Source organism: Miscanthus floridulus, chromosome 1, assembly GCF_019320115.1.
Source record: "Miscanthus floridulus cultivar M001 chromosome 1, ASM1932011v1, whole genome shotgun sequence".
NCBI lineage: Eukaryota > Viridiplantae > Streptophyta > Magnoliopsida > Poales > Poaceae > Miscanthus > Miscanthus floridulus.
The window spans coordinates 124980031-125052119 of NC_089580.1; the positions used below are offsets into that span (position 1 = coordinate 124980031).

The following is a 72089-nucleotide window of genomic DNA, read 5'->3' on the forward strand; positions in this document are numbered from 1 at the left end:
CACTCTGTTTCGAAGAATTTGGAGAGGCGCAAATCATGGAGCGGTTTCCCAAAACCCCTCGAATGCGAAAGGTGGGGGGAGTGCTTTATAACTACGCCGCCTCACTCTACACTCCCACCTTTGCCACTTTGCTACTTTGTCCTCCTCCTCAGTCATCGCGCTTCTAGATTCACATTCACATGCGCTTCCGCCATCAATCCCAAACCAAATCTGAGAGATGGCGCCAAAGAGGGGAGTTGGAAACCTAAAGAAGGCAACCGCCAAAGCTAGTCGTGACAATGAGTTGGTGCTGTCGCTCATGGGGAAGGCGGAGATCAATAGGATGGTGGAGGTGGGCATTCTTCCAGACTGTGTCACTGCCGAATGGCGGCCGTCCAACGGTGAGCCCTACCCAATACCTCATATCGACGATGCTATACTCTTTGAAGATTATTTCTGGCATGGGTTAGGATTTCCCATTCATCCTTTCTTGAGAGAGCTATTGGAGTTAAGGAGAGTTTGCCTATGTAATGTCCACCCAAACACCATCTTCCATCACCTATTCTGGCTGAAGAAGAAGGGCGGTGGCGGTTCGAGAGTGGTTGGCAGCGTGTATCTTCAACTCCATGATGGAATGGCGAGCGAGTACATCACTGTAACACTAAACACCTCACTGAAGGGGTGGAACGCCAGGTGGTTCTACATGAAGCAGAGCCATCTCACCATCCGTTGCGACATTGACCATGTTCTAGAGAACCAGAGGAGCTAGTCGAAGAAGTCGAGGAGTGCTGACATGGAGTAGGTGAGGGAGCTCCTTGGCCTAATAAAGGGTGTGAAGATGAGTGGTGCACCGGTGGCGGCGAGCTTCATAGTGTGTCGTGTCTAGCCCTACAAGGAGAGGGCCCATGTGGGCTTTGACTTCAAGGGGGGCACCGATGGCACCTAGCAGAGGACAGAGAGGCTAACAAGGGATGATGTGCTAGAGTAGGCCATAGAGCAATTCACGCCAAATGCCACATTCAGCGTGTCAGGGTAGACCAGGGCCTTCAACTATATGAACCCGCCTCCTCGGGTAAACATTTTAGTTGCCTGTTCCTGATCCTTTTTATCATGTACCATTGTCAAGCAGTGAACTAATTCACTTGTGGAAAGATCTATTCATAGGAACGAGCAGCGTACTTCTCGGGCATACCGAGGAGCGATTGGCCAAAGGTAGTGGATGCTCAGCCAACAACTCAGCCTGAGGAAGGTGCCATTAGTGCCTCATCAAAGTCCAGAGGCATGGATGCTAGTCGAATGAAGAGTACCCCCTGGTGTCAGAGAAAGTCTAGGGGAAGAGGGCTGTGATAGATGAGCTGGACCGAAAGAAGAGGAAGACAGCTGGTGCTGTTCCTCGTAAGCTGGGCGGCATCTCGCTTGGCCGTGACCAGACCACTCAGACGCAGAGTGTGGCGATGTCCGAGTAGTCGGTTGACGATGGGGCTCTAGTGACTCCTCCACCAAGCACTAAAGCTAATCTGTGCAACACGCGTGCCGAGGTGTAATCAAAAGGAGGGGAGGTAGTCCCTAAGTAGTAGGTGAAGGGAGTCCTCGAGCAGCAGGTGGAAGAGAGGCCGACAGCGGAGGCCATGAGACCTCCACTGCAGGGTGTGTGGGTCGACCCCAGGGCCACGCCTGGGGGCTCAGGTTGGCATCGCCTGTTCAGAAAAGTGTACTAGGAGGCTGACCTATAAGTATACTTGCCTTGGACTTATTTTGTTGTCAGATCCTTATCTTTGTGGCAATTGATGAGCTAATCTAATGCAGAGCGAGGCGTACGGAGGAATTGAATTCGTCTATCCAGACCAGCGAGCAGCTAGGGGCTGGTCCTAGCGTGGAAGCAATGCCAGCAGACCCCGTCCTAGAGTCCCCGGGTGCTCGATGGCCTATGGAGGAGTCAACCGCCGCTACTGATGAACTTGGTAGTGGAGAACGGTTAGCATCGACGGTGGACGAGCTGGCGGCGATGGCCTTGGCAATGGCGGGAGCCATTGGGTCTTTAGAGGTAGATGCTGGAATTGCCGACGCCACGCCGGAGTCTGGAGCAGAGAAACCGGTGGTGCCAAAGGAGCAGGCGGCGCTCCCTGAGGCATTGGTGGGCGTGGTCAAACATGTTGTACGGCCACCGAGCCCCCTGGTGGTGCTGCCGGCTGTGGAGGAGGACGAAATGGAAGAGGTTGGGCGTGAGGAAGCTCGACCTTAAGCCATCTGGATCCTCCGCAAGCGAGGCAATGAAGTTGTGGTGGTGGAAGAGGAGGACACCACCAGGGAAGTCAGGAGGCTTGACTCCACCCTTTCCACAGCGATGAAGCAGATCAAGGTTAGTATTGGGTCGACAATGTCTGTCTGTGTCGTCGGAGATTGGAGTTCTTCATAATCTTGTTGCTTTTGTAGGGCATAGCATGAACTACAGAACATCAGCGACAGCTGATCAAGAGGATGGAGCCCCTCATTGAGGAGAACAAAAAACTAAAGGAGGCGGTGAAGCTTATGGAGAAAAACGTCCAGAGGGCCCAACGCGAGCGGGATCTTGCCGAATCTAACACGCAGGATCTAGAATACCAGAAGGGCGTCCTATCCGAGCAGCTGGCAACCATGTCTGAGCAGTTGCATGGCAGCTCTGAGCAGCTGAGAAGCCTTTCCGAGTAGCTAGAGCGCAAATCCAAGTAGCTGAGAAATGTCTCCGAGCAGAGAAAAGGTATGGCGGATCAGCAAATTTTCTTTATATTGCTGAACAGTCTTATTGTTGCTGATGATCGTTATGCTTGTAGAGCAAGACACAAAGCTCAGTCAGTTGTGCCAAGTCATTGGTCAACTCTAGGAGGAGGAGAAGAAAGTGTCTGGGTGAGCAGAGAAGCTGGCCGAGGAGCTAAAAGGTGAGTACTTCGTGGTCGGAGTTATTACTGAAGTGACCTCTTGATTTGATAGATCCTTTTGGTGCCTGTAGAATACCGTCGAAAGACCAAAGCCTAGTTTGACGTGCTGGGGCAGGAGGCGCAACTCTGTAGCACCCGGTTTTAAAGACAAAACCAGATACACACTATATGTGAGCCCAAGAAGTCAAATCTCACATATAGCCACAAATAAGGATAATATCAAGAGGCAATACTTATTACATAACGTATTAGTAAAAGAAAAGTACCCTCAGAGTAAAGACAGCGGAAAGTTAACTCCGATCTTCTGGCGAAGACTCCAAATCCACAGGGACGACTGACTGGTTGACCACAAGCCTAACTCCTCCAAAACTAGCAATCTGGTACCCATCCGGGATTTTTATCCAATGTATAGAAAATAAAGCAAGTGTAAGTACATGTCGTACTTAACAATTATATCATGGGGTTCATGAGGCTCAAAAAGGGCTGACACTGGTTTACTGCGATTAGCTTTAATAAATCATATTTTTAGCAATTGGCTGGCAACAAGTTTATCCATAAGCCCATCAACTCATGATCAAGTAAACATGAATAATGTATAGCATAAACAATTAATCATTAGAACCATTATCCATTAGTGATCATCTCTATTCCATAAGGGTCCAAGGCCGCTCGTGTCCGTGAGCACGGCTGTTATAACAGTTTTATACTCTGCAGAGTTTGTACACGTTCACTGTGAGTTGTGATTTACCCTTTCGCCCGAGGTAGCTATTCTCTTGACCCACTTCCAAGGAAGGTCGGCAGGGTTCACTATAAAGCCTTTCAAAAGATTTCGTCTAACAAGTTAGGGCCGCCAGGCGTATGTGGCCCATCTCTAGGAGTGGCAAGCGTGGGCATCGCAGCACGGTACACACTTCCCAGCAGCAAAGGAAACATACCCCGCGCCTGAAAGGTAACCACTAACAAGCTAGAAAAGATCCTCATACTGAGCTAAAGCCAGAGCCATATGGCCCTCACAGCTGTACTGTAAGTCCCGGATGATCGCTTACAGATAAGTCCTTAGGGAGAGGAATCTGAAGCATATAAACACTTCAGCCCCCTGTGTCCATGTTACTAAAAAGTCATGTTTTAATGTTTATTGCATATACCATTGGTCAAGTTACAAGATCATGGTTTAGTTAAGCACTAGCAAAAACTATCCCAATGCAATTACCCAAAGGTGTCAAGGAATCCAGGATATCAATTAGCTAGGGAATTTACTACAGTTGCCAAGGTAGACACATGCAATATGAATTAAGTGTTTAAATGTGAATAGGTAACAAGGATAGTCCCATGCTATACTTGCCTTACATGCCGATCCTTCGGTAAGCTTTAATCCTTAATGTCCTTCTTCTTCTTGATCACCACGTGTATCTGAAAGGATCTAGGATGTCGCCTAGAGGGGGGTGAATAGGCGTTTCTGAAAAATCAACACCTTTAAAAGCGGAAACGATTAGTAATAGGAGTTTCCAAAATGGAAACTCCAAATCAAAGTAATACAACCCCTCACAAGTTAGCCACAAAGTATATAAAAGATACTAGATAAACCTAGGGAGCCAAACAGCGGCAACCAAAGAGTTGAATCAAAAAGCACTAGTCAGTTAATGTCGGAAGTCCCGACGTTTGGGTCAGAACTTCCGACGTGTCGGAAGTCCCGACGATTGGGTCAGAACTTCCGACGTGTCAGAAGTCCCAACAGTTTGAGTCAGAACTTCCAACGCAAACTGTCAGCACTTCCGACCCCTGCGGGAAATGAACTACAAGTGCTAAAATGAACTTTGTGATGCCGATAACTTACAAACCCACTTTCTAGTGGTAAGGTAAGGTGTTGGGTCACTCTCTTGACGTTGATAAGCCACCAATCCGTAGATCGAGTCCCAAACCCTAAGAAATAGCTAGAGAGAGGGAGACAACCAAATACAAGTAATTTCGAGCAAATCACAACAACAACAAGCACGCGGGAGACAAGAATTTATCCCGAGGTTCGGTAGCCCCACAAAGGAGCTTCCTACGTCCTCGTTGTTGAGGTGACCACTTAGGTCGGAGTCTCTTCCACCTCCTTGCCTCACTCAAGGATACCACAAAGGTCACTTGAGTTTCTTCACTAGAAAACAAGGGTAATACAAACTTCCCAAGGCTCTTCCACAAGATGGAAGCTCTTGGGCGACGCCTAGCCGGCTAGGGGAAAATCCCCAAGAGTAACAAATGCAAATCAAACCGGCTTGACGAAGAAATCAAGTGCTCAAGCTTGCTCCAAGTGTTTTTCTCACTCAATCCACTCTCCAATCACTCAAACCCTTTGGGAATCGAAGTTGGAAGTAAGGGAGTGAAGAGAGGGGAGCCTAGAATGCTTGGGGGCTGTTTGGCCGAGTGTTTGTCGCAATGAAATGAGTGGGCAACGGTTAGAATGGAGGAGACGGGGTATTATACTCCAAGTGCAAAATCTAAACCGTTCAGATCTACGTCGGAAGTTCCGACGCAGATCTCGGGACTTCCGACGTATGAAGAAAACACTGTTCACAACAGGTCAGAAGTCCGTGTGTGCAAGTCAGTGTCGGAACTTCTGACAAACGTCGGGACTTCCGACGGTCATCACTTCCGACGTACGTCGGGACTTCCGACGGGCACAGTTAATCAAACAGCCAACACCGCTGAGGCCGGGACTTCTGACTGTCGGGACTTCCGACACACGTCGGGACTTCCGACTGTCGGGAGTTCCGACACACGTTGGGACTTCCGACGTCCACAGTCACCGCGCAGGCTGTGACTGAGAGTCAGCACTTCCGGCAAGAGTCATGACTTCCGACTGTCGGGAGTTCCGGCTTACGTCGGGACTTCCGACACCGACAGTCACAGAAAATTATTCTATGTGCTCGTGAAGTGCTAGAGTGTCTCATTATTGATTTAGTTATTATGCTTGAGCACTCTATCTTCCTCAGACCACCTAAACTTGCATCCCTCTTAATAGTACGGCATTCCTATTAACTCAAATTTAAAAGTATAAGGAAATTAAACCTTTTGAGTTGATCTCTTTGAACCGAAGCCGTGTTTTCCAATCTTCATCAAGTGAGGGTGCCAATCATGTTGATATTGATCTTTTCACTTGAGCATAGCCATCTTGAGCACGTGACTTGATTCCATTCATCAAATATGAATAACTCCAAATGCATCAAGTCACTTCCAACGCTTTGTCTAATATAGGTTTGATCCTCCACATCAATATGACTATCGCAGCTTGATTAGTACCTCAACTAAATGCAAGTACTTCCTTCTTCACCCTAGCTAGGTTCTTCGGCCGCCAAGCCGTCGCTTGCCCTTCACCCTTGCTTAGTACCTCGAAGCCTTTCCTTGCTATCTTCACCATCTCAAGCCATCAAGTCACATCTTGTGTTGAATCATCCATTCATTTGTATTGTTGTCTTTTTCTTTTCAATTTAGCAAGCTTCAAATATGAGACCATTCCATATGCAATCCCTCATGTCTCATTAATTAACTTTTATCGTGCTTGCTTTCACATAGATCATTGAAATCCCACAATAAATAAGCCTTCACATGAATTCCATTTGCATTGTTGTCTTATGCTTGAACTAGATTGTTTATACAACAATACATCATTTTTGGCTTTATACAATTTCATCAAGTATCTGTGAGATAATCAATTTCCTGTCTAACACTTAGCAAACATGTTAGACTTTTAATCGTGTTGTCATTCAATCATCCAAAACACACTAAAGGGCTAGATGCACTTTCAATCTCCCCCTTTTTGGTGATTGATGACAACCCGATTAAAGCTTACAAAAAGATATAAACAATTAGGCTTTTGGATTCAATGATATATGAGAGGCTCCCCCTTAATGTGTGCAATATGAATTGAATTCATAAATGACCTCAAATGTCAATTTGCACATACTAAAGCACATAGGAGACCCCTCTTAAATCATTGCATCCGTGGGGTGCAAGTGTGTGTCAAAATAAAAAAACGTGATGCATATGACATGATATATCACACAAGACTAAACATAAAGCATCACACCATACAAAGTCACTCTAAAACATGCATGGTCCTTATGAAAGTAAATACATCATATATATCACACACATAGCACTCATCACAAAGATTTCTCAAGTCATATCTCTTCCCTTGTCATAGCTACTCTCCTCCTTTCATAGCTAGACACAAGGTTGCACTCCTGAAGCTCTAAACATATCTCTCCCCCTTAAGCTTTCATCTCTCTCCTCCTTAAGCTTTAATCATATTTCTCCCCCTTTGTCATCTATCGCCAAAAAAGGGTCACACAAAGCACAAAGGGTGCTTAAGGTTCAAACTTAGTACTAATCTCTCCCCCTTTGTATTAAACTCTCCCCCTTTGTCATGGCGTGGGTCATATTACTTGTCACTCCCCCTTTGTCATCTTAAAGAGGTTGTACTTGTCACTTGTCACTTGTTAGCAATTCAAAATAGATCAAGTACATGGGTTCACTAGCTCATGAACAAACTCATACACTAACCACTAGATCATATAATCATTCAAGCAATAGTGGTAGTCTATGAATCTAAAAATTTTCATTTGTAATGCATGATCTTATAAGCATGTACTATATGCACTAACCGCATACTAGTAAGGGATGAAAATGATCATGCACAATACAATGATACCTTTGCTATGTTGGAGAGGAAGATAGTCATATAGATTTCAATTCATTTCTCCAATAGCACCATGAAGTCCAATTATAAGCTTGGTGAAGACCAATAGATACCAATTCTTTGGATTCCTATTCTTCGCCCATATGAATTGAGAATCACCAATGATCAAGTGCACTCTTCTTGTTGTGGTTGGCTTACTTCTTCTTTGATCATTGCTTGCTTGAGAGAACTAAAAGATGCACCACTTGTAATACCACTTGAAATTTCATGATACCACTTGAATTTTAAGACTTGTTCTCTTTTGGGTGTTGCTTGCTTTCTAGACCAATCTCTTGATTTTCTTAAACCAAGTACCTCAAATGTCCCTTTAGATTACCACTTCGATTTTAGCCATCCAAGCCTAGGGTGAAGTGACCTCTCTCCAAAGAACCATCCTTGATGCTCACTTGAAATAACTTGAAAGAAAATCACTTGATCCACTTGAAGGATTTTGTTTGATTGATCCATATTGTTGGACTTAATTTGATGAATAACTTTGAATCCTTCTTTAAGTCCTTTTCTTTCTACTTGTTTAAGTCCTTTTCTTTCTATCAAAAGATCTCCAATTATCACTAGAACTTAAACTCCATCTTCATCTTGATCTTGGTCTTGATCTCTAGCTTGAGTACCAAATGTGTACCAGATACACTCTTCAAACAAATTGTCTTGTACTCATCATTTGTCATGCTTCTATCTCAAACCAAAACCAAAACATAGGTACCTCAATCACTTATAGATATGATTCTAATTTGAGGACCTTTGAATCTAAGTGACTTTTGATCAATCCAATAATTATCACTTTCCTGATAGATTCTGTACTCTTCAAAGAATAAATCATATCTCCCAAAGTACATATCCAAAAACCATGAAATTTGGTGAAGATGTGACACACTAAGTCTTCTAGTAGCTGTAAAAATTTTAGCTTCTTTTGACTTCTATATTGCTACCAGATTTCACATCTTTTCCACACTGCTACATGCTGAAAACTGCTGCACTATAGCTGACAAGATCTACTCCAAATCCGAAGTATCACTCATCCAAATCTCATGAAATTTGCACAGCAACTAATACCATAAGTGTAGAGCATGCAGACCAAATTTCAAGCCAATACAAATAGATTTGATTACTCAAACATGTCTATGATCACTGCTAGCTCAGATTTTCAATATTGGACAGATTTCAATAATTGAGCCATTTTTCTCCAAATTGAACCAAACTTGAAATCAACTTGTTTGAATACTCTCACAAGACATATGTCCATTCAAACCACTTACTAGAAGAAATCTTATGAACATATTCAATCAAACCAACTTCAAACTTGATTACTTAAGCATTTAATCCATTCAAACATCTCATAGCAAGCAACATATGCATATATATCCAATTCAATTAACTCATATGCACCCAAATAAACTTTGATCAACAAGAGATATACCTTGATAGCTTATGATCATCTTTGCAAGCTTCAACTCCACTTATTTGCATGCCTTCAAATATATCAATAAATTCCCACAACTTGAATATGACACTTGTATGTTGATAGCATATGGACTTCACTCAATTTTGACTTGGCATTGGGATAGAATTGCACTAGGCTTCAATACTTGACTCAACATAAGATGAACAATAATAATTCCATTGAATCAAGTCTCCAATGCCATGGTACCTACAAACGATCATCCACTTTTCGATGGTACCCAAACTAGTTTGGGTCCTCCATGTTAGACGCAACATACTTAGGCATAGCCTTAGTATGAATAGCGGAATATTTTTGCAATACTAACCAATAGGGTACCATAACAAACCTTCCTAGGCATAATATTTGCATCAATTGAAATAGGCTTAGGATTCTCACTTAGGGGACATAAATTAGCCAAGAATTGATTTTCTCTTTTTTTGAATATTTGGCAAATTTATGATTTTCAAAACTTGAGAGAGATTTTAGTGGGACATAGGGATATTTGTAGACTTGAGAGAACCATGTCACATGTGATTAGGCAAATAATCAACCAAGGGTAGCAACAATCACAATATGACATGACTAGGTCACAAAGACCCAAAAACCACATGATTTTCAAAAACCACACCACCTACACATGCTAGTTAGGGATTTTGTAAAACATCTATCCTATATCACACAAATGCACACACTAGCATATAAAGGGCCTTAGATGCACTTACAATGCACGTATGTAACTACATACCTTTGCCTTGAGCCCACAATATCACCATTGAGATAATACATGGCATGACAACATCATGTTGACCTCACTTGTCAAATAATCATACCATATATGAAATCAATTTTCATCCAAAGGACTACAAATAATGCTAGATAAATTTGTTAGTCCACAATATCATCACTGAGATAATACATGGCATTACAACATCATGTTGACCTCACTTGTCAAATAATCATACCATATATGAAATCAATTTTCATCTAAAGGACTACAAATAATGCTAGATAAATTTATTAGTCCACAATGGTGCAAAATAGAAACTGAGCTCCCCCTAAATAAGTACCACAAGTAATTTGAATGACTTTCAACAAGCACTTTATTCTTTTAAGAATTTGGGAGTCAATTTTCTATTTTGACCAACACAAAGTGAATTTGCCATATTTAAAATTCGTTGAGACATACTCACAACCCACTTAGGTTTGATAGATCACAAGCTTCTGAGCAAATTAAGGATATATGAAATCATATGAATCAAACCTCAATTGCATCCCAATTAGTGCTCTGGTTTCTGCCATACCGGACACGTCCAGTAGGTGCAGGATAGAAACAATTGAAGCGCTGCTTGTGATTCTTCGTTTTATTTCTAGTACTTCTTGTATGCCTGCATCTGAACAAATGCATTGCTCTACTAGAGAGCCATTAAAAGCATCACATGGCAAACATGATAATTATTAAATGAAACTAATTAGCCACTTCCAATTATTTCACAAATATGCTTATTTGTGAGCCATTGAGCACTAAACACAAAGTGGCTATCCTATAAGGTTTTTAGGTACTTGTTATTAATGGTAGAGATGAAGTAAATGATATGGTCATTGATTTATCTTCGGGTCAACCATATATGAGATTATGATAAGAATTGATTGATAGATTGAGTGAATATTGTCAAATTGTTTGCTCAACCACCCCGAAGCTTTCATCTCACCACCAAGTACCTACATTATCAACCTAAGCACATTTTGGTACCCAACTCTTGTTGGGTCCTTTTGGGTTAGTCAACAAGTGCTTAGGCACCCAAATGGCCTTAGTACTAGTTTGTGGTGAACACATCACCTTGCTAGTGCTAACTCCATTTGAGGTCTTCCTAAGCATATTATTATAAACAAATGTGTTCGGCTTAGGGACGTTACCTTTTGGGCAATCATAGCTTAGATGCCCCTTTCTTCCACAAGCATAGCATATGCGACCTTTGTTTGCTCTATGCTTGTTTTGCTTGTATGGACATCCATCAACCTTGTGGCCCATCTCATTGCATCCATAGCATCTTCTTGTTGCAACTTGGGCTTCCTTTCTTGACTCTTGATATATAGGGCATTTCTTGGTAGGATGCCCCAATTTCTTGCTCATGAGACAAGCGCTTTGTCCATCACTCTTCACTTGCTTGGCCTCCTTGATTGAAACCTTTTGAGTGGCGGCTTCAACCTTGTCGGCCCAATTCTTATGTGGACACGTAGCCCACTCATGTCCATACAATCCACAACCATAGCACATCCTTTTTTCATATTTCTTGCTCTTGGTTGTGTTGGCCTTGCTTGAAATGTGATTCTTTTGTTGGGTTTTGGAGGAAGCAAGGTTTGAACCCTTCTCAAGCTTCTTCACCATGTTATCACGGTTATCTTGAGAAGGTTGTGCTTTCTCCTTACCCTTCAATCGAATCACATCTTTCTTTAATCTTTTCACCTCTTCTTTGAGCTCTATGTTTTCTATAAATTTTTGCTCAATCGAAGATTGGCTTGCTTGAGAAGCACACTCATTAGCACAAGAAATATTCAATTGAGATTGTGTACAAGTGAGTGTGTGAGTGGGAGGTTGAGATGATTTTACCGTTGTAATCACAACCTCATGAGCCACCTCAAGCATGATGCTTGATTCTACTAATTCTTCATGAGAGCACTTGAGATGAACATAGTTTGCTTGTAGCACATTATATTTGCTTGAGAGTTCATCTAATTTTGCCTTGAGCTCAAGGTTTTCCTTCTCTAGTTGTGAAACACTAGAAGAGGAGTTAGTAACTAAAGCATGCTCAATTGATAATTTTTCATACCTCTCATTTATGGCCTTTAGCTCTTGCAATTTGGAGATGAGAAACTTTTCTTGATTTTGAAGTGATTGCTCTTGTTTCTCATTCTCTTCCTCTAGCTCATCATTCTTCTCAACTAGCTTCATGAGAATGAGCTTGTCTTTGTTGCTTAGATGATCAAGAGTGTAGCTATCTTCAATTTCAACATCACTCTCTTCTTGATCATCTACTCGTGCTATCTCCTTGGCTTGATCTTTCTTGCTAGCCTTCTTCCTGCTTTTCTTGGCCATGAGACACAAGTGATGAGTATCATGAGATACTGAGGTTGACTCATCACTTGGCCGCCACCGGGTTTGAGCCTCATCATCACGGACTGTCTGCTGTCCGGTTGCCTCGGCTTGCACCTCTTGCTCCGGCTCGGCGCTCTTGAGGTCTTGTGAGGCTTCTTCGCTGCATGAAGACATAATGGACATATTTTCCATTGACTCGACCTCAAGTGCATCATCGCATTTGGATTTTCCATATAACTCAACGAGTTTGGTCCAAATGAGATGAGCACTCTCCGGAGGTTGTTGTCCATTGAATATTGCCTCATCTTGAACCTCTGCACTCAATGTACTCAAAATGATATTAATAGCATGAGCATTGAGTTGCACGCATATCTCTTCCTCTTTTGATAAATTCTTATAGTTGCTCCAATCAACTATAGGAAGAGGTATGCTTGCAAACACAATATGCTCAACAAGAGGACTAATATCTCTAAAAGCATTGAGTACATGAATTGACCAAGGTAGAAAGTTTGAACCATCATTTTGGAGAAGCATTGGCTCCAACTCGATAGGCGTCGACATCCTTTTCTCACGGCGGTGAAGCTTTAGGTGAGAACCTCGCTCTGATACCAATTGAAAGGATCTAGGATGTCGCCTAGAGGGGGGTGAATAGGCGTTTCTGAAAAATCAACACCTTTAAAAGCGGAAACGATTAGTAATAGGAGTTTCCAAAATGGAAACTCCAAATCAAAGTAATACAACCCCTCACAAGTTAGCCACAAAGTATATAAAAGATACTAGATAAACCTAGGGAGCCAAACAGCGGCAACCAAAGAGTTGAATCAAAATGCACTAGTCAGTTAATGTCGGAAGTCCCGACAGTTTGGGTCAGAACTTCCGACGTGTCAGAAGTCCCGACGATTGGGTCAGAACTTCCGACGTGTCAGAAGTCCCAACAGTTTGAGTCAGAACTTCCAACGCAAACTGTCAGCACTTCCGACCCCTGCGGGAAATGAACTACAAGTGCTAAAATGAACTTTGTGATGCCGATAACTTACAAACCCACTTTCTAGTGGTAAGGTAAGGTGTTGGGTCACTCTCTTGACGTTGATAAGCCACCAATCCGTAGATCGAGTCCCAAACCCTAAGAAATAGCTAGAGAGAGGGAGACAACCAAATACAAGTAATTTCGAGCAAATCACAACAACAACAAGCACGCGGGAGACAAGAATTTATCCCGAGGTTCGGCAGCCCCACAAAGGAGCTTCCTACGTCCTCGTTGTTGAGGTGACCACTTAGGTCGGAGTCTCTTCCACCTCCTTGCCTCACTCAAGGATACCACAAAGGTCACTTGAGTTTCTTCACTAGAAAACAAGGGTAATACAAACTTCCCAAGGCTCTTCCACAAGATGGAAGCTCTTGGGCGACACCTCACCGGCTAGGGGAAAATCCCCAAGAGTAACAAATGCAAATCAAACCGGCTTGACGAAGAAATCAAGTGCTCAAGCTTGCTCAAAGTGTTTTTCTCACTCAATCCACTCTCCAATCACTCAAACCCTTTGGGAATCGAAGTTGGAAGCAAAGGATTGAAGAGAGGAGAGCCTAGGATGCTTGGGGGCTGTTTTGGCCGAGTGTTCTTCGCAATGAAATGAGTGGGCAACGGTTAGAATGGAGGGGACGGGTATATATACTCCAAGGCAAAATCTAACCGTTCAGATCTACGTCGGAAGTTCCGACGTAGATCCTGGGACTTCCGACGTATGAAGAAAACACTGTTCACAACAGGTCAGAAGTCCGTGTGTGCAAGTCAGTGTCGGAACTTCTGACAAACGTCGGGACTTCCGACGGTCATCACTTCCGACGTACGTCGGGACTTCCGACGGGCACAGTTAATCAAACACCCAACACCGCTGAGGCCGGGACTTCTGACTGTCGGGACTTCCGACACACGTCGGGACTTCCGACTGTCGGGAGTTCCGACACACGTTGGGACTTCCGACGTCCACAGTCACCGCGCAGGCTGTGACTGAGAGTCAGCACTTCCGGCAAGAGTCATGACTTCCGACTGTCGGGAGTTCCGGCTTACGTCGGGACTTCCAACACCGACAGTCACAGAAAATTATTCTATGTGCTCGTGAAGTGCCTAGAGTGTCTCATTATTGATTTAGTTATTATGCTTGAGCACTCTATCTTCCTCAGACCACCTAAACTTGCATCCCTCTTAATAGTACGGCATTCCTATTAACTCAAATTTAAAAGTATAAGGAAATTAAACCTTTTGAGTTGATCTCTTTGAACCGAAGCCGTGTTTTCCAATCTTCATCAAGTGAGGGTGCCAATCATGTTGATATTGATCTTTTCACTTGAGCATAGCCATCTTGAGCACGTGACTTGATTCCATTCATCAAATATGAATAACTCCAAATGCATCAAGTCACTTCCAACGCTTTGTCTAATATAGGTTTGATCCTCCACATCAATATGACTATCGCAGCTTGATTAGTACCTCAACTAAATGCAAGTACTTCCTTCTTCACCCTAGCTAGGTTCTTCGGCCGCCAAGCCGTCGCTTGCCCTTCACCCTTGCTTAGTACCTCGAAGCCTTTCCTTGCTATCTTCACCATCTCAAGCCATCAAGTCACATCTTGTGTTGAATCATCCATTCATTTGTATTGTTGTCTTTTTCTTTTCAATTTAGCAAGCTTCAAATATGAGACCATTCCATATGCAATCCCTCATGTCTCATTAATTAACTTTTATCGTGCTTGCTTTCACATAGATCATTGAAATCCCACAATAAATAAGCCTTTGCATGAATTCCATTTGCATTGTTGTCTTATGCTTGAACTAGATTGTTTATACAACAATACATCATTTTTGGCTTTATACAATTTCATCAAGTATCTGTGAGATAATCAATTTCCTGTCTAACACTTAGCAAACATGTTAGACCTTTAATCGTGTTGTCATTCAATCATCCAAAACTCACTAAAGGGCTAGATGCACTTTCAGTATCTCACCGACTGGACAATCGTAGAACACCACACAAACATCCATACACATACATGCATAGCATACAATTGCATCTATATCAGAATAGTACCCCAATCATAGAAAATAAGTAAAAGAGATTGATATACGATTCTACGTATTACTACGATCACACAGTCGCGAGAAGCACGCTAATCGAAACTACGGTTCAAAAGTTACAACTACCGAGAGATTTGCTTAATACGTGGAAAATAAACTATAGGCTTTATTTATGTTAACTATATGAATTCATATACAAAATATATTTTATAAATAATATAGATTATATTAAGTCAACTTTAGATTTAAATTATAAAACAAAAGTAAAACAAATCATATTTTATGTATAAAACCTAGTTGCATAATCTTTAATCAAGATATGATTTAAACTATGATTTTTATGAAATAGTAATGTAGTAAACATCATTACTAATATGTAGATCTCATCGTTACGAAACAAACGCAACTTGAACGGACTTTTTCGGAGTTTAAATAAATAAGTTATGATTTAAACAAGTTTTACTTTAATTAAATAATAGATTAAATCTACTCATGAATTTCAAGTGTTGAAAACATGGCTAACAGTTGTATAAACACGTAGACAACGTAATCACGGTCCTAACGCAATTTGAACGGATCAAATCGGACTTAAAACGCAAAAGTTACGCATGAAATAAGGTTCAGTGGCATTTCTGTGAATATTTGAACTCAAATTTGAATTAAAACAATTAAAAATCTGAATTTAAATGTATTTTGGACTGGGCATACTATTTCTGGAAATTATAGGGGCCTAACCGAATAAAATCAGGGCTGAAAAACAATTATTTTGAACTCATATGGACTGCGGGTTGATTCTAGGAAAATAGGAGGCTTTATTGCAAAACGTGCAAGGCTGACCATGGGTTGACCCGTGGCTGCTGACTGGGGGTTTGACCCGGGCTACTGACTGAGCGCCACGCGGCAGCCAGGGACTAGTGCGGTGCACCACGTGGCTTGGTGGACCGGCTGACGCGGCACGGTGCGCCGGGTCCACGAGTCTACGGTGGACCGGCCACTTAACCCCGAAGGGGTACGCAATCTTGACCGTTCAATCAACATCCGGCGGCGCAGGGGTGAGGGTAGGGCAGTGGCTCGCCGGGGAAGAGGAAGATGCCGGTGGCGCCATGGCCAGTGCGAACTGGTGCTTGGGCTACGGTGTCCTAGTGCACCAAATCATGAACGGAGGGCACGGGGAGGTGGAGAAACTCACCGCGAAGCGTCCGGATGTGGTTGCGGCGTTCGGGGAGGCTCGGTAGGGGGTAGTCGACGGCGACGGCGATGACTGGAGAGAGAGGGAGGTTCGGGTGAGGTGAAATCCGAGCAAACCGTGACAAAAACCGAGAAAGGAAGGCACCTACGGTCGCGGGGGACAACGGCGAAGCTCTGGGAGTCGTCGGAGATGAGAATAGCGCTCGGGAGGAGGTGTTAGCCGGTGGCGGTGGCGACTGCGATGGAAAACAGAGAAAGGGAGGAGGGAGGGCGTCCGACTCAGGTTTTATAGGCGGGCGGGCACGGCGTGGAAGGAAGGGGGAGCGGGGCGCGGCGATTACCTGCCGCACGGGCATGGGCGGCTTGCCTTGTAGGAGCGTCGGCGCGGTGGATTTCCATACGGGCGTGCGCCATTACTGGGAGCAAGAAAGGAAAGGAATCGCGTCGGGGAAGAAGGGAAAGTGGGCGGTGGCGGCTGACGGGTGGGGCCGGCAGCGCGGTGAGGGAGAAGAAAACACATGCGGCGGCTGACGCGCGGGACCAGCGGAGCAGCGAGAGGGAGAGAGAGAGCGGCGGGCGCTGAAAGCCAAAGCGGGCTGCGACAGTGCGCTGAGCGCGTGCGGGCGAAGCCGAGGCGGGCCGCGGCAGTGGGCCGGGAAGAGCAGGCCGGCGCGCTGGAAAAGGAGAAAGGAGGAGCGGGCCACCGAGCGGATTAGGCCGAGCAGAGCGGGCGCTGCGCGAGACAGGCTGAAGCGGACCGGGGTGCGGGGCTGGGCCAGGCCGGGTAGAGAAGGGAAGAAGTGGGCCGAGCGCGGGAAATGGGAAAGAGGGGAAAAGAGAGGCGGCTGGGCTGGCTAGCAGGCCAGGCCGGGAAGAAAGGAAAAGGGCCGGCCAAAACCTATGCTGGGCTGGTTCCGAGGTTGGGTCAAAAATAGAAAGAAGGGATATTTTTTCCAATTCAAAATCTTTTTCCTATTTAGTTTTCAAAGCCAATTCAAATGTAAACTAAATGCAAATTCAAATAGAGTCTGAACATATTTTTCAATTCCAAGCTAAATTCAAATCCAATTCGAGTATGGTTTCAAATATACTTTCTCTTTCAATAAAAATGGTCAATTCCATTAGGCTTTCCAAGATAAACTTTACAACTTTAAAAATACTTTTATTTTCTAATTTTCTTTTCTTTCATTTCTTTTATTTCAAAGCCATTTTCAATTTCATTTCAAAAGCAATTTTAACCATTTTGACTTTTCATTTAAAACCACTCAACCAATAAAATCAAATGCAATGGCATGTATGCATCAAACATGTTGCTACCTTATGATGTATTTTTAATTTAATGAATTCTTTTATTTTTCCTATATTTCATGTGCACAAAATTCATAAATAACTTATTTTAACTCTATTTCAAAAGAGGCAAATTTTTTAGGGTGTTACAAACTCAGAGGAGAAAGTTTGATGCCATGGTGGCCGAAGTTAGGCCGGTGCTTGACTACATCAACATGGAGGTAGCTCCTCAGCCCGACTATAGGCCGCCTCGTCTAGACACCATCATCAATAGGTGTAAGGCGGCATGGGAGAACTTCAAAAGCTTCAACCATGATGCCACTATCTCTGCCGTGACCCATGCCCTGGCGGTAGTCCAGTCTCATTACCCTACCATCGACCTACGAGCGATAGGGGATGGATTTGCCAGAGGTACTGGTGCGATGAAGTAGCAGGAGCTTGAAGATAAGGTGGAGGACGTGGCGAAGAGGTTGGCCGGAGACGTCGACCTGTTCGGCGAGGTGGACGGGGAGAGCCAAACATAATGACCTGCTCAGAGAGTGATCCGTAACAGCTGGAGATGATAGTTAAAACTCATGAGAGCGCAGACAATCATTTATGTATGTGTATAAATGTTGTAAAGTGACATGTGCATGTTTATGCAGTTTGCCAGTATTTTGGTGAAAAATCATTGTAGTGTTGACCCTAACGTGATTATACGTAGTATAAGTAGCGTCCGAGCAGTTAGTTTGTTACTGAGCTCTTGGCCTTGGCTAGCCCATATTCCATAACGTCGTGCACAGAGCCCATGCACATGTAGGAGGAACAGACGTGACCAAGGAACCACAGCCGACCACCCATAATGCAGAGCACGGAGCCTGTAGCACATGTAGGGAGAGATCGAAGACTGGGTTTTGTCAAAAGAACACAGAGCAAAACATGCGCTGCTCGACGGTTGGCGAAATATCTTGGAGATATGGAGAAACGTGGTGGAGCGTTTATGGAGATCACGTATTGGAGTTTGTTAAGGAGTAGCTTAGAGCTGGCAACCGCAAATGGAGATTAAATCGTAATGGAGAAATAATGGAGACAAATTATGGTGACCAAAACTTCATTTATTATGGAGTGGAGAATACATATCTAGAGCGTTTCAAGGATAGAAACGTATAAGGTGCTCGATATGCCATGAATTGGGGATATCAATTCCATCCAAGTGACATAGCCGGTAAGACCCTGGTCGGGTAACCTCTTTGACCACATAAGGCTCTTCCTAGGGGAGGAGAGCTTCTGCATCCCTTCAGTTTTCTATTTTCTGTGGAGAACGAGGTTGCCGACAGCAAATGAACGACCTTTGATGTTGCGGTTGTAGTATCTTCATAAGCCTTCTAGGTATTTGGCTATACGGATGCAGGTGATTAGGCGTTCTTCTTCGGCCCTGTCGATGTCCTCTGTTTGAACAGCTGTGGCTTGCTCTTCATTATAATGTTTCACCCTAGGTGCTTGGAAGGCAATGTCCACTGGAAGTATGGCTTCTGAGCCATAGACCAAGAAATATAGAGACACACCGGTGCTGCGACTAGCTTGAATGCGCAGTCCCCTAGACCACAGCTGGGAGCTCTTTGAGCCATCTTCCTGGATGCTTTTCCTCTTTCTGATATAACCTTTTTTGAGGGCATCAAGGATCATGCCATTCGCCCATTCGACCTGGCCGTTGGCTCTAGGATGGGCAATGGAGATGTATTTGACGGAGATGCATTGGTCTTCATAGAAGTCCCAAAAATGATGACCCATGAATGTAGTTCCGAGGTTGGTGATAATGCTGTTTGGGAGACCGAATCTGTGGATGATGTCTTTGAAGAGCTCGATTGCTTTCTTTGCAGTAGCCGAAACAAGTGGTTTGTATTCGATCCACTTGGAGAACTTGTTGATGGTGACATACACATACCGAAAACCACCTGGCGCTGGCTTAAATGGCCCGATCATGTCTAGTCCCTAGCATGCAAAAGGCTAGGAAGCTGAGATGGTTTGCAATTCTTGTGCCGGCACATGTATCTTCTCTGCAAAAAACTGGCATCCTTCACAATGTCGAACGAGGTCTTCTACGTCGGCGATAACCGTGGGCCAATAAAAACCAGCTCGCAAAGCTTTGCTAACTAGGTTTCTCGAGGCCACGTGATTGCCATAGGAACCAGAGTGAATTTCAAGTAGTTTCACTCCCTCTTCTTGGGTGATGCATTTCCGCAGTATCCCTTCCTTGGCACTTTTCCTCATCAAGTACCTGTCTACCAGCACATAATGCTTGCTTTGATGGATTAGGCGTTCAGTTTCAGTCTTGTCAGCGGGTACGTCGGCGTTGGTGAGGTACTTGATGAACTATTCCCTCTAGTCGGCGGCCGATGAAGGTACTGTAAGTACTAACTGCTCGGCGAGGGGAATTTCTTGAACTTCCTTCTCTTCCTTAATAAACACGTAAAGAGGTCTTGAACGAAGACCCCAAGCAAAATCATGACGCAAGAAGAGCCTATCTTAGATAGGTGGTCAGCGAGCTGATTTTGATCTCATACCACGTGATGGTACTCGATACTGTAGAACTTCCCTTCGAGTTTCCTAATTTCGACGTAGTATGCGTCCATCTTTTCACTAGAGCAGGACCTGTCTTTGTTGAGCTAGTTGATGACTAGCGTGGAGTCTCTGTATACCATGAGGTGTTTGACATCGAGCTTGACGGCTATACGGAGTCCATGGAGACATGCTTCATATTCGGCAGCATTGTTGGAGGCTAGAAAATGTATTCAGAGAACATATCAGAGCTTGTGTTTGGTTGGTGTAATGAATAAAATGCCAGCACCAGCACCGTTGATGTTAAGGGCACCGTTGAAGCACATCACCCAGTGCTCAGGGCAAGTAGCGGGGATGGGCTCTTAGATCTCGGTCCACTCAGCGACGAAGTCAGCGAGCGCATGTGACTTGATGGTAGGCCTACTTCTGAATTCAATGGAGTAAGTGCCGAGCTTGACAACCCACTTGATGATGTGTCCATTGGCCTCTTTGTTGCGGAGGATGTCCCCTAGAGGGAACTCGGTGACCACGGCGATATTGTAATACTCGAAGTAATAACGGAGCTTGCGTGACGTGATCAGAATAGCGTATAGCAGTTTTTTTACTTGAGGATAACAAGTTTTGGGCTCGTTAAGGACCTCACCAATGAAGTAGACTGAATGTTGCACCTTATAGGCATGCCCGGCCTCCTCGCATTCAACGACAATAGCTATGCTAATGACGCGAGAAGTGGCGGCGATGTAGATCAGTAGGGTTTCATTTGGTGATCAGAGGCTTCGTTAGAAACAACTTAAGCTGCTCAAAAGCTATATCTGTCTCCTCCAACCAGGAGAAGCACTTGGAGGCCTTGAGGAGTTTGAAAAATGGTAGTCCCTTTTTGCTGAGGCGTGATATAAAGCGGCTGAGAGTAGCCATGCAACCTGTAAGCTTCTATATGTCTTTTACGCAGGTTGGCCATTTCATGTTGGTGATGGTGAAGACCTTGTCAGGGTTGGGCTCGATGCCATGGGCGCCGATGATGTAGCCCTGGAGTATGCCGGATCAAACTCCAAAGGTGCACTTTGAAGGGTTCAACCTCCATCTGTATCGTTTCATGTTCGCGAACGTTTCCACGAGGTCGGCGATGAGATTGTCGGCAGTCTTGGACTTGACGACCACATCATCAATGTAAGCTTCGACGTTGTGGCCTATCTATTGATCGAGGCACATCTGGATGGCCCTTTGGTAGGTCGACTTGGTGTTCTTGAGTCCAAAGGACATGGTGGTATAGCAGTACGCACCAAAAGGCGTGATGAATGACGTCTTGATCTGGTCATCTTCCTTGAGGGATATCTGGTGATAGACAGAGTAACAATCAAGGAAGAAGAGCAGTTCATGGCCGGCGGTGGAGTCTACAACCTCGTCTATCCGAGGAAGACCAAAGGGGTCTTTAGGGCAGTGTTTGTTGATATCAGTGTAATCAACACACATTCTCCATTCTTTATTCTTTTTTTGAACGAGAACAGGGTTTGCTAACCACTCAGGATGATACACTTCTTTAATAAATCTGGTAGCTAGGAGCCATTTTATTTCTACCCTAATAGCCTCCTTCTTGTCTAGCCTGAATCATCGGAGTTTCTGCTTGATCGGTTTGGCGGTCGGCGAGACGTTCAAGGAGTGCTCGATCTTCTCCCGTGGTACCCCTGGCATGTTTGTAGGTTTCTAAGCAAACACGTCGGCATTGGCATGTAGGAAGGAGACGAGCATGCTTTCCTATTTGGGGTCGAGGTGAGCTCCAATCTTCACGGTCTTAGAGGGGTCGTCAAGGCCGAGGCCGACCTCCTTAGTTTCCTTGGACTTGGCAGAGGCGCACGGAGGCTCCGACACTAGGATCTCCAGGTCATCGATGGGCACCATCTTGGCATCGATGACCATGCTAGCCATCTGGATGGAGAGGTCAATGGCTTTGGTGAGGGCGAGACTCTCTGTCTCGCAGGCATAGGCAATGGAGAGGTTGGCCCGTAGGGCCAGGACTCCTACAGGCGAAGGCATCTTTAACACCAAATAGGCATAGTGTGGTATGGCCATGAACTTGGCCATAGCTGGCCGACCAAGTATGGCATGGTAGGCAGTGTTGAAGTCGGCGACATAGAAGTTGATGTGCTCGACATGGTAGTTGCTAGCCGTGCCGAACTGTACTGGGATAGTGATCTCTCTAAGCAGTTTAGATGCCCTGCCAGGTACCACACCCTAGAAGGAGGAGTCAGAGGGTGCGAGGTCTCCTATCTCGAGGCCCAGCTCCCTTAGGGCTCCGACGAAGAGGAGGTTCAGGGCGCTTCCGCCGTCGACGAGTACTTTCCTGAAAAGCACTTTTCTGACTGTTGCATCAAGAATGAGGGGGAAATGCCCTATGTAAGGGATGTCTACCCACTGGTCAGCCCTGCTGAAGGTGATGGGGACCTCAGACTAGGGGTGATAGCTGGGGTTGGCGATGACGTCTTTCGCGTTTACGGCGAGCACCCGATGGGCGGTGAGCTTCTGATCTCTTCTACTCTCGACGGCGCCTAGCCCCCGAAGGTGGTGGTGACCACTTTGTCATGATCCTAGAAGGCATTATTGTTGCCCCCAGGTGGTCGGTGGTCTCCGGCTCCGTCGTTGTTGTCGTCGTCCGGCTTTTTAGCCTAGAACTCCTTAGCTAGGCCAAAGCAGTCCTTCATCTTATGCTTGCTATTTTTGTGGAGAGGGCATGGGCCTTCAAGAATCTTCTTGTACTACTTGTCATAGTTGCACTTGGCCCAAGGTTCATCAACAGTGGTGACAATGTGGTTTGGTTGGCGGTGGTGATATTGACTAGATTTAGACCCTTCTGGCCGGTCACGACCGCTCTCACGATGGTGACTGTGGTCGTCGTAGCGGCGGTCGCTATGGCGTCGGTCATCGGGTCGCTCATCGCTGTGATGAGTTGGGCGATGAGTGCCCGCATCCTCATTAAAGCGTACTTTAGCCTCTTTGGCATTGGCATACTGATCGGCGGTCGTAATCATCTCGCTAATCCCTTTAGGTGGCTTGCGATTGAACTTAGAGCGGAGGTCGTGGTGATGGAGTCCTTAGACGAAGACGGCGATGACCTCAGCTTCTATGATGTTAGGAATAGAATTCCTCATCTCAAAAAAGTGTCTAATGTAGCTACGGAGGAGCTCAGATGACTTCTGGTAGATGCGGTTCAGATCATGCTTGGTGCCCGACCGAGTACACGTAGTCATGTAGTTGTCGGTGAAGACCTTCTTCAGCTCTTCCCAAGATCCAATGGAGTCTGGGGCGAGGCTTGTGATCCAGTTCATCATAGTTGATGTGAGCATGCTGGGAAGATAGGTCGCCATGACGCTGGTATCTCCCCCGGTGGCGCGCACAACAGTGGCATAAGCCTGTAGCCACTATGTGGGGCTTGACCCCGGTGATTTTGAAACCATGGGGCCACTGGAGCGTCTAGAGTGCCCTTATGAATGCTCGGGGCCTTCGAGGTCATCGCCGTCGTGATCTACGGCGTTGCCGATGTTGAGTGGCTAGAGGACTGAGTCCGAATTACCGAACTCTTGCTCGTACTCTTGATGGCGGCATACTTCTTCTTCGTGGCGAGAGAAATGGCGCTCATCGATATGATGTCACGCGTCTTGGAGATTGTTGATGTGCGCTCGGACATCCTGGTCAACTTCCTGGTCGAGTTAGTGAGGGTGGTCGATGCGGTTGGCCCTAGCTCCCCCCTAGAGAGGTTGTCCATCGTCGAGGTGCTGGTTGGCGAAACAACTTCAGCTAGGGTGGTGATTAGATCTCGGCGTGGTGGATCGGTGAATCGTGCTCGTGGAGTAGGAAGGTCTCTGATCCTGGCGGATCTCGTTGACCTAACAGTGCACCGCTTTAAGCATGGTGGCAACCTTGGCAACCTCCAATGTTTGCGAAAGTCAAGCAAGCTTATTGGTGGCCATGGCCAAGTTGGCGCTTGGGGTCTTGTAGACGTCATGGCCATCAACACGAATAAATTTGTCATCGAGGTAGCATTGGAGTGGGCATGGCCTTCCTTGCAAGTCGTGCTGATCGTTGTGAGCAGCCTCGGCTAGCGCAAGGGTAGCCTGATTTGCTCAGTGATGCACACGGTTGGCATTCCTATTGACGCGGGCGGCGTGGTCCTCCTCAGTTTCCCATCCCGTGGGGGGCTATTGACGCTGATGTTGAAAATTCCTCCTCCACGGAAGGGAGGGAAAGGAGGTTGTACGGCGATGGTTTCAGCGACAGTCTCTATAGAGCCCTAGGACTCAGAGTCTAGATTTTCCTCCAGGATGGTTTAGAGGGATGCTTTAGGGCATCGGCCGACGTGTAGCATGTTGACCGTCGGTGAGAGCTGGTCGACGATCTAGTTGGCGAGAGGATGGATATCTCCCACCTGGTCGGCAAAGTTGCTCATTAGGGCATCTTGATAGATGGTGGCGATGTTGGTGGGCCCAAAGGGTAGGGCCGTAACCGTAGGAGTTTCCTGATCCACCTCCGATAGATCTGAATCAGAGGGTGGTCCGCGCTGAACTAGAGTGGTCAGGGATGATTTTGCGATGGAGAGGCAATCGGTGAGCTTCTAGCCAACCTAATCGATGGATGCGATCAGAACGTCGTTGTTGATTTGCCTCCTCGAGTAACGGGGGAGCGGGCGGCGAATTGTCGATGAGGACGACCTCGGAGGCGGTTTCAAGATTAGATCTGTAGTCGTAGGTGTTGGGGTGATCTGCACTATATTAATCTGCACCGGCTCGATGAGCTCTTTGGCTCTGTCAGCATTGATGATCCAAGAGATAGAACTGACCATGTAGATCTAGCCGAGCTATGGGAGGGATGAAGAGCCTATAAAACATACCATCTTGTTCATCATGGAAACAACACGCACACCCCTACCTAGCGCACCAACTGTCTATAGAATATCATTGGTAGTCCTCCGAGGGGTATCCCACGAAGGTAGATTGATCGGTAGAGATGCATGTAATTAAGAATAAGAAGGCAACAAAGACACAATAGTTAGACAGGTTTATGCCATCAGCGTGATGTAATACCCTACTCCTATGTTCTATTGGATTGTATTGGCTATTGTATGAAATTATGTGTGCTTTAGGGCAGGTGATACCGTTGCCGACGATGGGGCGGACGGAGCTATCAGCCACGCTTGTAGTGCCAACCGTGGCGGGCATGCCACCGCCGGTCGAGGCCCCGCCGACGCAGGTGGAGGTGGCAGTGGCTGTGACAGGCGAGACATAGCCATATGCAACTGTGGTGGACCGGCGGCCTAGGTGACGGTGCCCGACGTGAGCCGGATGAAGGGGGACATGGCTAGGGGGTCCTCGGACGTTGTGGTGGTAGCAGAGTGGACCGGTGGGGAATCATCCCTAGCCCTAAAGTCGGGGGCATCCACTCACCCACATGGGATAAGCCCTTGCTTCGGTGGATGAATCCATAGGACTTGACGTCGACACTCTTCACCCTCGACGGTCCCGCTAAGAAGAATGGAGCGGGAGAGTCTTGACGAGGGGATTCGGCCATGTTGGAAGCCTTGAACCATGCTAGGGGTGCCCTGCACAAAGTCATCATTCCCACTGGCCGGGTATTCACTAGATCTTGCCTCTCGTCCTCTTCTTTCTTCATGTATTTTTGTGTTCTGACCATCATCTTTTTTTTAGTGCCTTATCGCTCGCAGTCGGGGGAAATCCTAGGAGAACTGGGACCGCCTTGTCAAAGAGGCACGCCTGTGCAGGGATGTGATCGCCCAGCTCATTGCCGCCCTATAGAGGGTGGCCGAGCTAACTCCCCTTGCCGAGGAGGCAGACACTCTCTGACTGTGGGAGGCCGAGGCCCATCGACATGCGGACGAGGCTGAGAGGGCGTTCGAGGCCCAGTCGGTGAGGTCACAATAGGATGACGAGGAGGCCACCAAAGTCAGGAGGGAGCAGGACGAGCTGCTCCAGAAGGACGCCGAGACCAGCTGGCAGATCCTCGACCTTCTGGCCAAGGCTGACAGGGAGCGGGAGCTAATGCTAGGAGCCAAGGAGAAGCTCAAGGCCCTAGAGCGGAGGGCGAGTCAGGATGCCGAGGCGGTCGCCTAGCTACGCAAGAAGTCGATTGAGCTGCTCCAAACTATGGAGAGGCTCAGCTCATAGCATGGCGTGGCCCATGAGGAGTGCGACCAGGCTATTCTAGAGCATGATGATGCGTAGCAGAAGATCAGCTCCCTCTAGGCCGAGCTTGGAACCGCGACAACCTAGAGGCTGGAGGCCGAGGGCATCTCTGTCGGGCTTGCCACGGAGCTCGCCGAGGTGAGAAGGAACCTTTGGGCAGAGAGCGACGAGCTCGGTATCCTGAGCGCCGCCCTCAGAGTGGTCTATGATGACCTAGAGGTGGTGCGGTCGGAGGGGACCAGTTCGCTCATAGCCCATGCCGTCGATATCACGGCATGGGTGTGGTAGCTTGAAATGAACACCCTTCACGCTGGGATCAACCAAGCCTTTGCAATTGCTCGTTCTCATTACACGGACATCATCGACTTGGAGACGATGAGCCTCAGCTTCACTCCTGGCTACAAAGCCCATGAGCAGGAAGAGATAGAGATGGCAGTGGCTCCTCTTGCGCGGGACCTGGCAGACAAAATCGAAGACATAGTTCTCCCTCGGAGGGGCTAGTTAGTCAAATAGGTCGGATGATCATTATTGTAATCAGTGGACAAGTGCCGACCCTTATGTCTAGCAAAAAACAAACTCATCATTTCGTTTTGTTTGATTGAACTTGTTTTCCTCCCTTTTTGTATGCGAAAAAGGGGCTCACATATTCTGACCCTTCTATTCGTTAAGATCGTAGGGCCCTAGGTGTAGGAGGGAAACTCTATTTACGCTGGTGAGCAAAGATACCGTAGCCGCCGAGGCATAGGTTTCTTGCAGTTCGACCTGTCCTGTTCAGTTGTTCATTTCTACAATCCTTGCCACTAGGTTTAACACGAGGAAGAGGTCGGGCATGGTGGCTATTTTTGTCGGCATGAAAATGTCGACACACAGCAAGTCGGATGGATCTGCTTCGGATGAGCCTGTAGATCCGCTTGGATTCAACGCAGGAGTAACCGATCCTGCGAATTCCTCCCGAGGCGTGCTAGTCAATTTGACCTATAATTGACAAGGAGGGAAAGTTTATCAGTAATTTAAGGTGAAACATACCGGTCTTTGTCCAGACAGTTCCAAGTGTGCCGCTTCGAGAGCAGCCAGACAGGAAAATCAACTAAATAGCCGATACGCACAGAAATCGGCTGTTACGGACTGTAAAGCTCGTGGGTAGCGATTGATGTTATGTTGATGGGTACAATACACGTAGATGTAGGTGAGATCATTAGCTAGGTAGATATTATCAGTGTCAATCATAGAGCAGATGAATCTAACGAGAAAGGATATAACATACGAACAAATTGACTGTTTTGTGCAAATGGATCTACAAACACTCTGAATCTAATCTGTTACCATCAATAGTGAGGTTCGACCAGAACGATGGCATCTATGATGATAATAACAAACTAAAACTTTAGAATCCGTAAAACCATCTATACATTGATAAGCTTTCTAAAAGACATGCTATATGTGTGAATGCTCAAAGCGGATCGGCTGAAATAGCCGATTCGAGTGAAGATGGACTACAACATGCGAACAATCGACTATTTCACACAGACAAACCTATAAACTCATCAGACCTAACCTGCTATCTCTAGCAGTGGAGTTAGACCGGATTGATGTAGCCATGATAAAGACAACAAATTGATCCTTTAAAGTAAATAGATCTACATACGTTAAATAGAATCATGTAAACATACTGTAGGCGTTAAAGCATAGGCGATCGATTGTTTAGTCGATGTAGGCATAGCAAACAGTTAAGGTCACTCCTAATCGAGAACAAATCTACTAACTAGCGTCCTCCAATCTATAGTGCTATCAGTGGGGATCGACCGGATCATTGCAGCCACAATAGCGAACCATAGACTAGATTTAACTAGCCAGTAAATCTCTTCAAGATCATATGTGCCTTAACCACATACTATGCACGATCAAGATCAAAATAGAACAGCCGATGAAACATAACCCATCGCTCAAAGTAAGAAACATAGTGTTGTAATGAAGCAAGCGACGGACTAAAAGGATATAAGGCCGATCTAAATCGATCTCGACCAGGCAGGTTGATGTTGCTGCAAACTAATATCAATAAAAACATCAGCAAGATTGGTAACTTAATGAATCTACCCGAAGGACACCACCCTTAGGTAGAGCCGATAAGTTGACCTTAATCTAATTCGAGCAGTGGAGGTCGACTGGATCGATGCAGCCGTACTTGAACTAGATAAGAGTCGATAACTAGCTTATACTAGAGTTCACAATGGAGGTCGAACTTAACCGATGCAGTCGTACAAACAGAAGTATAAGCCATGACGGTACTTACAGACAAGCCGGAGGTCGGCCGGACCGATGCAGCCCTACTTGTTGAAGAACTCGCCGAGATCTACACTACTCCTACTCCTAAGGGTTGGCACGGAGCTAAAAAGTAAATTGTATTTGATTGATTGGATTTATGTCCTTGATACAATAGCCGAGGGTTTATATTTATGCCCTAGGATGATAAGAGTCTTAAACGAACACGACTAGATAACAAAAAGAAATATCAAGATACATGGACTCTAATTTCCCTTATGCAGAATCCTTGCTGATGAAGCTTCCTTGTTTGATACGTGTCCTTGTTTCTTTCATCCTGATATGCACCTGGACGTCATGTCTCTCTCAAATTTATTAAATAATATTTCCTGGCTGGCTCATAAATATTCCTTAATTAGGAAACTTTCTTGCTTTTGACATCATCCGCTGATCTCTTCCTTCCTAGGATAAGCTTACCAAATTTTGGTGTAAACACAGGCCCCCCTATTTTGAAGTATGAGTTTTCATGCTTCGAACTTTTTTGATCCAATGGTCTTCTTTTCCCCAGCTGATGACATTTGATTGCAATCACTAAAAGTTGCATCGGCTCCATCATCTTTTTGATATTGATAACTTCAAAATCGATATTTCTCTACATTTCCGTTCATCTGCTTTAGCCGATTAGGAGCTGCCCCCCCCCCCCCCGAGTTCGATCATAGCAATACAAGTTAACCGGTAGTACGGAAATATGCTGCATAAAAGTTAAGGTATTCTTGTCGATAGTCTTCTTCCAAGGAGCTGAGAAATTTACTAGCAGCGATATTACCTTATTCCAATCCTCACCTACACATGTGAAATTTGAAGTGTCTACCATACTATCTTGGGTGGTTGAGGAATGGAACGGATTAGAATCTAGTCACCCTCTCTTCCCCTGCTCAAAAAACTTGGGTTTTTGAAAGATTTTCAAATTAAAACATAGCTTTGCTCCTCAAATGATTCTCTCAGACCGCTCAATGTGTATAGTTCCTCGTCAAAACATTGTTTTGTCTCTTCTTATCCTACTTCTAAAAAGATTATGTGGAGTTTTAGGTAGGGATAAAATATGTAGCGTACTTACCTTGCATATATTGTAAGGTCAAATCCCGGATCCAAGGAGAGAAAAATCATACTCTTAGATCAAGATGTGCATGTGCGTGGAATATTTGGTGGCTAACCTAATTCTACTATGCTCTTTGAAATATATTTCTCTCTTATGGAATATTTTTGCGAGAACATGGGCTATCTTTTCTCATCTTTTCTTTTTCCCTTTTTTTATTTATTTATTTTGGACTTCTTTTGTATCCATCTTTTATATATTTTCGCATAACCCATGTCTCTCTTTATAACAAATTTTTGAGAGAAATATTATCAACAACTTGGAGCATTTATTCTAATAAAACCTAACATATTTTTTGTCTTCTCCCAGTGTAGGAGAAGAATATTTTGATGTGGATGAAAAACATGTTTTTGAGTAGTTCCAGTATAGAAGCATCACATATATGTGGCGTGTACGTGATCTTGATCGTGGGAACATCATAAATCTCTCAACAAGGGTGAACAAGACTTGACAAAACTCAACATAAAGCAAGCAACTTATGTGGAAGGTTTTTAATGAGACTAATATATGGCTCCGGTAGGAAATTCAACATCATTGAGGAGACAAGCTGCAAACGGAAGCAAGGTTTCTTTTATCATACCATATCTCATTCATCAACTACTTAGATAGCATATTTTCCCTATGATAGATTGTTCACAAGTGACAGGAAAAGCATGAAATAAAGAATATGCGTACCTCTGCTTTGAACCGATGAATGCCTTTGCTCGAACTTTCTCCTAGTATGTACATATAAGCTAGACTTCGTTAGCCTTATGATCTCTGTGTTCTTAATAAAACATATGATATGGAATGACCGCACATACTTCCAATATCTGACTCATCCTTTTTGTGCCCATGTACATCGTGTATATATATGCATGGAAATCTGGCTTGCATGCACTACATAAAGGGCTCTATCAGCTTGATGTCTTGATCTTCCAATTCTAAGCCGATTGCGAGCAATCTTTCATTTACTACTTCTAACTTTTAATAAGGCGATTGTTAGTTTCAAAAATCCCGCAATCATATCAAGTTGAGAACATAGAAAGAGCACTGTGAAAAAAATCGCTTGCCGAAGCCACAAACTGCAACAACGGTCAGGGCTGGCCAAGAGGCTTCCTGCGTTGGCCGCTGAGCGCGTTGTAGGTACATCATGGTAGTGCAGACGCCTTTGTTGTAGTCGGACATGTCCTCACCAAGCACGAGCTTAGAGACCCTATCATCCGCCAGCTCCTATCTTGTCATGGTCAATGCTAAGGATCGGCCAAGGAGCTTGGCCACTGTGGCGGTCGGCTCAAATAGTCTACTGATGTCGACGCTGCTGCATTGCTCCGAGAAGGACATGGATGCCTTGGACATGATGCAGCTATGGTCACTCGCCATATCAATGAGACTCCGTGTGGACAACAATGAGCAACATTTGTCGTGTTATGGCCCAGACTCTTCCACATCCTTTGCTCATCCATCGGTTATGCCTCCACGAGAGAATATAGTCGATGTAGAGGAGGAGGTCCACAACCTTGTTTGCCAGCATCACTTCCTTGTCATCGCCGTCAGCCATGACTTCCTTGATCTTGTTCCATGGTAATTTGTTGCTATTGTCACTAACCTTGTGTCGCCACACGTACATAGCAGTCTCTACCCAGTCGACCATTGCCAGCAAGTCATGCTCCAACGAGATGTTGAGCGTGTCAAGCAAGAATTCCAGTGAGAATTTGTTGGCTCCTAGCATGACGTGATACACCGGTCCTCATGCTTGTTTATCCACTCTTGGGGAACAAATGGTTCATAGGCTTGGGGGTAGCCAATTCTACTTCATTGGAAGATGGCATCCAGGACATAGGGCATCGATAGCCATCACTAGTCCTCGCTCTGGAGATCTGACCTCCTGAATGACAATGGTGTCCTTGGCGATGATGATGAAGTAATCAAGCCAGATGACCTTGTCCTGATATCCTTATTGATAGCTAATCTCCACCATCTTTTGCATGTCGATAATAATTTTTAGCCGATGGTCTCCTATCGGCTGTCAGGCTATCAACCTTTTCTGTATCTCTGATACAACCTCCCATGATGAATTTTCCTTATAAAAAATATACTTGGTCGAACAGTCGATGATAATAACCCATGGAGGAAAACTCAATGTGACCTCGACAATCAAACTAGCGACGGTCATTGGCTATGTTGATCCTCATTGGCTCTATGTGATTATTCTTGAAATTCCACTACTGTACCAGAAACTGATATCTCACTAGTCTTACACCTTTGTTGATCAGCTACAGACTCCATCAGTCTGAAGGGTAAGGTCTTGAACCAACAGCCGATTCTATCTCAAGAGAGGTGATTGGTCTTCGTCAGCTTGGAGAGTAAATGCATCATCGACAAGACCTTCCTCGCATGGCAACTTAAAGAAACAACAATTCCTTGCTTCCTGGTCTGCTTTTCAATAAATGCCACTGACAGTAAAACGCCTTCATGCATATGTAAAATAGCCAATCTCAATTAATCCATGTCATGTACGCATCCATGAATAGTAAGCCAATGTAAAAATAGCCGATCTCCATATATTAGAATAATCATTATTAATTTGATCTTCTCTTGCTTGCATCGGTTGGCATAACAATGATATACTCCGAGCATCCTATCGGCTATTGACTTGGTACCTTTGTTCTTGGCTACCGCAATATTTAAACAAACTCTGAGAACCTTTCAATACTTGGAGCCGATTTTCTGTATGTCGATAATAACCTTCGGCCGATGGTTATTGCTCAAAATCACTCGGCCAATGGTGGGGTAATTTGAAGAAATATTTCCTTAACCTATCAGCCATTTATAATAGCATGCAAACCTGACCTACGAAAAACCTGAGTTCAGACTCCACCTATTTTTGTAGACGCACCCATGCAAATTTTCCTTTTATTTATTTCTTCATATATGCATCCCGTGTCACAATATATTTGGAGTCCTGGTTCTCGACCATCATATCAATACTTGCATATGTGATAGTCCACGATAGATTCCTGTTCTCACTCTGATCATCGGCTCTACATAGCCGATTGTGCATTCAGAACACCATCTGCGTATTCGAGCTCTTTATGTCACACGCGGTCGTCCACTACAGACGTACCTTTGCTGGTTGTAGCTCTACTTGAGTCGGCCACATCGTGTCTATCAGGCCAAATGGCTTCATCACCGGATCCATCAGTTGAAGTGGAAACTAAGCCAGTACTGGCCCCCCAGCCGATCTCTATATATCTAGACTCTTGATTCTTGGCTACTTGCAGTAAAAGACCTCATTGGCTTTTATTGACATGCGTGCCATCGGTTGTCATAAGTTGAAGTTTTTGAGCTTGATGATGAATTTGTCGTGGACCTTGAACGTATGTAGCTCCTTGGAACTGAATACCTCATCGTACTTTGTGACCTGCTTGTCGAGTTCTAACAGCTCATGGCGGTCCTGGTTGTCGTCACCGAAGGAGTCAGGATTGGTGGTAGCCTGGTTGGGGCCGTGCGACATCCTTTGTACCATGCCATCGCTTCTTGTTCATCCTTGCCGTAGTTGGCGAACATGGTACTCAAGATCATGCTCAACCCAAATTCGTCGGTATGATGTCCGACGCACTCGGAACTGTATCCATCGTGTCGTTCACTACAATGTTGATGTCCATCTTCTTTAGCGCCGACGTGTTGTTCACGCCATCACTAGTACACCATAGATGTGTCTAGCCACTTCATGATCTCATATCTACACTTTTACAAACATCCTGGCGGATCCGTCTACCTTGTTGATTGGACCGTCCATCGCTGGCCTTATTCTTCGTGATGTTGTGTCGCAGTGGATCAAACAGTGGTAGGAGGCCGATGAACTGCCATGGTTCGTAAGCGCTTTCCTTTTCCCATCCAATGTAGTTGTGGATATTTTCCTCGACACTCTTGTTCATCCACATGGCTGATGATCTGCTTGGGGTCCACATCATTCTCCTTTTGAACTTCGTTACGTGACCATGCTTCATCGGCTATTAGCTTCTCAATAAAATAACTCCATTCAGCTAATACTCCATCGGCTATTTAGTTTTTATAGCCAATGAGCTATACTCATTTTATGCAAGCCGATAGGTAACCTGGAGGCCACTTAGGATTTCATGCGTGTTGATGAGTCGATAGAATTTATCCATGATCTTCCAAGCCAATATCATTATTCTGAAATATAATCATCAAATGCACAGAAATCGGCTGTTATGGACTATAAAGCTCATGGGTAGCGATTGATTTTATGTTGACGGGTACAGTACATGTAGATGTAGGTGAGATCATCAAGATATTATTAGTGTGAATCACAGAGCCGATGAATCTAACGAGAAAGGATATAACATGCGAACCAATCGATTGTTTAGTGCAAATGGATCTACAAACGCTCTGAATCTAATATGTTACCATCAACAGTGAGGTTCAACCGGATCAATGACAGCTATGACGATAATAACAAACTAAAACCTTAGAATCCATAAAACCATTTATACATTGATAGGCTTTCTGAAAGACATGCTATATGTGTGAAAGCTCAAAGCGGATTGGCTGAAATAGCTGATTCGAGTGAAGATGGACTACAACATGCGAACAATTGACTATTTAACACATACAAACCTATAAACTCATCAGACCTAACATGCTATCTCTAACAGTGGGGTTCGACTGGATCAATGCAGCTGTGATAAAGACAACAAATTGAACCTTTAAAGTAAATAGGTCTACCTATGTTAAACAGAATCATGTAAACACATTGTAGGCGTTAAAGCATAGACGATCAGTTATTTAGCCGATGCAGGCATAGCAAATAGTTAAGGTCACACCTAATCGAGAACAAATCTACTAACTAGCATCCTCCAATCTATAGTGCCATCCGTGGGATCGACCGGATTGTTGTAGCCATAATAGCGAACCGTAGACCAGATTTAACTAGCCAGGAAATCTCTTCAAGATCATACGTGCCTTAACCGTGTACTATGCATGATCAAGATCAAAATAGAACAGTTGATGAAACATAACCCGTCGCTCAAAGTAAGAAACATCGTGTTGTAACGAAGCAAGCGCCGGACTAAAAGGATATGAGGCCGATCTAAATCGATCTCGACTGGGCAGGTTGATGTTGCTGCAAACTAATATCAATAAAACATCAGCAAGATCGATAACTTAATGAATCTACCCAAAGGACGCCACCCTTAGGTAGAGCCGATAAGTTGACCTTAATCTAATTCAAGCAGTGGAGGTCGACCGAATCGATGCAACCGTACTTGAACTAGATAAGAGTCGATAACTAGCTTATACTAGAGTTCACAGTGGAGGTCGAACTTAACCGATGCAGCTGTATAAACAGAAGTATAAGCCATGATGGTACTTACAGACAAGTCGGAGGTCGGCCAGACCGATGCAGCCCTACTTGTTGAAGAACTCGTCGAGATCTACACTACTCCTACTCCTAAGGGTTGGCACGGAGCTAAAAAAGTAAATTGTATTTGATTGATGTCCTTGATACAATAGCCGAGGGTTTATATTTATGCCCTAGGCTGATAAGAGTCCTAAACGAACATGACTAGATAACAAAAAGAAATATCAAGATACATGGACTCTAATTTCCCTTATGTAGAATCCTTGCTGATGAAGCTTCCTTGTTTGATACGTGTCCTTGTTTCTTTCATCCTGATATGCACCTGGACGTCATGTCTCTCTCAATTTTATTAAATAATATTTCCTGGCTGGCTCATAAATATCCCTTAATTAGGAAACTTTCTTGCTTTTGACATCATTAGCCATCTCTTCCTTCCCAGGATAAGTTTACTAAATTTTGGTGTAAACAGTTTCAAAAAAGGGTGTATTTATACCCTTATCAACCCTCGAGTGAGATTCGACCCCTTACCGTTGCTGGGGTCGGATGTCACTGAAGATCGAGGAGAGGATAGCGACACTAGTAGGAGAAAGCATCTCTTGTATTCACGTGTATCCCCTCCTTAGGATCTGAGCTATTGTTCTACGACCGTGTGTTTGGTCTCCTTGTGAGTCCAACTTTCCTTGAGCCCCCACGCGTAGCAAGGGTTTGGTCAAGGGTCGGCTTGTCTTTGTGATTGTTGCCCTGTCTGCGGTTTCCACAACCAGAGGGGTTGAGTTAATCATCACTCGCCTCAATGGTTCGAGTGACGTGCTCGGTGAGCTTGCTAATGGGCATGTTCGAGCGGAATCCGGTTCCGTCGTTCGTGACGGGGTCGGCAAAGCCCTCGTGTGGCATCTCGCCGCTCCTTAACCCGCCTTCCAACAGTTGCCCCCACAATGGGATTCTATGGGCTCGGCTAGAGGGTAGGATCAAATGAGAAGGTCGAGATGAGGCCACAGGGGCTCATCTACATTTTCTCCCCTGGCTCTTGTTCGACGCGAGGCGGCCTCGAGCACTCTACAGGTCGGCCTTCGAACCTCGATCTCCCGATTTAGGGTCGGGTGGCTTGAGCCCCCAAGCCTAGTGGGTCTTAGTAGGGGTCGGCCATGTTTCATGCATCACCCCATCCTCAGTTTCCACAACTGGTGGGGCTAAGCTAACGACACTTGCCTCGATGGCTCGAGTGTCGCGCTCGGTGAGCTCGCTAACAGGCATGTTCGAGTGGAATTTGGGTCTGTCATCCGCTGATGGGGTCGGCAGAGCCCTCATGTGGCATTCCACTACTTCTTAACCCACCTCCTGGTAGATGCCTGAGTCGTTAGATAGGCTTGGGTGGCCCGTTGGCCTCTCCTCGATGGAGATTCTATGGGCTTGTGTCGATAGAATATGCTCGGCAGTCCATCGAAGGGTATCCCACGATGGTAGATTTGTCGGTGGGGGTGCACAAGATCAGGAATCGAATGGTGACACAAGGCACAGAGACAACGATTTAGACAGGTTCAGGACGTCTGATCGACGTAATATCCTACGTCATGTGTCTTTGTTGTATTGTATTGATCTGGATGACCAAGTAGCATGATGTTGCCTATCCGCTAGGGGACCCCTGCCTCTCCTTATATAGTCCGAAGGGACAGGGTTATAAGTAAAGTATCCTATTTGGTACTATACAATGTCTTGCGGTGCACGCCGAGCAGCGCCGTGCATGCCTTAACCTTGTGGGCCAGGCCACCGCTGGGGGCGCAACCCATGTCTTGGGGGCCATACCCCCATAGCTAGTCCCCAAGCCTAACAGTAGGTGACATAGTCACGTGGTGCCAGGGTCAGACAGTAGAAGACCAGCCGAGCAGGCAGACAATCCCAGGGCGTAACCTCGAGATGAGAACAAGCACATTCACCACAAGGTGAAGTGTGCCCACTTAGTCCCCGAGCCTGCTAGAAGATGAAGAATGAATCTTGTAGCAGGGTCAAAGAAGTCTAAAAGCTTGCCGACGTTGTCTGACATGCGCGTATCAAGACCCCAGACGTGCTACCCAAGATCAGCACCCTGATCCGAACAGCATGGAGCAGCTTGATAGCAACCGATGAGACGTAGCAAGATCTGAGCACCGAGAAGTCCCCGACGTAGCTGGCGATGTCCGACCACCCAGGGAGTTTCCAACGTAGCTGGCGATGACCGAGAACCAAGGAGCGAGGAGTCCTCGGCGTAGGCGGCAATGACCGAGCACCGAGGAGCGAGGAGTCCCCGGCATAGGCGGCGATGACCGAGCACCGAGGAGCGAGGAGTCCCCGGCGTCGCTGGCGATGACCGAGCACCGAGGAGTCCCCAGCATAGGTGGCGATGACCGAGCACCGAGGAGCGAGGAGCGAGGAGTCCCCGGTGTAGGCGGCGATGATCAAGCACCGAGGAGCGAGGAGTCCCTAGCGTCGGCAGCGATGACCGAGCATCAAGGAGCGAGGAGCGAGGAGTCCCCGGCGTAGGCGGTGATGACCGAGCATCGAAGAGCGAGGAGCGAGGAGTCCCCGGCGTAGGCGGCGATGACCAAGCGAGGAGTCCCTGGCGTCGCTAGCGATGACCAAGCACCGAGGAGCGAGGAGTCCCCAGCGTCGCTGGCGATGACCGAGCATCGAGGAGCGAGGAGTACCCGGCGTCACTGGTGATGACCGAGCACCGAGGAGCGAGGAGTCCCCGGTGTCCTTGGCAATGACCGAGCATCGAGGAGCAAGGAGTACCCGGCATCGCTGGCGATGACCGAGCACCGAGGAGCGAGGAGTCCCCAGCGTCGCTGGCAATGACCGAGCACCGAGGAGCGAGGAGTCCCCAACGTCATTGGCGATGATCGAGCACCGAGGAGCGAGGAGTCCCCGGCGTAGGCAGAGATGACCGAGCACCGAGGAGCGAGGAGTCCCCAGCGTCGACGGCGATGACCGAGCACCGAGGAGCGAGGAACGAGGAGTCCTCGACATAGGCGGCGATGACCGAGCACCGAGGGGAGAGGAGTCCCCAGCATCGCTGGCGATGACCAAGCACCGAGGAGTCCCCGGTGTAGGCGGCGATGACCGAGCACCGAGGAGCGAGGAGCGAGGAGTCCCCAGCGTAGGCGGCGCTGACCGAGCACCGAGGAGCGAGGAGTCCCCGGTGTCGGCGGTGATGACCAAGCACCGAGGAGCGAGGAGCGAGGAGTCCCCGACGTAGGCGGCGATGACTGAGCACCGAGGAGCGAGGAGTCCCCGGCGTCGCTGGCGATGACCGAGCACCGAGGAGTCCCCAACATAGGCGGCGATGACTGAGCACCGAGGAGCGAGGAGCGAGGAGTCCCCGGCATAGGCGGCAATGACTGAGCACCGAGGAGCGAGGAGTCCCCGGCGTCGCTGGCGATGATCGAGCACCGAGGAGCGAGGAGTCCCCGACGTCGCTGGCGATGACCGAGCACCGAGGAGCGAGGAGTCCCCGACATCGCTGGCGATGACCGAGCACCAAGGAGCGAGGAGTCCCCGGCGTAGGCGGCAATGACCGAGCACCGAGGAGCAAGGAGTCCCTGGTGTCGGCGGCGATGACCGAGCACCGAGGAGCAAGGAACGAGGAGTCCCCGGCGTAGGCGGCGATGACCGAGCACCAAGGGGAGAGGAGTCCCTAGTGTCGCTGGCGATGATCGAGCACCAAGGAGTCCCCAGCGTAGGCAGCGATGACCGAGCACCGAGGAGCGAGGAGCGAGGAGTCCTCGATGTAGGCAGCGATGACCGAGCACCGAGGAGCGAGGAGTCCCCGACGTCGCTGGCGATGACCGAGCACCGAGGAGCGAGGAGTCCCCAACATCGCTGGCGATGACCGAGCACCGAGGAGCGAGGAGTCCCCGGCATCGCTGGCGATGACCGAGCACCGAGGAGCGAGGAGTCCCCGGCATCGCTGGCGATGACCGAGCATCAAGGAGCGAGAAGTCCTCGGCATCGCTGGCGATGTCCGAGCACTGAGGAGCGAGAAGTCCCCGGCGTCGCTAGCGATGTCTGAGCACCGAGGAGCGAGGAGTCCTCGGCGTAGGTGGTGAGGTCCGAGCACCGAGGAGTCCTTGGCGTAGGCGGCGATGTCCGAGCATCGAGGAGTCCTAGGCATATGCGGCGAGGTCCAAGCACCGAGGAGTGCCCGGTGTAGGCGGCGAGGTCTGAGCACCGACGTAGCTGACGACATCTGTGCGGTGAAGTGTGCCCACTTAGTCCTCGAGCATGAAGAATCCGAGGGCCAAGGAGTAACCGGCATCGCTGGTGATGAAGCACGAGCGACGAACAGTCTGGTCGATTAGTCGGCGGTGAAGTGAACATTGAGTAGAAACGACTGGCGAACAGTCCGATCAACTGGTCGGCAACGGAGTCCATGAACCAAGCGGTCTGACCTGTTGATCGGTGGAGAAGTCCGAGCACCAGGTGATCCGATCACCAAGACGAAGATCCTGCAATACAAACATGTAGAACGGGTAGTACATAATGTAAAAATAGATGAACTCTAGAGAAAAATCAGCAATGGTGATAAAACGGCGTATGCAGCTCGGCGATCAGTTGGAGCAAAAATATATTTATGTTTAATATAAACCGCCTAAACAGTTAGTGTGTAGCTGAGTCTCCAGCCCTAGCTAGCCCATAGTCCATAACGTCGCGCGCGGAGCCCGTGCACGTGTAGGAGGAACAGGCGAGACCAAGGAGCCACTACCGACCACCCATAACGCAGAGCACAGAGCCCGTAGCACGTGTTGGGAGGAGTCGAAGACAGGGCCGCCTCTGGAGGCATCCGAGCATCAACATGACTGTTCAGGGGTTTGGAAAATCGTTTGGAGAGCAAACATGGAGAAAACAGTTCGGAGAAACATCATGGCGATATACGGAGATTGGAGAATATTTAGGAAAATATTAAAGCGTGACTTAGCTTTGGATGGAGCGTCTGGTCGGCAACGTATGGCGTTATCTGGTCGGCGTTGACAGCGAACACCTGGCGGGCGGTGAGTTGTTGGTGAAGGCGACATCAGAGGTGGTTTCGAGATCGGATCTGCTGTCGCAGGGGCTGGCGTAGCCAGCGATGAATCATCGTCGTGGATCAGCATGGATCTCCATGAGATTGATGACAAGAACTCGCTGTTGATTTGAGGTCCATCTGGCTCGCCATGGATCAAGCGCACACCCCTACCTGGCACGCCAACTGTCGACAGAATATGCTCGGTAGTCCACCGAGGGGTATCCCACGATGGTAGATTTGTCGGTGGGGGTGCGTGAGATCAGGAACCGAATGGTGACACAAGGCGTAGGGACATCGATTTAGATAGTTTCAGGCCATCTGATCGACGTAATACCCTACGTCCTGTGTCTTTGTTGTATTGTATTGATCTGGACGACCAAGTAGCTTGATGTTGCCTATCCGCTAGGGGACCCCTGCCTCTCCTTATATAGTCCGGAGGGATAGGGTTACAAGTAAAGTATCCTATTTGGTACTATACAATGTCTTGCGGTGCACGCCGAGCAGCGCCGTGCATGCCTTAACCTTGTGGGCCGGGCCACTGCTTGGGGCGCAGCCCATGTCTTGGGGGCCATACCCCCATAGCTTGACTCGAGGTTAGAATCGAACGAGAAAGGTCAAGATGTCCCTGTCCGCTTTTAAGTGGTGTCGGGCAAGGCCACTGGGGCTCATCTCGGTTTTTCTCCCCTGGCTCTGTTTGATGCGAGGCGGCCTCGAGCCCTTCGTGGGCTGGTCTTTGAACCTTGGTCGGTCGCCGCTCATATCGAATGAGACGACTATCGCTTCATGATGCGACGCGAAGCATTGTGATGCATCAATTGCATATGCAATGCTTGGGTGTTTGGGATGAATGTATGAATGAATGAATGAGAATGGATGAATAAATGATCATATAAGGGGAAAGAAAAAGTGGGGGTCGAAAAGTTACCTCGATGGCTTGAGCGACAAGTTCGGGGAGCTCTTACCGGATATGTTCGTGTGGGATTCAGATCCGATGTTCTTGACGGGGCCAGCGTAACCTACATGGTGTATCCCACTACTACCTATCTGTCTCTTCGGCAGCGGCCCAAGCCATTTGATCGACTTGGGCGACCTGCCGGCCTCTCCTCGACTAAGATTTCATAGGTAGGCCCCTCCAAACCCTTTTCTGAGAAGGTGGTGGCTAAAGCTCAGGGTGCGGAGATAGAGGCTCTGATCATGCTGGTGAGCGAAAATGCCATAGCTGCTGGGGCGTAGGGTCCTAGCGGTCTGACCAGGTTTACTCAGAGTTGATGTCCGCACACCCTGCCTCTAATTTTTAATGTAAGGAGGGGTCGAGCGTAGAGAGTGTCTACCAGATAGATACTCTTGCTAGCCCCTGAGTGATGTCCGACCCCTTGCCATTGCTAGGGTCGCAGGCTCGGTAGCAAAATTAATGCGTAAAGTAAAGGTGTTTTTCTCTCGGCAGTGGCTTTGAGCCGTTTGAGCAACCTAGGCCCCGATTTTACCTCGATGGTAAGAGTGATGGGTTCAGGAAGCCTCCACCAGATATGAGCGGGATCCTATCTGCTCCCTACCTATTTCTTGGTGGTGGCTAAGCCATCGAGTTGACATGTGCTACCTGCTAAGACAAGATTCTCCTACGAAGATAAAGGATGAGAACATCCCACGTAAGAATTTAGTTAGGCAGATAAGCCAGGCGGAGAAACTTGTAACAAATGGACAACCTTTTAGGTTTCGTTATAGCAAACAACTTTTCAGCTCTTTTCTCCTTTTTGAATAAAAAGGTTAGCGCACTCCGACCCTTTTTGTCATTAAGGTTGTAAAAGCTCAGAGTGTGGGTGAGCCAAATATGATCACGCTGGTGAGCAAAGACACCATAGCCACTGGGGCATAGGTTTCCTACAGTTTGACCAGTTATACTCAGAGCTTGTTCCCACAAACCTAGCTCCTAGGTCTTAATGTGAAAAGAGGGGCAGGTACAGAGAATGTTTGTTGTATAAATGTGCTCATATCGGCCCCTAAGTGAGGCCTAACCCTTTACCGTTGCTGGGGTCGAATGTCATGAAAGATCAGGGAGTTTGATAACGAAACTGATAAGAGAAAGTGTGCGTTTAATAAGGGTAAAAATGACATAGTTGCTCGATGTTTTAGGCATTGGTGATGACCTCACCGTTGATGGTCTTCAACTTGTAGGCGCCTGGCCAGAGCACCTCCGCAATGACGTATGGTCCATCCCATGGCGGGGAGAGCTTGTGGCGGTCCTTGTTGCTCTGGATGAGGCAGAGAACCAGGTCCACGACGTTGAAGGCCCGACCCCGTACTCGACGGCTATGGTATTGTTGTAATGCCTGCTGGTACTTGGCCAAGCGGAGGAGGGCAACATTGCGTGCTTCATCCAGCTGGTCCATGGTGTCCTTGAGGGACACCTTGGCTCCTTGTTCATCATACGCCCTGACCGTTGGTGCTCCATAGTCGAGGTCGGTCGGGAGGATGGCTTCGGAACCATAGACCTTGAAGAATGGCGTGTACCCGGTGGCCCGACTGGGGGTCATCCTTAGACTCTAGAGTACCGTGGGAAGCTCGATGACCCATCGAGTGCCAAACTTGTTCAACCGGTTGAAGATCCTAGCCTTGAGGCCCTGTAGGACCATGTCGTTTGTGCGTTTGACCTGCCCGTTCATTTGGGGGTGTGCTACGAAAACCTAGTCAATGCGGATGTGATATTCATTATAGAATTGGAGGAACTTCTTTCCAGTGAACTGCATGCCGTTGTCCGTGATGATGGAGTTTGGGACTCCAAAGCGATGGATGATGTCGAGGAAGAACAACATGGCTTGCTTGAATTTGATTGCGGAGATCGGCCGAGCTTCTATCCACTTTGTAAACTTGTCTATGATGACAAGCAAGTGGGTGTAACCTCCAGGTGCCCTCTTGAGAGGTTCAACCAGATCGAGCCCCCAGACCATGAATGGCCACGTGATAGGGATCGTCCAGAGCGCTTGGGCCGGTAGGTGAGTCTGCCGAGCATAGTACTGACACCTTTCATAGGTGTGGACGATCTGCTTGGCGTCGGCTACTGCAGTGGGCCAGTAGAAGCCTTGTCAGAACATGTTTTCGACCAGGGTTCTAGGCACGACGTGGTGACCATAGACCCACCGTGGATATCACTCAGCAAACACTTCCTCTGTTTGATGGGGATGCAGCGCTGCAGGATCCCGGTGTGGCTCTGCTTGTAGAGTTTGCCCTCCATAAGGATGAAGGACATGGCGCAGCGCGTGAGCCATTGAGCCTCTGTCTTGTCTGTCAGCAGTGCGTCATGGAGGAGGTAGTCGAGGTAGAGCGTCCTCCAGTCGACCAGAGGGTCGGGCTCTATCGCTGGGTCCTCTTTGAGCTCCATGACTTTGGGGCCAGATGGAGTCGACGGTTGGTCAGCCCTTGAGCCTAGAATAGGTGGACCATCATCGGCTTGTTCTGACCCCTCATAGCCAACTAAGGGCTTATGTTGGTTGCTGGCGAAGACACCCATTAGTACCAGTTCCCGGCTAGACGTCGCCTTTGCCAGCGTGTCGGCCGCCTCGTTGAGGCACCTTGGGATGTGGTTAAGCTCGAGGCCATCGAACTTGTCCTCCAACTAGCAAACTTCTTAGCAATATGCAGCCATCTTGGCGTCATGGCAGCTTGACTCCTTTATGACTTGGTCGATGACTAGCTGGGAGTCACCCTAGACATCGAGGCATCAGATGCCCAACTTGATGGCGATGTGCAAGCCGTTGATGAGCACCTCATATTCGGCCACATTATTGGAGGAGGGGAAATGGAGGCGAACCATGTACCTCGTACGTACCTCGAGGGGTGACACTAAGACTAGCCCTGTGCCGGCACCTTTCTTCATCAGCGATCCGTTGAAGTACATCATCTAGTACTCTTGGTTGATGACCGCTGGTGGCATTTGGACCTCGGTCCACTCTGCCACGAAATCTGCCAATACGTGGGATTTGATGGCCGTCCGAGAGGCATACGCATTGCCCTGACCCATCAGCTCGAGTGCCCACTTCGTGATTCTTCCCATGGCATCCTGGTTTTGGACGACCTCATCGAGTGGGAAGGATGTCACGACTGTCACCGGATATGACTCGAAGTAGTGGTGTAGCTTCCTCTTGGTGATGAGGACAACATACAGGAGCTTCTGGATTTAGGGGTAGCGAGTCTTAGAGTCGAATAGGACCTCGCTAATGAAGTACATAGGGCGCTATACTTTGAGGGCATGCCCCTCCACCTGCGTGGTGGCTGTAATGTAGAGCAGAAGGGGTTCTCCATCGATAGGAGGAACTAGGATCGGAGCCTTCATCAAAAGCTGCTTGACCATGTCAAGTGCCCCCTAGGCCTTGGATGTCCATTCAAAGTGGTCGGCCTTCTTCAGAAGTCGATAAAGGGGGAGACCTCGTTCGCCGAGACGTGAGATGAAGAGGCTAAGCGCGGCGAGGCACCCTATAACTCGTTGTACCCCCTTCATATTCTGAATCGGACCCATCCTCATGATGGCTGAGATCTTCTCTGGGTTGGCTTCGATGCCACGCTCAGAGACGATGAAACCCAGCAGCATACCCCTCGGGACCCTGAAAAAGCACTTCTCAGGATTGACTTTGATGCCGTTTGCTCGGAGTTTTGTGAAGGTCTGCTCAAGATCAGCTACGAGGTGGTCAGCCCGTTTGGACTTGACCACAATGTCGTCAACGTAGGCCTCAACGGTCCACCCGATGAGGTCCCCAAAACACTTAAGCATACAACGCTGGTACGAAGCCCCAACATTCTTCAGACCGAATGGCATTGTGACATAGCAGAACGATCTGAAGGCGGTGATGAAAGATGTCGTGAGCTGTTCGGACTCTTTCATCATGATTTGATGGTACCTGGAGTACGCATCAAGGAAGTAGAGGGTTTCGCACCCTGAGGTAGAGTTGACTATTTGGTCTATGCATGGCAAAGGAAATGGATCCTTTAGGAACGCTTTGTTGAGACCCGTGTAGTCAACACACATCCTCTATTTCCCATTCTTCTTTCATACAAGAATGGGATTGGCTAACCACTCTGGGTGGTACACTTCCTTTATGAATCTGGTCACCAAAAGCTTTGCGATCTCCTCGCTGATGGTCCTGCGCTTCCTCTCATCGAAGCGATGTAGGCGCTGTTTCACCGGCTTAGAGCCTAGGTGGATCTTCAAGGTGTGCTCAGTGACTTCCCTCAAAATGCCTGGCATGTCCGAGGGTTTTCACGCAACGATGTCTTTGTTGGCGTGGAGGAAGTCGATAAGCGCGCTTTCCTATTTAGAGGAAAGTGTGGTGCCAATGCACACCACCTTGCCCTCGGGGCTGCCAGGATCTATGAGGACCTCCTTAGAGCCCTCTACTGGCTCAAAAGACCTGGTCGACCTCTTGGGGTCGGGCGCTTCTTCGGTGACCTCTTTCCTAATGGCCGTGAGCTCTCCAGAGGTGATGATTGCCGCGGCGTGATTGCAGCACTCGACCTCACACTCATAGGTGCACTGGAAGGAGGTACCATCGGTGATGACCCCGCCGAGGCCCAGCATCTTTGGCTTGAGGTAGGTATAGTTGGGGACGGCCATGAACTTCACATAGCATGGTCGTCCTAGGATGGCATGGTAAGTTCTATGGAACTCAACCACTTTGAAGGTGAGGGTCTCCGTCCTATAGTTGGACGGACCCCCAAAAGTGACAGGCAGATCGATCTGCCCAAGTGGCACGACCTGCTTTTCAGGCATGATGCCATGGAAAGGCACTCTGGTTGGCTGGATGCGTGCTCGGTCGACACCCATAGCATAGAGCGTCTTGGCGTACGTGTTGTTGAGGCTGCTACCACCATCCATCAGTACCTTGGTGAGCCGCTTCATGCTAACGATCGGGTCAACCACGAGCGGGTACCTCACTGGTTGTGGGATGCTCTCTAGGTGATCAGTTCAATCGAAGGTTATGGCGAACTCTAACCACCGAAGGAAGGTAGGCGTGGCCGATTTAGTCGTATAGACCTCACAGCACGTGACCTTCTAGCGGTGCTTAGTGTCATAGGCCACCGACCCTCTGAAGATCATGAGACAGCCATCCAGCATCAGAAAGCCGATGTCCTTCCCCTCGGCATCGTCCGTGGTTGGGTCGGGGTCCTTCCCATGCTCCCCTTTGTTGGAACCTCCAGACAAGAACCGCTTCATGAGGCCACAGTCCTTGTATAGATGCTTGACGAGGAAGGCATGGTTCGGGCATGGCCCCTCGAGTAGCTTCTCGAAGTGGTTCAAAGTGCCCTCCGTGGGCTTCCGACCACCCCTACGGTCAGCGGTGGCCACGAGCGAGACCTCACGTCGCTGCTTGTTCTTCTTCTTGGCGAGACAATTGGAGACGATGTCGACGGCATCCTCATCCCGCCTCGCCTTGTCCTTGAGACGGTCGAAGATCGCTCTGACCACTTCTTCGCCCGAGGCGTGGCTAGTGGCGATGTCGAGCAGTTCCTTGGTGGTTCATGGGCCCTTGCATCCTAGCTTGTGAACCTAGGACTCACAGGTGGTCCCAGACAGGAAAGCTCCTATAACATCGGCGTCGGCGACGTTAGGTAGCTCATTGCATTGCCGGGAGAAGCGCCGGATGTACCCAAAGAGGGTTTCTCTGGCCTTCTGTCGGCAGTTCTTGAGGTCCCATGGGTTCCTAGGGTACTTGTATGTGCCCTAGAAGTTTCCTGCGAAGATCTCCTTTAGGTCTGCCCAACTTTGGGTTCTGTTGGACGGAAGGTGTTCCAACCATGTTCGTGCTGAATCGGCCAAGAACAATGGAAGGTTGCAGATAACAAAATCATCATTATCCGCACCATCGGCTTGGCAGGCAAGCCGATAATCCTCGAGCCATAGTCTAGGGTTCGTTTCCCCAGAGTACTTTGGGATGTTGGTTGGTGGTCGGTACCTTGGTGGGAAGGCAGCATTGAGGATGTGTCGGTCAAAGGCCTGAGGCCTCGGTAGGCCATGGCTCGAGCTTCAGTCCTCATTGCTATTGTAGCGTCTGCCACAATGAGGGCGATAGCCGTGGCTAGCTCCCTCTCTTGGGTCATCATAGGTATGCCTACAGGCGTCGAGGGTGTTGCGTGCGTCACGGTTGTGGCCGAGACGCTAATGCATCGGGACCACAGTACGCTGCCTACCGGCTTGTGGTGGCTGGTGGACCGATGTGTCCCTATCGGGGTGCTCTGAGGGCATGCGTTGGCTAGTGCTGAGCTTGCGTCGCCGAGACAATGAGCTCTTGTCCTGCTACACCACTGCACGCTCGAGCAGCGTGCGAATCTCACGGTAGGCCCATTGATCCTCGGGTGTCACGGCCTTTGGAAGACCACGGAGCAAGGCCACCGTAGCAGTGATGTTTTGGCTCGGCCAGGCGAAGTGAGGGAGGGCTTCATCATCCGCGATGATCCTCTGGTTCATGTCACGAGCCATGGCGCGTGCGCGCCCACCGTCTCCATGGCGCTCAATCTCTCGATCGAGCTCTGTGTGTTTCTGCTTGAGCTGGAGTCACGCTTCCTCGAGCTCTTGGTGTCAGGCTTGCAGCTGCTCCACCCGCATGTGAGGTGGGGTCATTGTCTCTCCCTCAGCCTCATCGTCGAGGTCATTCATTAGGGTAGCCTCCTCCTCATGGATGCTTTCGACGTGCCCCTCGGGTGTACCTGTCATGAAGCATTCACGAGAGGGGTGATGGCTCCCCTGCTGGAGTCTGAGCCAGAGGGCGACTCTAGCTCCTCTACGAGGAGGTAATGGAAAGACTCCATGACGTGTTCGATGACCCCCACGAACTCGTCATTCGCAGGGGACGGGATCATGCGCTGCGCCACAAGGTGGCCAACGGTCTCTGTGGCGTTGCAGAGACCGAACGGGAGCACCATTGGGGCGCTCCAGATGAGGTATTCCAGGGAGAACGACTCTCTCCTGAAAAGCTACGCCATGATGTTGGCGAATGAGAAGGTGAGGTGGCGTAGGACCTCCCAGGACGATTGGGGTCCTAGGAAGACGCCGAGCTGATGCTCCAACCTTCCATAGTCGAAGTCGAGGAGCTGGCTGCTTCTAGGGGTGTGGGCCTCTAGCGCATGCAGCCATAGCTCCTTGAGCATCTCGGTGATCGTGTTGAGGCCATTGGAGTGGAAGGGTTGAACAACGACGGGCGCCCACGTCAGCTCTCCCTCCACCGTGACGATGAAGTCTAGATCCCCGAAGCGCACGTGCGCACCTAGGACCCTGCTGATGCCGTGACTAGCCATCCATGGCCTGATGTTAATGTTGGGACGCGCAAAGGCCCCTACCTGGCATACCAACTGTCAGTCTTTCGACTAAACACCAACGAGTAAATTTGTATTATTACGCGTCTAGCCCGGATGGTGTGCCAAAAAGATATAAGGTTTATACTGGTTCGGGCAGCATGTCCCTACATCCAGTTCATGCCTGCTGCTCGTGTTATTAGCACTGAAAAGTTCGTAGTAGGGGTTACCAGCGGGCAAGAGAGGGACAGGTCCCAAGTCTCTGATGGAAAGATCGAATGGGGGCCGAGAGCTCGGTCACTGCTCAGTTATGTGTTCGAGGTTCGATGCTAGTGGTTTTGTTGTGATGCGATGTGATGTGTGATGTAGTGAACCGATGCCCCTTAGTGGGGTGCCCTGTTTTCTCTTTTATAGGCCAAGGGAGAGCACGGGTTATAGATGGGAGAGCGAGGGGCATGAGAGGCAAGGGAAGTCCTTCAGGGTCACCGAGTCTTCCTTTTTCTCCATGCGGGCCCCGCTGACATGGCAGGCGGTGTCAGGGACATCCCCATGCTGGGCGCCTGTCCGCTGACCATGATAGGGCCACGCTGGGCCCCTGTCCGCTGACAATGCCATGCCCTGGCATTGTCAGCGGGCCATCATGTCCCACTCCATCCCGGCAGGCAGCGCGGTGAACCAGCGTGCTAATCAGCGGCCATATAGGGAGTAGGCAGCATAGTGACCACGCGTCCATCACTGTGGGTGATGTGAGTTCCCTAGAATGACATGTCGTGGGGACGGGTCGTGCTGAGATGTAACCGCTCCCTGCACGATTCTAGAAGTTTGACCTTGGGTCACACCTTCTGGACTGTAGTGGTTGTCATGAGCTTCCGTAAGGATCCATGCCCGAGGGATCGGGCGAGGCGGAGCCAGCACTCAGATGTCGGGCGAGGCGGAGCCAGCCCTCAGCCCTCAGGCGTCGGGAGAGGCAGAACCAACCCTCAGACGTCGGGCGAGATGGAGCCAGCCCTCGGGAGTTAGCCAAGGTAGAGCCAACCCTCGGGGGTCAGGCGAGACGAAGAAGTGCAGCCGAGCAAGCTGAAAGATGACGCAAAGACGACAATGGCTTTAAGCAAAAAAAGAAGAAGAAGAAGTGATGATAGGTTTATGTTTTTTTTCTAGCTGATGAATGCAGTTGGATGAATAAAGCGATGACTATAATCAAACAAATAAATAGAACTACTTAAAAATATTTTAAGATTCAGAGTTTATAAGGAAACAAAAAAGATATCTGCGTATTTGTGTGAATCTCTTTGCTACATACTCCAGTTATTAGTATGAAAATGAACCAATTTGTTTAATTTCCGCATGCTAAACATGTTCATGAGTTAGACTGGTTGTGTTGTTCCAAAATGTCAGAATAGTCATTTTGGTCCCTGAAATATTACTCGAGGCTCGGTTTCATCCCTAAACTTTTAAAACGATCGTTTAGTCCTCAAACCCTACTGTTTGGCTCAGTTTCATCCTAGAACTATGAAAATTATCATTTCAGTCCTCAAACTTTACATTTTAGGCTCAATTTCATCCTAGAACTATAAAGATGATCGTTTTAGTCATCAAACTTTGCGTTTTTAGTCTTTAAACTTTTATTTTTAAACTCAACTTTGTCTATCGTTCTATGTGGAACACTATGCTATTGCACCTGGTCGGCTTCAACACCACCAACAATTGGAGATAAAAATAATATTCCTCCAAAAACACTTTAGTGGCCATTTGTAAGTGCATCTAGCCCTTTAGTTGGTTTTAGAATATGAATACAAATATTGAAAGTATGCCATCCGATTTGGTAGTTGGGACGACGCTAGAGACAATAGTACCTAACGATGACTGTCCATCTCAAATCGCGAGTGATGCCGGACAAAGGACTAAGTTGTGGCAAAATGCATTTTGATAATTCATAGATGAATTTATGCCTAAAATATAAAAGTTTTCTTTTTAGATAGACAAAATTGAGTTGAAAAATAAAAGTTTAAAGATCAAAATGCACTTCGGTAGTTCATGGATGAAATTGAGCCCAAAATGCACAGTTTGAGGACTGAAACGATCATTTTCACAGTTCTGAGATGAAATTGAGCCTAAAAATAGAGTTTGATGACTAAAATGACCGTTTTGAAAGTTTAGGGATAAAACTGAGCCTCGAGTAATAATTCAGGGGCCAAAACAGCTATTTTGCCTTCCAAAAATACACAAACTTTGACTTTTCAAAAGATGAAATGCACTTTGCACTTTTGAATCCATGTTTTTGGATAAACGTAGTGCGTAAGCAGAGGGCTGCGGTGCAGAATATTATTGCCTAGGAGAATATCAACCAGATTATATTCGAAGTGTTCGAGAACGAAAAAGGGAATACTACTCCAGTGATTTGCGAGTGGGGTCGGGCGTCGGAGTGGATGAGGTGAGGATGTCAATGATTGGGGAAGGTGGGCGCTGTCGGGGCCGCGCGGGGCAGGCGCGCGCGCGTGGGGGCTCCCTTGGTGCGGTCCGACCTGGCGCGCGGCGGGGCCGACGAGGCGGGCGCGTCCACGTGACCCCCGCCCTGGTCTCCCTCCCGCTTTCCCGTCCCGCTCCACGTGACGCTGTCTGCCCCAGCCTTGTCAGTAGGTGTACTACTACGTACTGGACATTAGCACGGGCTCTGGCCTGGCTCTGGCTCCGGCTGTTCCCACTTGTTGCTTGCGGCTCGAGCTCAGTAACGCCCGGCACAGGCTCACCTCTCACGCATGGCTCGTACTACGTACTGTATGACGGTATGAGTACCTCATGGCAGGACCGCAGCAGGCTGCACGCATGGGATTGTTCCTCTCTCTCTCTCTCTTTATAATTTGTGTCGAAGATAAAAGTGAAATACTACTCCACCTACGGTCCTGCTACCAGCTGAGCGAGCAATCAATCATCGAACGTGGGCAGTGCCTCGACCCAATCATGAACTCATTCCGGGTTGATGATTGAGTCGATGATGACGACGGCAGCAAACAGGGGTAACAGGCCATCTACGGCCAGTACAGTACAGTGCAAAAAGAAAAAGGAAAAGCCGGCACGGTCGAGTACTCGAGTCCCCTCCGGCATCGCATCACACCGCTCACCGCTGCACATCGACGTCGGCCATCGAAACAGCAACAGCTGCAGCGTGGGTGGGGGGTGGGGCAGGGGCAGCTGCAGCTGCAGCGCCGGGCGGCGCAGACAATCAGGGAGGGGTGCTGGTGCCGGTTGCGCGCGAGGGGACAGCGCGATCGCTTCCGAGGCCGCGCGGCGTCGGCGTGCCTCCGGGGCTCCCGGCACACCTGTCACTGTTCGGTTTCTGATCCGATCGGTTGATCCTGGTGTATTGTGAGAGAAAAATACTATATCATATATGATAAGCACTGACTGAAACTAATAGGCTGCATAATTGCCCCAAAAACTCACGGCCCAATCACGTCTGCCGTGCCGTGCGTCCCAATCCGCATTCATGTCACAGCAGCACTCACTCACTTGCGTGGCATGACAGCACCATTCACTGCTGAGCAAAATTCGCCGCTTCTCTTTGCTTGTTTCCCCGTGAATTTTCGGGGCCTGATCTTCCTCCAAGTGCGCCATGCTACTGTACTGTGTCCTCTAATGTGATTAAGGCCATATTTGATTATTTGACTTGTTTCCATTTTCCAACGATGGGCTCTCAGAAAGAAAAGGTCCAGGGAATGTACGGTAGATAATATCTTTGACAAGATTTATTATTATCTAATAATAGTAGAACATTTGGCATGCAGGAGCAAAGACTGAGTTTCTTCTCCGTGTGTCTCTTTCATGCATGTGGAGGAAGGACGAGGAGCAACAGCAGCGGCACTGCGGGAGGACTCGAAAGGAACACGGATCGCCATCGCGAAGGCATCGCTGATCCATCCATCCTCCCCCGAGCCGGAGCCAGGCGGACAAGTCAAAAGAGGCGCCAGAGCGCCACCGCTACGTGCCTGGACCCCCACGGGCACGGCCAGGCTCAGCTGATGATTGGGCTGCACCGGCGCGGGTGACGCGCCTGCCAACACCTCATCATCACAATCTTGACCTTTCCTTCCTCCCCACCACCCGGTTTGAGCCAACCCAAACCAGTCAGCTAATAGTATTTTTCTCTCACAACAAACCAGCACCAGCCAGCCCAAAAAAACCAACCAACCAACAGTCCGAAAGTTTTCCCGGTGTGCGTCCTCTTTAAAAGCAAGACCCTCCCCTTCCTCCTCACTGCCACACCACACCACACCGAGCTCCATCGATTATATTCATCGATCCACCGTTTACCCCCCTCTCTCTCTCTCTCTCTCTCTCGCTCTAGACTGCAACTAGAAAGACGGCGGTTTCGTCGAGAAGGGAACCAAGTTCAAAGTGACAACCATCGTCAATGGAGATGGCGGTTAATGCGAGAGGCGAGGAGCAGTACGGGAACGACAACCATCTCGGGCTTGGGCTAAGCCTCAGCCTCGGCATCGCCGCCGCGGCTCCGGCCGAGGTCGAGCCGCCGCCACCGCGGCAGCAGCAGCAGCGAGCTATCAGCGTCGCGCCCATCTCCTCCCTCCTCCCCGCGCCGCAGTGGTGGAACGGCCCCGCCGGTCTCTTCTTCTCTCCCTCCTCCGGTGAGTAGACACCGCATGCATGACGCATCAAGATACATGTTTTCTTTCTAGAGGGACACCGTCGATCCTCGAGTGATGTTCTGGTCCTGACAGAGATACTGCGCGCATGCATGCAGGGATGATGATGGATCCATCTCTGGAGAGGAAGCATCAGCAGCCGCAGCCGCAGGCGACCACGTGCCACAGCCACGAGATGCCGTTCCTGCGGCTGCGGGGGATCGACGTGAACCGGGCCCCGGCCGGGGAGACCCGGACCCGGAGGGGCAGCTGCAGCGAGGACGAGGAGCCCGGCGCGTCTTCGCCAAACAGCACGCTCTCCAGCCTCAGCGGGAAGCGCGCCGCGCCGGCGAGGAGTAGCGGAGAAGTGGACCGAGAGGCCGACGGCCACACCCCGAGAGCCGGAGGCGGCGGCAGCGACGACGAGGACTCCGGCGGCGCCGGCGGTGGGTCGCGCAAGAAGCTCCGCCTCTCCAAGGACCAGGCCGCCGTCCTCGAGGACAACTTCAAGGAGGACAACACCCTCAACCCCGTACGTGCATAATCAATCACTCGAGGAGTATATATATCCAAAAAAACATCGATCACCTTCAAACTCGAGGAAATCTAATAACCGTTTCTTTTTCTGACTTTGATCAGAAGCAGAAGGCGGCGCTGGCGAAGCAGCTGAACCTGAAGCCACGTCAGGTCGAGGTCTGGTTCCAGAACCGCAGAGCCAGGTAATTAAACAAAACAACCCCTTGATAATTTATAATAATTAACCTGGTAATTTCATCTCTTTAATTTAATCGTCATCCCATTCATTAATAATGGCTAATGATAATAATCAAATTATTGTTCATTCAGGACGAAGCTGAAGCAGACGGAGGTGGACTGCGAGTTGCTGAAGCGCTGCTGCGAGACGCTGACGGAGGAGAACCGGCGGCTGCAGCGGGAGGTGGCGGAGCTGCGCGCGCTCAAGCTCGTCGCGCCGCACCACTACGCGCGCATGCCGCCGCCCACCACGCTCACCATGTGCCCCTCCTGCGAGCGCCTCGCCTCCGCCGCGTCCGCCGACGAGGCGGCGGGCCGTACCACCGCTCCCACAGGGCCCTGGGGCCCGCTCCCCGTGCGGCCCGTGTTCGTCGCCGACGGCCCGGCCCGGAGGTCATGATCGACAGACAATATGGCATGAGATGGATGCGCTTGCTAATTGCTACTGCTAGCTAAGTAGCTAGTGCTAATTAGGGTTGGATCTCTCTTTTTTGCACTTTATTATACCTGCAGCTTATTAGTTTTTATTAATCTTTGTTTTTTTCGCACTGTTTTCTTTGCTGAAAATAGATAACGATGTCTTGTGTCTTGTATTCATAAGTCATACTCATAAGTGATGCAATGGTCTTCTACTTTGCATATATACGATACGACGTCAGTTGTTGGCACGCGTTGCTTGTTTGTGATGCTTGTTCAGAGTGCAACCACATTGCCTAAACATGACTTTCCAGTCCTACAACCACTCTGAATAATTACAACATGTGCTTAATCATTGGATTTGTGCAATTGTTATGTTGTAAGCTTTTTTCAGAGGGATTATAAGAGCATCTCCAAGAATACCCCATATCCCTTTCCTATCCATGTTTTTTTAGAAAAAAGAGAGAAAAGCTCATCTTCAAGAGTACCATATATCCCTTCTCCATCTATTAGGGATTGACAAACATCGTGCGTAAAAGTACGTGCAGCCTACTCGCGCACATCTGACGCGCCCTCGCCTGCCTCCCCGACGCCGTCTCGAAGAAGACACTACTGGAAACAGAGACTTTGCCGAGTGCAAAATTCTTTGCCGAGTGTCAAAAATCGGGCACTCGGCAAAGACCTTTTTTGCCGAGTGCTGCACTCGGCAAAGAATTACACTCGGCAAAGATTTCTTTGCCGAGTGCCGGACACTCGGCAAACACGGGCACTCGGCAAAGGACTTCTTTGCCGAGTGCCAGACTCTCGGCAAAATCTCTACACTCGGCATAGGCTGCCCGTGAAAACGGCGTCCGGTCACGGCCTTCTTTGCCGAGCGCCTGCAGTTAGGCACTCGGCAAAGATTTGTTTTTTTTTAATTTCTTTGCCAAGTGCCCCAGATCTGGCACTCGGCAAAGATTTAAATTTTTTTTAAAAAAAATTCTTTGCCGAGCGTCTCAGATCTGGCGCTCGGCAAAGATTTTTTTTTATTTTTAAAATACTTTGCCGAGTGCCCCCGGGACGGCACTCGGCAAAGATTTATTTTTTTTATTATTTCTTTGCCGAGTGCTCCTGTGGATGCACTCGGCAAAGAGGAAATTTTAAAAAAAATTTAAAACATTCTTTGCCGAGTGCCTGATGGCTGGCACTCGGCAAAGACACCCTTTGCCGAGTGCCATGCCCTGGCACTCGGCAAAGTTTTTTTTTGTTTTTTTTTTTGTTTTTGGCCTCCAATTTTTTTGTGCAGCCTTTTTAAAGCACTAGGAACTCCTAGTTATAATTTGGGGATTTTTTGTGGCTTTTGTTATATTTAGTTACTTTATTTCGTTTACTTGAATTTTTTCGGAAATTAGAAATTTGAACTGCACGTGGTACGAATAATGGAGTTTAATGATTCGAAAATTGATAGTCATGTTAGTGAGTGTTGTGAGAGGCCATATCCAGGAACGGACCCGAAATTTCGGATATCTTGTTCATGAAACAAGTCCGCGAAATTGCGTGTGAAGTGTTTATAAATTCTATAAAAAGCAGACGAAGTCCGAAAATCATGAAACTTGTTGAGATGTCGTGATATCATATGTGGAGGCTATGATAAAAATTTCAGAAGATTTCGTGCACGTTGTCACGTACGATGCTTACAAACCAGGACATCTGTACATGTGATATTGTGATACATTGATCTTTACACACCTTAATTAGCTTTGCATTACTAAAACATTGGAGTGAAATATTGTAGGCCCGGCTGGAACAAGAAATGAAGGAACGTCAGGAGCTGGGGGCCCAGCTGGAGGCCGAGCGGCAGGCCCAGGCGCAGAGGCTGATGGACATTACGGATTTTCTACAAGGGCTTGGGCAATGTATGGACTTGTCTCTGCCACCTGGGCCGTTGGTTCCACCTCCGCCTCCGCGTCCTGCAGCTGTAGCTACTCCTGTGAGTATCAAAGTTTTTTACTTTCGCTTGTGCTTTGCTTGTATGGCCTCTATCGTCCTAGATTAACTATCAAAATAATCTTGTCTCACATGCAATCTTTTCTTCTTTGTGCAGTCTCTATCTGACGGTGGTTCAAATAATCCACCTCATGCACCTACGAATGATGCATCTGGGCCTTCACCACAGTCGCAGTGGCCGAGATGAGTGCATGTTGTATTTTTTACATTTATTGTTCACTTGGTGATGGACTTGTGATGCACTTGTGGACTTTGATGGACTTGTGAACTTATTTGGATGGGCTTGAGCACTTATTATTATATATTGTGATGGATGAGATATATATGCGATGGATGAGATATATATGCGATGGATGAGATATATATGTGATATATATTTGTATGAATGTATTTGTCATGATGGAATGCAAAAAAAAATTGTCGTTTTGGGTCACTTTGCCGAGTGTTGCACTCGGCAAAAGACCCCTTTGCCAAGCGCAATGGTCACAACACTCGGTAAAGCTGGCAAAATGGGCGACCAGAAAACAGATTTTCCAGCTTTGCCGAGTGCTGTTACTATAACACTCGGCAAAGAAATTAAAAAAAATTAAACTTTGCCGAGTGCCTGGCGTGTTGGCACTCGGCAAAGAAAATTTTCAAAAAAAAATAAAAGCTCTTTGCCGAATGCCTTCTGGGTTGACGCTCGGCAAAGAATTTAAAAAAAAAATCTTTGCCGAGTGCCTAGAGGGTTGGCACTTGGCAAAGAAAATTTTCAAAAAAAATAATAAAAGCTCTTTGCCGAGTGCCTTCCGGGTTGGCGCTCGGCAAAGAATTTTTTAAAAAAATAAAAAATATTTGCCGAGTGCCTGGAGGGTTGGCACTTGGCAAAGAAAATTTTCAAAAAAAAAATAAAAGCTCGTTGCCGAGTGCCTCACGGTTTGGCACTCGGCAAAGAAATTTAAAAAAAAATCTTTGCCGAGCGCCTCACGGGTTGGCACTCGGCAAAGAAATTTTTTTAAAAAAAATTAAAAAATATTTGCCGAGTGCCTGCAGGGTTGACACTTGGCAAAGTGACTGTCAACGGGACCGGCGCCGTGACGGTCGCTTTTCTTTGCCGAGTGCCCGATAAAATACACTCGGCAAAGAGTGCTTTGCCGATCAATTTTTTGCCGTGTGTGCTTTGCCGAGTGCCTGAGGCACTCGGCAAAGAACCTGAATCCAGTAGTGAGATCGTGATTTTCTTTGCGGCAGCCCCACGAACGCGCCCTCGCCTGCCTCCCCGCTGCGCCGCCTCACGTCAGGGCCGCCCACCGCCGTCGCGTCCGGGTCCTCCTCCCCGGCCTCCGCCTAGTCACCACGGACACGGAGGCCGTAGGCGCAGTGCGCTCCGCCACCTTAGCCTCCCGTCGCGCCGTCTCTACGTTCCTGCGACGTCGGGGTCATTGAGACGTTGAGTAGCGTGGCTGTGGGGTCATCTTTTTTCTCGAATACGCAAAAGATTTATGTATCATTGTAATTAAGAAGAAGAAGAGTTTAACCATACACACGACACGCTTCTCATTAGCGCCCTAGGAGGTCTTACAGTTTGACTGGACCTTCATAGCAGACAGTTTCAAACTTCGATATTACATAAAAGTAAACAACCGAACTACGAGCAGCACACTAACCTACGGAGTTGTTCGTCTTCGCTAATGGCCACGTGACTCTGCTCCGTCATACTAGAAGAGCCTTCTACCAGTCGTAGCATTGGTCGCTGGGAACAGCTCGTCCAGTGCTTCCACCTCGCTCGACGTCAAGTTCCTTGCGAAAAAGTCGTCGTAAGCTCTCTTGGACGCGGATGGGATTGGACCTGCCGGCGGTGCAAAGCCCATCCTCCGCATGAGCAGCACCTCGCCCCGCTTGGAGATCGAAATGTGCGCCAGCGGCTGAGCGGCAATCCGTCTGCTCCGTTTTGGCATGGGTTGCCTTATGGTTGCCACCTTCTGCTTGGATGGGCTGGCGATTAGTGGCGTCATTCGCTCAAGCTGCACCTTCTTAGTGAAACGGGCGAGACGTCGGGCAGCTTCGCGTGGTGTGGGTGTCGCGTTGCTGGGCTGTGGGGTCATCGTCCATGAGACGTCGAGTTTGTGTAACGATAGGTTCGAGTCGACCCTAGGGTCGATGTTTCATGAACCGGATTGCACCTCTTTCGATTCTGTGTTCTGTGATTTTCGTTCCTTCGTCGCTTGCTAGCTTGTGTCGAGGGCTGGCAGGCTGCTGCTGCCTGCTTGCCTACTGCTGCTACCGATCGGCTGCTGCTGCCTGCTTGCCTGCTGGTTGCCGAATGATGGCCTGCTCATGTACTGAATGTAAAAGTGCTGACAAAATAAAATGCCGATGGAAAAAAAGTACCGATGAAAAAAGTGTGTGGGATCATAGTTTTGATATTTTGGATGTCAAATATAAGGTATTCTTGAAGATGGTTTTTTTTTTCCTCCCCATATTTCTTTGGGAGTTGGCAAAACAATATGTTTTGGGAACAAAATTTGGGGTACTTTGCACTAAGTCAGCAGATCTTTTTCCCTCTCGCTGTACCAAAGTCTGAAGTTTCTGACGTTGATATTCGAGTCCGAAGACGAAACCGCCCTGCTTTTCCTCCCCGTGTTCCTATCGTTGAAGCATTCTTCCCGAAGTAGTGTACTAGTAGCAGCTCTATGGGAAAAAAAAATAGAGGAACCCAACAAGAACGGAGGTGAAAGAAAGGTTGGCGTCATGTCATCCACCAGACCAGACCACAAGAACCGAAGAACGTGATCGAGGGTGCCTTTCGCATTCCTTGGCTGTCTCTGCTGGTCACCACGCACGCAGCACGGCAGGATTCACATGTGCCGCTGAATAAACCGGCAGCCAAGGGAGTTGCGCCGTCTGAAATGGGCAGGCACCGGGCAGGCCAAGCTTTTCTGCAACTTCCGGTCAAATTCCAGCGAGCCGAGTATACTGCGGCGAAATATCCTGTCGAACCAATCTCACTGAAAACAACGTATAATAATGAGGTCACTGAATTGAATTCTAAATTTCAACAGGGGAAAAAAAAGAGATCCATGGATATCCCTGCTTACTTCGAGTCAACCTGAACCATCTGCTAGTACTGCCTACTGACAAAACGTTTTCGTAGGAATTCATGATGAACTCCGCCAGATTTTGCTTGATTTCGGAGAAACGGAGCAAGAGCGAGCCGAAAGCTATAGGATTCACGTGGAATTCCTACGCGCCAAGACAAGTCATGATTAATTCCACATGACGTGTTATGCAGCAAACAAAGATTTGATGATTAGCATACCCACGAGTACCACTAGTTCCAGCATTAGCACAAGCACTGCCATTAAACTATGCCTTAAACTATAGCTTAGCAGCAGTAGGTGCAGGTGTGCTTGCATGATTTGGCTCCGCTCGTCAGTGAGGTCTGAGGGGGCGCAGCGCGATCTTGGTTAGATCCGGGCGTGCGTGCGTGTGCGTGCGTGACTTCTCACAATTGTAGCCCCTGGTGGCCTAATCCGACACTAATCTAGCCGCTACTCGCTAACCAGCATTTCCACCCCAACACCCCATGTGCGGGGGGACACTAAACTAAACGGCTAAACGCCCCCTGCACACGCGTATCCAGTCACCCGCCCCCACCATGTCCTGCTGCCGTGCCCTAATCTAATCATTTGGCAATGCATCGTTAATCTAATGGGGGAGAAGATCGTTGTTGACCCGGCGGGGAGCCCACGCGGACGGCCTCAGCTTAACTCCGGGAGCGAAAAAGCTGCATGCAAAGCTGACGGCCGGGTGGCCTAACCTGATAGCCTCTGATTTCGGATTAGAAAATGCTTAGCCCTGGGACACCTTGCTCCTGGCTTGCCCCCTTCCCTGCTTTTGTGCTCACTTTGCTGAGACTTTTTCCAAGCTGAACATCTCTAAGCTGTACGTACGTACATGCAATCATGATACCTTACTGATTCACAGCCATTCGGTAGGCTGGCTGGGCTGGTGCTGGGCTTATCAGCCCAGCCGTTCGGCAGCCCAGCACCAGCCGCACCAGCCGAACGGCTGGCTTATACCTGTTGCCGACTTGCGTCCGTCACTTTCTCCCCTTTCTCCCGTCGCTCGCGGTGGCTAGGGTTCCACGCTCACGCGCCGCTCCTCGCCATCGCTCCGCACCTTTACGGGCTATAGCCTGCGCCGCGTCAATGGTCTGCGTCGGTGGCCCCCGGGTCCGGGCGCGGCCGCCTCTGTACTCCGTCCTCCTCGGCGGGGCTGCGGTGAAAGTGTCGTCGTCCTCTTCCCCCATCCCGCCTCCATCGACGACGCCTTCGGCCAGGCAGGTATCCCGGATCCCACGCCTCCGTCCTCTCACCTGGCCACCTCTGAGCTGCAGCTGGTCGTCTTGTAGGTTGACCTCCGTGCGGCTAGGGTTTCCATCACTCTCGCCGGCCTCGGTGACTGTGGGCTCAGCCTCCCTCCCCGGACCCCGCCTCCATCAACGGCGACTCCTTCCAGCACGGTAAGCCCCACGGAACCTGACGCCGCGCAGTTTGATCCCGCCGGATCTGAGATCCAACATGTACTCAAGTCTGCTCCTCTATGTGTCGGATAGAAATCACCACATCTTGTTTCTATTGCACAGAAGTGCTCTAAGTACAAATTTTAGGACTACGTTTGAGAATACTTTCCGTACAGATCTGCTAGATGATGCTTAATGGCTTAGTTAACATTCAAATCACCTTTTGCTAACAGTTGCGTGGGTTTGCAGTCAATTTTTGCTACTAGTAACATAGTTCCCGAACCGTTTATGGTTACTAATGTCCTAATCTTGTTTGGTCGGATTGTAAGGTTGGGCTCCGTATAGTGTTTATGTCGACCTGCAAGATGCCATTCATATCTTGGGTGCACATGTTCTATAATTATGTTGTGAATGTATTGCTTACCTCATTAGCCTTCATTGAGAAGCTGAGTTAGTTTAGTTATTTTGTAAGACAACATTTTCCTCAACTTAGTTTATCAGATTTGTTCGATTGATTGGACTGGCATTGAATTTGTATCATGTTTGGAGTAGTAGTCGAAATTCTGTTGTTATTAACTTTGTTCCAGTGCTATATAGGGTTATGTCCTATGAGTTATCGAGTCCAATGATTCATTGCCTGATTCATCATTGCTTTGATATTCACACGTACTACACATAACTCGAATTTGTAATCGACTGGATTATGTTACACCGTACAAATGCGATCTTCTTCACCCCTTTGAATGTTAACTTTTTCTCATTAGGGTTTTCAACTTACAATTGTGCTCTATGACTGCACTGCAGACATAGAAGGGACATATCGTCCGGTTGTGATCAACGCTGCCCAAACTGGCAACGTTGTCGGCTTCATCTTGCTCTCCAACTGCTAGCAGGCACTACAATCTCCGCTCAAAACACTGAAAACGGTCACAAAAGGCAAGTTAGCGATACTTTTTGTCAATTTGCAGTTTGCATTTGGTGTTTAGTTGTCCTTTTCGAATTTTACAGTGCAAGTTAATGGTGCTCCTTACGCACCATTAACTTTCCTGTGGTTAATTTGCTTGCTTCATCTCTTGCTTTTCACCATGAAATTTATTGTATGTATGCTCAGTTTTCAATTCCTCTCGCTGTTTACAGTTTGCGACTGGTGCATTACTAATATCTTTGTCCATCCTTGAATCAGATGAGCCAGGACCGTGCTGTCTGGGATGATAGAGCAACCTCTCTGCTTCTTGACCTAATCATCCAGCAGAAAGAGCTCTGTCACTGGATCTCTGCCCACGGCCCAACCTCACTAGGGTGGAGCAAAATCGTTCATGACTTCAACCAAGTCACGGACCTTGGGTACACCAAGAAATTTTGCCAGAACAAGTACAACGAGCTGAAATGTTGTTACTTCAATTGGCGCGACGGCCAGACCCATACGGGGCTAGGCCGTGACCTGCTGACTGGAGAGGTTACAGCTGACCCTGAGTGGTACGACGCCAGCCCCGGGGTACTAACTACACGCACTTCTTTTAATTTTTGTAGCAATTAGATTCCTACTAACTCAGTACTAACTTCACCATCACTGGAACACGTGCAGGAAAGTAGCCAACTCGCTAGAAACAAGCTCAAACGGCCCCAATGCTGTGAGCAACTGATCACGATTTTGGGACGCATCCCACGTGATAGGGGCCAGTTGGTATCGGCGGGGGGACATCGACCTGACAAGTCACCCAGTAATGCAAGCCCTCGCACTCCTCCATCCTTGTCGGACGAGCAGATCGTGCCACCTAGTAGTCATCAGCTCTCGAAGAGAGTCCATAGGGAATTTTCAGTTAACAGTCCTCGCAGCAAGAAGAGTAGCCAAACTCCATCTGTAGAAGAGTGCCTTGAAGACCTGGGCCAATTTCTCAGAGAGGCTAGGTCCCAAAAGGCCCGTCGTAACAACGATGCTCGGGAGTTGGCCCAAGTCCAAGACATTCTGCGCCAAGATGGTATTAGCGAGGCTGATGAAGTATTCGTGCAAGCCCTGAACCTTTGCAGAGACAGCCTTCGTCGTCAGGGTTTTCTAGGCATGACATCTAAAGAGGGCCGGCTGAATTAGATCAAAGTGACATGGGCCTTTGTGTGCTCCAACAAGTCCCAATGATCGTCATGTTGTCCTAGATTCTCTACAAAAGTAGGAGCGACAACAGGTTTAATGAAGTCTCAGAAAGTATGTCTGCTGATAAACGTGAGGTAATTTTTGGGCATTATCTCTAGTATCTCATATTGTTTTAACTTTGTTTGTACAAGCTTCCTGTTGTTACATGTTCCTGGAATAAGTACAAGTCTTTAGATCTCATGAGACCATCTTTAGTGGAATCATATCATATATTACTTTGGTAGAAGCTACAAGACGACTTTTGGGCATTATAATTTGTGTTACAATTTGACTAATGTCCTATGAAGTCCCTTGTTTGATGGCATGTAAGAGTGGCCACTCTTTGTTCTAATGCTGTTTTATATGAATGTCACAGCTATCAATTCTATATTCAGGTCCAATACCTTTATGCAAAATATGATGAGAGATGCAAGAAGGTTGGAGATGTGGCATCGAAGCTAACAATGGATGAGGCTACTTTTATCCAGCATTTGCTTGTATTGGTTGCGTAACAATACAAGTAATATATATTTCCTGAAATTTAAATATATGGCTTCTTTTCTTTAGTGATATGCTCAATAATCTACCAACCATATTTGTCATGTACAGATTACAACTGAGCCAAGTATTTATGTGCTTGATACACCTGGTGTTCTTTTGCCAAGCATGCAAGATATGGTTTAAAGCTTACTTGGACAGGTAAAATCTTAGAGCACGCCTTTTTTGTGTGGAGTTCCATCAACTCATTTGAAGAGTGTGGATCTTTCTGTATTTTCTGCATAGGAACCCTTGTATACTTGTGGATGTGCCTGACCAATACCTAATTCTTCTTAACTTGCAGATGGCAGTGGGGTGCAAGACCACATTGTACGTGGAGCACTTGCAGGAGGACGGTGCAAAGGAGGGTAAGTCTGTTTGATAATCAGTTGCTAGTGCTGAAAGGCTTACTATGTGTTGTGTTATGCATTATTTTGTGTAGTGAGTATTATGTCCTCTGAACTCAATATAGCCAGGTTGGACTTGCTGTGTAGTATCTCAACTCATATTAGAGGAGCATACACGGATGCATGGTAGTTTGAATTCAAAAATTTGAAATCAGCATGAGCTACAATGCATTGGCGCCAATTTTTGAATGTCTCCAAACCAGCTGGTGGCTGGAGGCTGCTGGCCACGGCTGGAGGCTGGCATTGGCTGGCTGCTCCAGCCCCAGCACCAGCAAGCCTACCGAACGGGCGCTCAGCTGTGCGTACTACTGTGCAAGTCTTTTGTGGTCATTGTGGGTTGCCTGTTGCACAAGGTCTCTGATTGAAAAGCGGGAAGAGTGGTGCTTACGGCTAAATGCCTAATCATCGCGCGACTGCTACGTTCTAGGACCAGCTCTGCATTTTTGATCTGCTATTCATTTCCCCCTTGTCTTTCTCGATTTTTTTTAAAATTTTAATATTTTTTGAAAACTAATTTTAAATCTAACACGGTCGGTTTTTTTTAAACTAACACTTTTGACCGCGCCTATTGCCCTGGTGCGGCCAAATACCTGTGCCGCGCCATGCATGGTGGCGCGGTAGAGGACTGACGTGGCGGCGACCGGAATCGCTAACCGCTGACGGGGTAGGGCCTATCGCGCCACCGATCTTGGCGCGGCAGTGCCGCGCCACGGCGCATGACGTGATGGTACCTAGACGGTTTACCGCCTCCACCATGCCTTGTGATTGGAACGACGCCACTCGCGCGCGGCCACGCGCCCATCCACCTATTGTGGCCACTACCGAGGCCTGTGCCGCCAATGAACTTCACACCGGCAACCACCCCGTCACTCCATGCCATCGAACTCTGCACTGGCGTCGAGCTCCGTGTTGACGAGCCTTTTGCAACCGGATGTTTCACGTATTTCAGATGTATGTTTCATGTGTTTTCCCTTTCAACGGCCGCCCATATTAACCACCGTAATGACTGGTCTTCAGTTCCCCCTTACATGCCTCTCACATTAATTATAGGTGAATCAATCGATCACAAGCACTCGTGGACTCGTGGTGTTGCTCCTTAACAACTCATAGGATATATACGTACGCACTCATCGTGGAAGTTCATCATATGCTTTTGACTTCTGGCCTCCTCCTCCCTGTCCATCTTTTCAGCTCCATAGAATAGATAGAAATGCAACTATAAAGCTGTGATCCTCAATTGTTATTCGGTGCTCATCTGTTGTGTAGTATCTTGGGACGCCAGGAAAGCTAATCATGACGGCAGTGTTGCCGCGACGCATAGAAACGAATATGAAGCAAATAAATGAAGTCCGTGCGCAAGTTGACCACATAACATTTTCATTGTTTGACATAAGTTTGACATAACATAACCAAATAACCCCGCAAGTTTCGGACGCCAATATTTGTTTGACCTGACAAACTAAGACCCAAGAGTGTAAGGATCCCTCAGATGCCTCTGTCTCTTCGGATTTGTTGGCAACACATTGGAAGTGTAGCCAACGTCGGTAAGGTTGTGTCGACGGTGTGTACGGCTTGTACCCTGCAAGTATATGATATGCATGATTACTTATAATTCTTTATGATCGTTAGTTCATGGAGCATACGTATTTAAAGAAACTACCTTTGTTAGTACCTATGAGACTCCTTGGGTACCAAGCGGGGCACCACCTAGCTGAGACATGCCGATCTCGTCCCACTGGTCGTGCTGTCTGTGGAAGCCCGGGGGGTCGTCGTCGTCATCATCGTCCTCATCATCCTCGGTTGCAGGGTCCTTCCCAGTGCTATGATGTGGTGGTGTACGCACCGCGGAAGTGGCACCTGTCATCTGCTGAGAAGAGCCGACTGGTGTCCTCAAAGATGCTGAAGATGTGCCACCCGACCGCGCCGGGAGTGGCGGTTCCTCATAAGGAGTCTCCATGCAGCTCAGCTTCTGAGCTAGTTTCCTGCAGCTCTTCTTCACCTTCTGCATAAATAGACGTTAAAGTTAGTGCATTTCCCAAACGCATATACACTGAACAAACATTTCGGAACAGACAAGTTTATGTTTACCTCCATAAAAGCCGTGAGAACGCCTAGCCCCAGCCCTCTAGACTCATGAAGCCAAAATGTTGCTTCATTGGACAGCCTTGACAATTGTGTTGCCTGGGTACAGAAACGCAGTTAGACAGTTTTAGTACACATACTTATTACCAAAAGGATAACAAATTGTACCATTCAAGTATTTTACCACGTATCTTTGAAGCGGGGCTCTCTGTAGCTGTGTATCCTCCCTAGTGGTAACGTCGTACACATCTTCGATGACATCTTCCTCTGAGTCCTCGTCAATCGCCTCCTCAGTGTACGGAGGCTTGATATGTGTCCTCGTAGACCTGTGAAGCCACCGCAAGTACTCGTCGAAGGTGTGCTGGTCGTGTGGAGGACCCACATGGACCGGATGTCGTACCCTATTCTGCCACAAATGGATGTGCGCGCTGTGTGTCACGTGCCAATCCTTGGTCTTGTAGCTCTTTCTGCAGTCATACCTGCAACAAAACGATGTTAGTTGTACCACACACATCTGAATTGTAGCTTTGTTATTAATCAATAACACACCCGTGCAATGCTTGGTTGGTGGAGTAAAGCGGTGGTGGGCAGCCTGTCATTCTTCCAAACTGTCTGCAGACCCTGATGGCCAAGTAAATCTCGACCACATGGAAGAAAATAAGAGGGACGTCGCAGCGATACTCTTCTGACTCGTCCCTAGTGACAGGACTGAGATAGTACTGGAGCTCCAGAGCATCCCAAGGACACTAATGCACCTGAAATTTTGTAATTGAGTTATGTTGTGATATAGTGTACATCGAACAAGACACATGTATGATAGTAAAGAGAGCGTAACCTAGTGCTGTGTCAAGACGTCGAGACCGTTCGTGTACTCCCTGTACTTGCGCCTCGCATTCCCTCTAACTAACTCTGCTTCCGTCCAGATATACAGAGCTATAGGGAGTGTATCCTGCCCATTCCATCGCTGCATTGAACACGATAATGAATTAGCCATTAATAATCTCATCATACGTAACTGTCTCGAAGAATATAGTGAACCAAAGTACTTATCGGTAAACAATTATTAAGGGGCCTTCCAACGGGCCATCGTTCCCAACACCAAACCTGGAGTAGGTATGAGCAACCCCCAAGGTTCGCATATCCTGAGGTGCGACGGCAGGCAACGCATAGCTATCGATACGTCCATGCCAGGACTGCGCTGCCCTAGCTGTACGCCGCTATGTTCTCCCACGGCTGGCGTAGTATGTCAAGGAAGATCCAGCTGATGCTGTTGCCCGAGACGTCTAGGAAGAGGAGAGCTCCAAGAAAGTGCCAGAGCCACACTCGAGCGAACCTGTCAATCAGAGCCTCCTTAGCCTATGGGTCCAAGTAATCAAAGCACTCTGTGATCCAGGACGACGAAACACCAGAACTTTTCCTAAAATTGACTAAAGAAAATGAGACCCGATGGCTGCAGGAAAGCAATGCAAGTATTAAATAGGCTTGAATTACTCACTTATTTTTCTTGAAAGCCTCGTCGTCCGGTGAAAGAAAGCCAGTAAACTGAGCCACCAGCTCCCTCTAGTGATCGTTGTCAACTATCCCTGTCACTGTAAGCCCCCCTCAACCGAAGGCCAAAAATAGCCTTCACGTCCTGCATGGTCAAGGTCATCTCGCCACAAGGTAGGTGGATGTGTGAGTCTCAGGCCTCCACCTGTTATAAGAATAGAACGACTGTTAGTTGCCTCAAATTTGTTACAAGAAAGTTTACGTATAAAGAATACACTCGCACCTGTCTACAGCTGCAGTAAGTAGTGCTGGGTCAAGGGGCGGAAGACCGTGGTTGACAACACGGACAAGCTCGAGGAAGCTGGCACGCCATATGTACGGCGCATAACGCTCGTCCCACTGGTGCGCCCTAGTTTGCGTGCGGGGCCTCAAAGGAGGCAAGGCCACCTCTGCGTTGTTGTCACTCAAGATGTGCGCTCGGTGTTGGTCGTCGTACTCCACCTCAAGAATGGGGTACAACGAGTACTGCGTGGGAGGCATCCTTTTATAAATTGAGAAACAAAGCATTACAGTATTCAAATTAACAAAATTCAAATTAACATTATGTAGCATTGCAAAATTTGAACTACTTGTTATGCAATATGAAAGCACATGTATATATTCAAAGTAAAATTAACAGACATATCACGCACTAGTAACATAAACAACTTCACTAGGAATATAAGCATTTGACGAAACTTCATGAAGTCATCAAAATCAACGTATCACGCACTAGTAAGTACCGACATTTGTAAACTAGTATCTATACCCAAAATCCCTAACGAAATAACTAATTATAAGCTAAATAATAAATACCTAATCAATCACTAAACCTAAAATCCTAACCTCAAACCTAAAAACTACCTACGTAAATCACAAACAAATTCACTAACCTAACTATCATAAATCACTGACTATCATAAATCAATAAGAATCTTAAAACCCTAACTATCCTATATTACTAATTATTCTAAATCACTAATTATCCTAAAACAATAATAATCAAAATAACATGAAATCGAGAGGGAGGTACTTTAGGAGCGGGCGGCCTTGACGCGCCGGCGTTTGTGGCGCGGCCGGCGCATGCGCGGGCGGGCGGCTGGCGGTGGGCGGGCTAGCAGCGTGCGGGCGAGCAGGGGTGCGTGTGGGCGGGGGGCTCGCTCGCGATATTTATTCGGCTGTGCCGCGCCACGGATCAGGGCACGGCAGTGCCGCGCCAAGATCGGTGGCGCGGAAGGCCCTGCCCCGTCAGCGGTCAGCGATTCCGGTCGCCGCCACGTCAGCCCTCTGCCGCGCCACCATGTATGACGCGGCACAGGCATTTGGCCGCGCCAGGGCAATAGGCGCGGCCAAAAGTGTTAGTTTTTTTTTAAAAAAAAATCGACCGTATTAGATTTAAAATTAGTTTTTAAAAAGTGTTAAAATTAAAAAAATTCTCTTTCTCAGACTTCTTCTGGAAGAAGAGACAAATCTGCACGCAGACACTGCAGGGAGACACCAAGCTGGGTATGTGATGCCACTCTGCTGTTGCTGCAGTTGTTCAGAAGTCAGCACAATCCAAAATCGTAGAGGAAGCTGGCAGGCTGCAGGGTTTCTTGCTTTGTAAATTGCGTGTGGTTCCAGTTTCTCGTCAGGGTTCTTCGGTGGTTGGTCACGACGCACGCTTGACCACAAACCACCGTTTCTTCTCCTCCATGCTATTTTGATTCCAGGAAATTTTGGGGGCTGTTTGGTTCAACTTCAGACAAACTTGCCTGGTGCTCCGTGCATCTATAGATGCCGTGTGCTGTTGCCTAGTGTTATACTTGACAAAGCCTTTGCCGAGTGTTTTTTTTGTTTGCCCAGTGCCTGTAGCACACGGTAAAGTCACTGTTTCTATAGCACACGGTCACTGTTTCTATAGCACACGGTAAAGTCACCGTCCGGTTCTGCTCGCCTAGGGTCCAGATTGCTGCTTGAACGGACATGGTCAAAATTCTAGACTGAGAGTGCTGTATATGTATGTATCCAGGACATCTTCCAGAGCTCTGAAAATCTGCTTTCAGGCCTGAACTAGACGGTCTCCCTTCGCTATGAAGCGGGATGCTGGTAGGCTGAATCGCCTTATCGCCGTCTTCTCCAAAATGGCACCACTGTTTTCACCAGTTTTCTGGCGTGTGCTCCTTGCATTCGGCGCATCCCCATCAACACCGGTCGATGCTCGTTTTGAAAGATTTGAATGCTCTTCATTACGCCCATTCCGTGTTTCTTGAGTCTCCTTCGGAAAATCTAACAAGTCATGGCCTGAACCTTAGCCCGCTCCCTGTCCAGATTTGGTCACTCCGTCTCCAACTTCCCATATATTGTCTTGCTACGTTTCTGCTGTCTGCTACTGAACTCGTCTTGTTCCCAGCAGTCAGGATCATCCTCAGAGCAGTCGCCCGTGCTACCTCCATCTACAGAACTTTTAACTCTGTTGTAGTCGTCAGCAGATGTGTCTTCTTGTCCTCGTTTGGCAGCTCAGAACTATCTTCTGGGAGCAAGCCTCGCATCCCTCGGTTCTCATTCTTCTCCACATTATTAGCAGAAACATTTGCTGACACAAAACTTGCTATTTTGGGGATTGCGGAATGGCGGGTGCGTTTGATGCACCCCTGTAGTTTATGTTATCAGCTGCTCTTTTTTTCAACTGGTTGTAATATTTGAAGCAAACAGCAAGGAGGGTCATGAATTCATAACACTTAGCCCACAGGATCACTGACTTAGGTGAGTGAATCACTCATCAGTCTTACCGAGCACTCGCTAGTGTTGCCGAGCACCCACTAGCTAAGTCGACCACGAACAAACATTGTCCGTCCCCACACACTACGGCTATAGGTTGAAGAAGAGGGAGAACAGAAGACACTAGCGTTGCCCGATGCTCTGTATGGGAGATGGCAAATCTGAACTCTCTTTACTGAGTTATCGTGGTAGTCTATTTATACAACTCTATCCATCTAGTCATAGTACAGAGCACATGCTGCAACAGTAACTATATAACACAGCAGGACTGACTTCTGCGCCTGTCCCTACATGTGGCTATAGTGTGGCAGGTGAGCCTTTCGGCGCCTGCCTCTGCAGCGGCTACAGTACCACAGCAGGGGGTCTTTTCGGCGTCGCCTTCCCTTACTATGTGTTCACACAAGAAAACAGTAGATTATTTTAACAATTCTTTCCCTAATCCTACTGCTATCCCTTGTACCCCCTCCATGCCTATCATCTCCTTCAGCTCCGTGAGTCGAAGACGTCCGAGCGGCTTGGTGAGGACGTCCGCGAGTTGCCGACCAGTTTCAACGAACTCGATGACGATCTGTCCTTAATCGACATAGTCCCTGAGGAAGTGGAATTTTACGTCGATGTGTTTGCTTCGGTCGTGCAGAACCGGATTCTTCGCGAGGGTGATGGCGGCCTGGTTGTCCACCATCAGTGCTGGTGGGTGAGCTTCCACGCCGATCAACTCGTCCAGCAGCCGGCGCAGCCACACAACTTGGCACGCCGCTGTGGCCGCTGCTACGTACTCTGCCTCGCACATAGATAGCGCCACCACCTTCTGTTTCAGCGATAGCCATGAAATTGGGGCCGACCCAAGGAAGACGAGCACGCCAGAGGTGCTCCGTCGTCCATCGATGTCCCCAGCCATGTCTGCGTCGCTGAACACAGTGAGCTGCATCCTACTTCCGCCGGTCTTGGTAAAGATGATCCCTTGATCTACCGTCCCCTTGACGTAGCGCAGTAGCCGCTTCACCGTAGCCCAGTGATCCTCTCTGGGATCCTCCATGAAGCGACTGACGTAGCCCACGACAAATGCAATGTCTGGCCTCATATGGGCTAGGTAGTGCAGACCACCGACGATGCTCCGGTAGAGTGTTGCATCCACCTTCGTCGTGGTCCAGGTCTTCGTCAGCTTCAGCCGCTCCTCCATTGGAGTCACGCATGGCTTGTACTCAACCATGCCGCTCCACTCCAACAGCTTGGAGGCATACGTGCTCTGATCGAGCATGAGTTCCTCCATCCCCTATCTCACCGCGATGATGAGGTAGTAGGAGAGTGCGCCGAGATCGCTCATTCGAAAATGAACCGCCATCTCGCGCTTGAGGCTATTGATGTCCTCCGTGCGCGCGTCGGTGACGATTAAGTCATCCACATACACGCCGACGACGAGCTTCTCCTTCCCCTGTCGCTGCGTGTAAAGCGCGTGCTCGGTTGCGCACCGCTGAAACCCAAGCTCGCCCAGCGTGGCGTCAAGCTTGGCATTCCATGCTCGTGGGGCCTGCCGCAGCCCGTAGAGCGCCTCGCGCAGTCGGAGCACCATGTGCTCCTCTCCCTTGATGGTGAAACCTAGAGGTTGCCTGACGAAGACCGTCTCTGCCAGCTCACCATTTAGGAAGGTTGATTTAACGTCTAAGTGATGGACGTGCCAGTCCTTTGCTGCTGCCAAGGCTAGTAGCAAACAGATCGACTCCATACGCGCTACTGGCGTAAAGACCTCCTCGAAGTCTATGTTCTCGCGCTGAACAAAGCCTCGGGCGATGAGGCTCGCCTTGTGCTTGACAATGGC

At 48.2% G+C, this 72089-nt stretch overlaps 2 protein-coding genes across 2 annotated transcripts; one reads left to right on the forward strand and one right to left on the reverse strand.

Annotated features, from left to right (window-relative positions):
- Positions 1–45554: 45554 nt before the first annotated feature.
- LOC136462745 (uncharacterized) lies at positions 45555–46142 on the reverse strand. The gene has a single exon (XM_066461799.1). It carries the CDS (start codon positions 46140–46142, stop codon positions 45555–45557), a length of 588 nt encoding a protein of 195 aa, XP_066317896.1.
- A 6635-nt stretch (positions 46143–52777) lies between these two features.
- On the forward strand, positions 52778–54697 carry LOC136492862 (homeobox-leucine zipper protein HOX1-like). Its single transcript, XM_066488926.1, has 4 exons — positions 52778–53175; positions 53292–53704; positions 53812–53891; positions 54019–54697. Exons 1-4 carry the CDS (start codon positions 52944–52946, stop codon positions 54323–54325), a joined length of 1032 nt encoding a protein of 343 aa, XP_066345023.1. The 5' UTR covers positions 52778–52943; the 3' UTR covers positions 54326–54697.
- The last annotated feature ends 17392 nt before the right edge of the window (positions 54698–72089 follow it).

Coding starts and splice junctions, on each gene's coding strand:
- LOC136492862 (XM_066488926.1), top strand. CDS start 52,944: ATGGAGATGGCGGTTAATGCGAGAGGCGAGGAGCAGTACGGGAACGAC. Junction 53,705..53,811: donor AGGACAACACCCTCAACCCC/GTACGTGCATAA, acceptor GACTTTGATCAG/AAGCAGAAGGCGGCGCTGGC. Junction 53,892..54,018: donor TTCCAGAACCGCAGAGCCAG/GTAATTAAACAA, acceptor TTGTTCATTCAG/GACGAAGCTGAAGCAGACGG.
- LOC136462745 (XM_066461799.1), bottom strand. CDS start 46,142: ATGAAGCGGCTCACCAAGGTACTGATGGATGGTGGTAGCAGCCTCAAC.